This window comes from Callorhinchus milii, unplaced genomic scaffold (assembly GCF_018977255.1).
Source record: "Callorhinchus milii isolate IMCB2004 unplaced genomic scaffold, IMCB_Cmil_1.0 Scaffold26, whole genome shotgun sequence".
Lineage (NCBI taxonomy): Eukaryota > Metazoa > Chordata > Chondrichthyes > Chimaeriformes > Callorhinchidae > Callorhinchus > Callorhinchus milii.
In genome coordinates this window covers 6,187,120-6,248,067 of record NW_024704767.1, presented here as the reverse complement: position 1 = coordinate 6,248,067, position 60,948 = coordinate 6,187,120, and the positions used below count along the sequence as shown (strand labels likewise).

General features: G+C 39.6%; 2 protein-coding genes across 5 annotated transcripts; both read left to right on the top strand.

Annotated features, from left to right (window-relative positions):
• The first annotated feature begins 3,254 nt into the window (after nucleotides 1-3,254).
• Nucleotides 3,255-25,424, top strand: ice2 (interactor of little elongator complex ELL subunit 2). 4 transcript variants are annotated; one of them, XM_007907553.2, is made up of 15 exons: nucleotides 3,255-3,322; nucleotides 4,067-4,171; nucleotides 5,337-5,607; nucleotides 6,887-7,006; nucleotides 7,894-8,028; nucleotides 8,564-8,686; nucleotides 9,821-9,980; nucleotides 13,777-13,958; nucleotides 14,185-15,076; nucleotides 15,742-15,917; nucleotides 16,088-16,217; nucleotides 17,863-17,947; nucleotides 18,886-18,936; nucleotides 19,655-19,913; nucleotides 22,817-25,424. In XM_007907553.2, exons 1-15 carry the CDS (start codon nucleotides 3,315-3,317, stop codon nucleotides 22,949-22,951), a joined length of 2,832 nt encoding a protein of 943 aa, XP_007905744.2. In that variant the 5' UTR covers nucleotides 3,255-3,314; the 3' UTR covers nucleotides 22,952-25,424. The 4 variants fall into 4 exon arrangements, with proteins under 4 accessions (XP_007905744.2, XP_007905746.2, XP_007905736.2 ...); XM_007907555.2 differs by lacking the exon at nucleotides 3,255-3,322 and adding an exon at nucleotides 3,408-3,426; XM_007907545.2 differs by lacking the exon at nucleotides 3,255-3,322 and adding an exon at nucleotides 3,896-3,981.
• Nucleotides 25,425-26,633: 1,209 nt separating this feature from the next.
• LOC103187852 (annexin A2) lies at nucleotides 26,634-39,684 on the top strand. Its single transcript, XM_007907532.2, has 13 exons — nucleotides 26,634-26,782; nucleotides 28,871-28,937; nucleotides 30,477-30,564; nucleotides 31,144-31,238; nucleotides 31,908-32,021; nucleotides 33,135-33,225; nucleotides 33,804-33,883; nucleotides 35,822-35,881; nucleotides 36,228-36,321; nucleotides 37,417-37,512; nucleotides 38,033-38,091; nucleotides 38,175-38,297; nucleotides 39,123-39,684. Exons 2-13 carry the CDS (start codon nucleotides 28,887-28,889, stop codon nucleotides 39,183-39,185), a joined length of 1,014 nt encoding a protein of 337 aa, XP_007905723.1. The 5' UTR covers nucleotides 26,634-26,782; nucleotides 28,871-28,886; the 3' UTR covers nucleotides 39,186-39,684.
• Nucleotides 39,685-60,948: the final 21,264 nt, after the last annotated feature.

Sequence of the window (60,948 nt, the reverse complement as noted above, 5' to 3'; positions counted from 1 at the left end):
AAGGAGCTGTGATTTTTTTTGTGTAGTGGGTTTGGGCCAACGAGAAACTTTCAAGTTGTATTATACTTTCCCAGTCTAAAGAAATGCCTAATAGACAAGCCCCAGACAAGGCTTTTACCATTTGCAGAATTACAGTGTCAGGTGGTTGACTTTCAAATAAGATATTAGTCTATCTTTATGGAATCTTAGCAATTTTCTTCTCTCCAAAGTACAAATGATAATAGATAAAACTCTAGCCATAACACAACGTCAAGCAATAATATAAAATAATTACATTCTGTGCATAGTAAGACTTAGAACACCTGCATGTAAATGCAATCTTATTTATCGCTTCCTTTATTATAAATGACTGACTACTTTTGTTGATAAATAAGGACTTGTGATGGCCCATATAAATTCTATTCTCTTTCTCTGCTTTTCACTCACTATATTAATGTTAGTAATCACCTGTATACAGTTATCTTTTTAAAACTGTTTCTGTATAGGTAAGAAAGAACTGCTATTATCAGCCTACTCAGTGCAAATATTTATCTGTTTATTAAATACTGCATTATTATAATTGTATATCTCTGTTTTAGTATATGCTCTCTTAGCCATAGTTACAAACTAGGGTGTGCTATTTTGTGTTTCTGGTGTGTGGTTGCTAGATAAGTTGCTTTTGTGAACAATACCTTTATTCCTAAACTATGCCACCCTATGGACACCTTATTTTCACTGAGTAGAACACCCCACAGGTACCTGTGGCAAAAGGACTAGACTTGGGATATGTTTGAGGGCTGAGGAAGCCAGTCCTTCCTTGTAAAATGCTGTGGAGGACAGTATCACTTTTCCCACAACTGTATCTTATTTTAAGATTTTCTCTAACTGCAATCTGCCTATCCTGCACAGTCTTGCTCCTTTACTGATTCCTAAATAAAAAGAAGTATTTTGATTTGTTTTGTAAATAAAACTGTAAAAAAATAAGAGATTTAATGTTGTCTTTTAAATACTCAGATTTTCATTCTAATATGAATGTTGTTATATTGTACTTAGAAACTGTTATCTTTAATATTACCTTTATTAAAAGTGCATTAAACACATCGATTTTAGATGTGCTTTATGTGCGTTTATCCTATAATAAAATTACTGCTTGTATTGGGGCCCGCCTGCTGTCTTTTTTTTATTGTGTATTTAATTTTTACCAAATACATCATATTCTGCTTTCTTCATCAAGTGGATTCAAGCCCCATGCTGGGACTTCGAGCTCACAATCCAGGGTGACACTCAAATGCAGTACTGGGGGAGCGCTGCATTGTCTGAGAACCTTTGGATGAGTCATTAAACCAAGGCCCCATGTGTGTGTTTTAGTAGGACATTAAAGATCCCACTGCAGTATTCAAAAAGAGAAAGGAGTTCCTGCAGGTCAACAATCTTCCAGTTAAATTGACAATTCACTTCATGGCTGTTTCGCTCCTTTATTACCTTCCGACTAGGGCTTTCCAAATGCTCTCCACACAGGTCTCCCTAGGTCCCATCATCCATAATCTCTAGCTATTCCAAAATTCCGCTGTATATATCTTCATCTGCACCAAACTCTGGATTCCCATCAACCTTGTCCTCATTATGCTCCACTAACTCCCAACTAATCTACTTCAAGGTAGATTACCTAAATCACTCTCACCAATAAATCACTTCACACCAGCCTACCCCAATCTTCTGCTTGCCCAATATTGAGCCAGTAAAGGTTCATTTAAACTCAAACATTAATGTGTTTAACCCCAGCTTTAGAAGAACACTTGTCATTTGTTAGTTATAACCTGGGCCAATAGGAAAGTGTAGAAATATTTACCTAAAATTGCGGGGATATTTGGAAAACTTGCGTGAAATTGCGTTGGTGGTATTGAGGTACATTTTACTGCCAACCTACATTTTTTCACTTTATTGACAAAAACTAAACATGAGGAAATAACGCAGACTGAAGGGCCTGTAAATCCACCAAAAAACACTCAGGACACACGCTCAGACACATGGGGAGAGAGACACACACTCACAGACACACATTCTCAGAGAGAGATACATGTATACATTCACACAGATACAGACACATAGAGAAGAGACATACGCATACAGAGGAGAGGCACCAATGCATTCACACACACACACACTCACAAACAGATATAGAAAGAGACACATATCCACAAACACATAGAAAGAAACACAGACAAGCCAACAGCCTTGAATGGATTGAAAAGCAGCTTGGCGCTCTGATGGGGTGGGGGTTCTGGAAGGATGACTTGGGATTGGCCGAAGAGGGAAAAAGCTGGGATATGGGACCTGGGAGTTATCCTATGACATGAAAAGATGCGGTATCAAATGCACAGATTCATAACAAAACACGCAATTGATATAACGCCTTATCATGTCATTGAGACGTCTCAAAGCGCTTCACAGGATAAAGATGGCAACACCTCAGATACAGGCCATTCGTCTTTTCCAATCCAGCTGGTGTTGATTATACTCCGCACAAGTGCTTATCCTTGACCCTATCCCCACGTCCCCCAACTCTCTTCTCTCTTAACTGTGTCTGCGTGCGGTTGCGGTTCCTTTTTTTGACACTGCCACCCCAAAAACTGCCGACAGCAGAGAAATTCCCCCCCCGCGCCCCCCCCCCCCCCGCGTGCGATAAAGGTTTTTCCTAATCCCCGCTCTTCGCCCAAACCAATCATGCGAACTCCCAATTCTCAGCCGTGAAAGGGCGGGCCATGAGCTTCGTGGAGTCCTGTAGCTCAGTGGTTAGAGCGCTCGCCTCGCAAACCAGAGACCCGGGTTCGATTCCCGGGCAGCGCGAAGTGAAACGCTGGGCAGGTTTCCTTAGTCCGCCCCACGCCTCCGTCTACCTCGCGGTAAACAGGAGCCCGGCCGTTAGTCGACTGGCGGATCGCTTTTCCGGGGGGTAATAACCCCTTCAAAAAACATAGGAAATCGGTCACTCCGGTCCGCGGCTGTTTGCGGGACACCGCCGCGCGCGATCGGCTGCCGGGGTTTCGCCCGCAAGATATCACAGTCCATCCACTTCACAGTAAGGTTCCGCGAAGCGCTCTTTGAGACGTCTGGAAGACGTGATGTGGTGCTGTATCAGGGGCCAAGGATGGCCATTTGGGCCAAAACTGTGCCTGAGGATCCTGTCTCACATCCCCGCAGCTGCTGAGCTGCTCCGGTGCTGCAGGTGGCGCTGTTGTGCGCTGTGCGAGGCCGGACCGTTCCTCGCCGGGACCGTTGCTCGCCGGCCCTGACCTTCCCGGGGCCGTGTTTTGCTGCTGCACCGCGCGAGGGTCATGTCGTGGTGAGGATTCATCCCGGGCCCCGAGCTGCTGCCACAGGGGCCCCGACTCCCGACAGGGGCCCGGGCGGGCGGGCGGTCTGTGCAGAGGCCGAGGCCGACGCTGGGTTGGCGCCGGGATCTGGGGCTGAGCGGTGGTGGGGAGAGGGAGAAAGGGAGGGAGGGCGGAGTGGCGGTGGGGGAGGGGTTGAGAGGAGGGAAGGAAGGGGGGCGAGAGAGAGGGGGGGGGGAGACGCTAAGAGAGGGTGAGGGGTGGGCTCCTGTGTGTGTGTGTGGGGGGGGGGGGGGGTGAGGGGTAGGCTCCTGTGTGTGTGTGTGTGTGTGTGTGTGTGTGGGGGGGGGTGGTGGTGAGGGGTAGGCTCCTGTGGATGAAGGGTAGGCTCCTGGGTGGGGGTGGGGGTGGGGTGAGGGATAGGCTCCTGGAGGGAGGAGGAGCATTGGTGCCCATCTTGACTTGTACGGGGGGGAGTCCCTGCCACGGTGGTGCCTTTATCAAGTGATTGATAAATATACAGTCAATTCCCTTTACAGTATATTCTGTGAAGCGCTTTGAGACGTCTCGAAGACGTGATAAGGCGCTGTATCAAATGCAAGGATTATTATTGTCCCTCTCCCGTGTCAGCCAGACAGCACCTCCCGATGTGGGTACCGGAGAGTCTGGGGTTAGAGACTTCTTTAATAGAATGGGCTAAATTTCTGTGTATTTGGGATTGATGTTTAATTTTCTTTCTTTATGTTATTTAACAGGGACTGCTCACCTAAAAATGGGATTGAGGAATTTTTTTCCCGTGAAATGTACGACCGCTACACCATGTCTCCAACTGTCACAGAATTGTGTTTTTTATCAAAAAGGTATTGCAGTATTTATAGCATCTTCTATTGTGCCGAAGGATTATTGATTCTCATGCTCTCTCTGTAACAATCCTAGCGCAGCCTATAACACTCGTCTCTGAATCAGATGATTATGGAAACAGACAACCAATTTGTGCACATACAGTTATTTTCTGACCACAAACTTTCCCTGAACTCTCAAGAAAGCTTTGTACAGGCCAGCAATGTTGTCAAACACAAGGGTTTTTATAATGTGAAGATCACATTGGTCCGTTGCTTCGGGGGAGTGGTGATGGGGGAAGAACTGAAAGCTCAATCTGGTTAAGAGAGGGTATGACGAAGTTTAGTTTGGGAGATAGAAGATATCACACTGGTGTGGCAGTGGGGCTTTTCTGATTTGGAGGTTAAGTAACATTATTGGGACCAAAGCTTTACGTCTAGCATGTGTATACCTAGCCTGAGAAAGTCATTGATTAAGTGTCTCAACATTCAATGCCCTGACATTGGGCTTGAACCCATTCAAGTGGCGAGAGTGCTATCGACTGCACCAGGCTGATACCTAAAGAGACAGGAAATCTGGCTCTCAAAGTTCATTTTAGCTTGTCAGTGTTTATTTTACTGTCAAACCTGTCTTCAATAACGTCTCAAGTGACTGGGCCAAAGTGGCCTTTATATAAGTGTGGCCTCTGAGTAAGGGTTTGTTGGTGTACTAACGTGGCTCATGAATTGTGCCAGGGTGGTTGCTGAATAAGCACTGGCTGCTTTAAGCATTCTAGGACACTACCCTGTGTGAAGGGTGCTATTTAAATGCAAGTAGTTGTTGTTGAATAGTGGTGGTTGTCTGAACAGTATTTGTAAATATGTCTTGACTACATTGGCTCACATCACCCAAAGGAATGAGTTCAAGATCCTTGTCCTCCATGGTCTTGCCCCGTTCTACCTTTCTGACCTTCTAAAGCTTTACCAACCTGCCCTTATCCTCTGCTCTACAGACCCACTGGCCTGCTTCATGTCCTCCGCTCTTTTATCCAACCCTCAGATCATGTGCAAACCCTTCATTATCTAGCATCTTGGGACATCCTTCTGATGTGAAAGGTGCTCTGGAAATGCAATTTGTTGTTGTTATTGATAAGCTTAGAATTTTGTAGCAGTGTTTTTACACACTTTATGCATTCCTTCCTGTTAGGCAAAGGGTGGAAACTGAGACTTCAAGCTCCTCACAGCCACAGCTGTTGCCAGTTGAGAGCTCCAGCCAGGCGCCTGCTCCAGCACCGGCACAGAAGAAGAACAACTGTGCTTCATTTGCTTTCCCAGAACCCAGGGTCCCATATCCACACTTATCCAGGATGGAATATTGGGAACAAAATAGATATGTATCCTTACTGAAAAAATTTAAGAATGGATACACATATGCGATTCATATGGTTAAGAATGATGACGACTTTGCTCAGTTTACGGTGAGTAAAATAAAAAAGCATGATTTTATAATACAGCCCAAATAACCACGTTCAATCCACAATATGTCACTGACAGCAATTTCCATTTGCGTCTCCAAGCGCTTCACACAGCTAACTGGGAGTCTGAACTTGGGGGGAATTCAAAACCTTCTTTTGATAGTGAAGAATGAATGTGGGCAAAACTGCAGCCAAAGGGGCCACTCTCCTGCATATATTTCACCTTCAGTTCTTCTGAAAGCAGATTCTAGAGACTGCAAGAGTCATGACTCATCATGTGTAAACTGGTTGATTTCTCACTTTTAGCTGCAAAAAGTTGCATTCCCTCATCTGACAAAACTCGACATTCTTCTCGAGTGGCCTGTGCCGAGACATAGGAAAACACATGGAGCTTCATTATACCTCCACCCCGACCACCACCTTCAGTACACCCCAACTACGTCAGTAGGAGCGTGATAGCAACCACCATCTCTGAAGAGACTTCAACCCTTCCAATATCTGACTACTTGCCTGATTGGCAAGAAGCACCATCCAAGTGTATTGAACTACCCAACCCCTTCCCCCCCACGCAGACACACTATAAGTGTTGAGTCCTGGAGTTTAGTAGTTAGAGCAAGTGAGAGACCTGGGTTCGATTCCTGGCAGTGCGAAATGTTGGGTATGTTTCCTTACTCCACACGCCTCTGTTTACCTAGCAGTAAGTAGGAACCCGGTTGTTAGTCGAATTGCGGATTGCCTTTCTGGGGGTAAGACAGGGCGAAACCTTGGGCAAGTTTCCTTACTCCACACAGAGCCTAATAATAATCTCTCCAAAAACCCAAAACAATAATTAAATTGGTCATTTTCAATCTACGACTGTTTGTGGGACATTGCTGTGCGCAATTGGCTGCCGCGTTCGCCCACAAATATACAGTCAATTCACTTTACAGTGTGTTCTGTGAAGCGCTTTGGGACGTCCTCCCGACGTGGAAAGCGCTATATCAAATGCAAGGATTATTATTATTAATAATTCCTTCAAAAAAAAATAATAATGTGGTCACTCAATCCACGACTGTAGGACACTGCTGTGCGCAATTAGCTGCCACATTTCGCCCACAATATACAATCAATTCACTTTACAGTATATTCTGTAAAATGCTTTGAGACATCTCGAAGGTGTGGTAAGGCGTTATATCAAATGTAAGGATTATTATTATACATGTGTAAGCCCCATGTAAAGTAGTTAACCGCCAGTCACTAACTTGCTCAAGCAGCAATGATAATGCAGAGCTATTGCTTACAGGAAATGAAGAAAATCGTCAGTATTGAAACAGAAGAATTCATGAAGTATCTGCAGAATGTTGCCAGAATGTGTGCTGAGGACTACAATTTCATTATTCCCGACTCAATCCGCTACACTGAGGTATTGGCTCTACATGTTACATTGGGGCAAGTTACTGTATTACCTTTTATTTTTTAGAAGCTTCAATTCAGATTGAAAGAAAAAGGCTGGCCAAAGTTTTCATAGCCTTCATTCAGATACTGTATTTGTGTTAAAGTTAGGTTTGGAGTTACAACAACAAATTGTATTTATATAGCACCTTTCTCGTCGGGAAGGCATTCCAAGGCGCTGAAAATGTTGCAATTGCATTTGCAACTGTATTGAAACTCACTTTGGTTGCTTTCATTGTTTTCCAGAAAGTTTTTTGGGCTAGTGCTTCAGACTGACCTTATAAAGAAGCCAAAAGCTATTGGGTATACAGCGGAATCCTAGATTTCAGCTGCAATGTGTCCTCACTCCATCTCCAATGGTTAATGCCTGTTCCAATTGAAAGGGGAATTGGTATTCTGACCCAAGTGATTAATTCATCAACCGTCTGTCGGATGGCATTGAGAAGGATTCCTTTTGGGAGTGTCTGTTAGGAATGTAGCTATGATGGCCCATGCAGCTCACTGATGCTTGTAGTTCTGACTAGTTCATGAAAAACATGTATGAGGCTTTCAGCAGCTGTGCAGACCTACCCCTGCAAGAGCTGAGTGTCTAGCAGAAGTGGCAGGAATTGGTCCACAACAAGCTATTTCTGTTCTGCTTTTTGTTATTCATTAAAATTAATTGATCATTATGATTTTTTCCCCCTTATATATAATTCTGTATCTGAAACTTGCATGGGATTTCTTGTCTTAGAGGGACAAATGAAACGGCACTGTTGAAAAGTGGATTTATCTGTTCTAGGGTATTTATCTGTTCACCTTTGTTTGAATATTAAATTCCAGAATGGTATCTAACATTCACTTTCACTTTATTTATAGGATGTTTTAAGAGAATGGAGTAAGTCTGTGAAGAAATATCCACAGTATTATTGTATCCAAGATAATACAAACATCATGGGAGGCAAATTCATCCCAGATCTCAAGTTCACGATGGAAAAGAATCTATTCAGCATGGTAAACTTAATGGTGCATTGAATCTGGTTTGTTAGTGTTACGTGCTCCTGAAGTGAGAAAGTCCATTTCAATTGAATATTAACTTGTGGTAGATTTGGGCAGAAACTATACAAGCACATTTAGCAGCTGTAAGAGGTAGCAGTGAGCAATACATGCTTTGTTATACTTTTTGCCTAAAAGTACATGCCCTCATCAGTCCATTGGCTGCTTTGATAAGTGGTCATGGTGGGAAACATCAATACCCAAGAATGCATTTTAAATATTCTCCATATCCCCTTCCCAGTTTTTCATTTCTTGATAGCCTAATTACTTTCCTTCCATTGCTTTAACATGATTTATCATGATAGTGGCATATTTTTAGTGATTTTAAGAAATGTATTGCTCCTTGCCCTTTGCAAGAAAGTGAGCCGTTTCATGTATGTAATTGAATAATATGTATTTACAGGATGTGATTTTCATACAAATCCTCTGATTGAAACATCAATTCAGTCTTCAAAGGTTATTGATTGATTCATGTATGTTTTCTGATTTTCAGGGGAAGAGTAGATTTTTGAAGCTGCCTGTTTCAAGATTTCCATTTGACATTTCGTTATCAACAGAATACAAATACGTTTCTTCTTTTGCTTCACCTAAGGAAAGAGACTGTATTGTGAACTCTGTAAGTCTTGCATTCGTGGAATGGAGATTACAGTGTTCTGCAAGTTGCTATAGAATTAGTACATTACACAAATATTGTTACCTAGGGGTTTATTTTGATTATTATTTAAATGGTAGACAGTAACAGAACTGTTTTCACATATTTGAATAGTTTTAGGTGATTACATTGAAGGGGGTCTCTGCAGAATTTAATTTATTGAGTGACTGCTTCCATGTATTCTTTACTCTTATATTATTACTCTCCATAAAGTCCATATAATAATAGTAATAATCCTTAGATTTGACATAGCGTTTTTTCACGTTTTCTAGACGTCTCAAAGCGCTTTACAGAATATACTATAAAGTGAATTGACTGTATATTTGTGGGCGCAAAACGCGGCAGCCAGTTGCGCACAACAGTGTCCCACAAACAGTCGTGGATTGAAGTGACCAATTTATTATTGTGGTTTTTTTCTTGAGGAATTACTATCAGGTGTGTGGAGTAAGGAAACTTGCCCAAGGTTTTGCCCTGTCAGGAATCAAACCCAGGTCTCTTGCTTGCGAGGCGATTGCTCTAACCACTGAGCTACATGACTCCATATCTGTCGATGGTTTAAACAATGCTCCCTTATCTGGACAGTCCCACTATCACCTCTCTCATACTCTTGTAGAGATTCAAGAAAAGGTTTGTTGTTGTTTTCTCGGGCACAAAAACTTTGTTTTCTTCGATCGCACCCACAAACTATACAGTCAATTCACTTTACAGTATATTCTGTGAAGCGCTTTGAGACATCTCGAAGATGCGATAAGGCACTCTATCAAATGCAAGGATTATTATTGTTATTAGTGTGGTTAATCCTCTGCTGAACATTCCCCCTGAACTTCACACGTTCTGCTGTTGCACACTATTTCTCCATCCTGGTACTCAACCAAGTTGAAATAAAACTAATAGCATCATAAGTTTGATTTGGTTGTGAACCAGGTCAATTTATTGTATCATCTCCTATTCTTAATCCATTGTTTTTTCTGCAATACGTGTAAACTCTCTGCCTTCTTGGCACGGCCTGTACTATGGGTCTTAGTCTTTGGTCTAGATTTGTTAATATATACGCACAAAATGTGACCGCGTAGAAACATCCTTATGCTTTTATTCCAGGATATTATGAATGATAGAAATGCAGCAAAGCTTAGTGTGAAGTACGGTGCTCAGTTCTGCATGACAACCCAGGCTTTGTATACGTTATTAAATAACCACGGGCCAAACTATGCAGAACAATGGGAAATTCCAATTTGTGTGAAAACCATCAATGAAAAAGGTATGTTTTACTGTTCAGGATTGGACTACAGACAATTTCCAATCTGAGCAGTGCATGGTTTTTACAGTCCTCCCCATATTCCTCTACTCGTTTATAAAAATCTGATTCGGTCCAGCACTCTTTCATTCCCTCCCCATTTCCTTAAAAATCCAATTTCTAAGGTTGTACTTCACTGTTGTAAGTCAGGCTTTAAATCAGACATATTCTCTGACACTATTTGCAAAATGTCCTTTTCATCTCCTAGTTGTACATATCATCTGCAATATTACCACCCTTCTTATAGGTTCTGTAACTATTTGGGTCTAAGAACAGTCAAGTTATGTCCAGAGGCACATTGTTCTTCCTTTGCTCCCAATATAATCCTTCCAATTTACCCATAAAGTTGAAGTAACCCATAACAATTGTTTTTGATCCCTGATGCTCTTCTCTTATTTGAGAATTCAATTTTAAATCTATTGTTGTTTCCTGCGATGCCCTACAACCAAGCCTAGTAGTTTGTTTCATCTTCTTAATATTCCTTTCATTGACCTACATTCTTTCCACCTGGTCAGGTCCTTATCGAGGTACTTTTCTCACTTTATTAACTTGCGTAATGTAAAAAGTTAAACATCTTCCTAATTTATACTTTCCCTGCATATCCATCTATATCCTTCTAAACTGCCCCCCATATCCACCCATTGCTTAGTCAAGTTTCTGTGATGCCCACAATGTCATAACCTTCCTTTCTGGCTTAGATCGCAGATCGACAATTTTATTCCTAAAAATCATGGCATTTCTATACGACATGTTGAGAAATTTCTTACCTCTGTTTATTTATCCTGTTCACCGTTCTATGCTTCGAGGGGCAATATATAAATGCAAGTTGTTCTGTTCCTATCCCTATACTAGTATCTTTGACTACACTCGTACTGCTTTCCACAAAGTGCTTTCCACTGTCCTTTCCACATAGTCTTCGAATCCTGTTTTTTGTTTTACTCCCATATTTGCTTTCCGAGTTTACTTTATCTACATTTGATGTGAAAGTAGGAATAAGTGGCATTGCTGCATCTTAGCTCATGCTCTTCAGTTCAAAACTGTTCTTGCAAAATGTACGTTGTTCAATTATGCACTTTTGAGAGTCATATTCTGAAGTGTCTGAAATTTGAGGTTTTTCACTAATTGTGCTGTCAGCATTTGGCCAGAGGGTGGTGCCAGATTTATTTTAAATTCTGAAATGGAAGCTTCTGTATTTCACAGTATTTGATGCCTAGCCATTTGTTTGCACTAAATATGTATAATTCACCATTTCTTAATTGTTAGGATATTCTGTGAAGCTCTTTGAGACGTCTCAAAGACATGATAAGGTGCTATATCAAATGCAAAGATTATTATTATTTACACTCCAGTACAATGGGTATTTGATTTCAAGGTAGTTCTGGCAAATAAATTAAACCTTGCTTTAGTACCAAGAGCGTGGGTGGGCTACAGTATTTTGGAAGTATAGGTTTAGAAAAGGGATAGGAGTTTACCATTGTTCAGACTTTATTACTTTTTTCCATTTCTCTTTAGATTCAGTTTTACTTCACTGTTCACTGGCATAGAATCATTGTGTTTTTACTCTCCACCTGTGTTCCAATTTAATCAACCTGTGCTGGTTATCTTTCCTTTCTTCTTCCTCAATCTGGGCCTTTCTGTCGGTTGCAGTTAAATGATTATTAATAATAATGAAATCTGATCAATAAGAGCAGCTCTTTGTTGCTGCTGTTATTGATCAAAGTAATCGTATTTCCAGAACAACAGTTTGATGGAAGCTTTTAGATGCTGAACAGCCCCATTGATTGATGTTTAGGAGATGGAAGAATGTTGAGAGTGAATAGAAAGGAGAGCGAGAGTGAGAAAGGAGAGTTCAGCTCCCCTCTCGACTCTCTACCCCCTCCTCACTCCCTCCCCTCACCCTGACCATTTCCCCCCTGCTCGGGTCCCGACCCAACTGTCCAACGCCTTGGGACGTCCTCCTGACGTGAAAGGCGCTCTATAAATGCAATCTTGTTGTTGTTGTTGAATGCTTTTCCAGGAAGCAAAATATTGCTACCTTGAAATGTAGTTCAGATCCACACATGGCTTCCCAAGTATTTATGTGCAAAATATGTGCATTCCTCAAGAATTACAGAAGAAACCAAGCCTTTTATTTTGCTTCATTTGAACAGTGCGATATTGATACCACTAAAAGCATGAATGTTTTTGTGAACAATTTGGACTGACGTTTTAAGAGAATAACCCTAGGACAATGAATTAGTAAACCATTTTCTCTCTCCAATCTTTTTTTTTAATCTTTCTGGTTTATTAGAATCTAGACAGTCATCTTTGCAACCTAATTCTGTTAGAAGCTGCAGCCAAATAACCAGTTGGAGTAAAGGCAAATCATTGAGTATGAAGTTCTGCACCAGCACAGTCCACCCTTTTTCATCTTGTTTATCAGTGTAATGTCTGAAGGGCTTCTAATTCAGCACTGAATCCAAATTTTTTACTTTTTTTAAAATTATTCCATCATATTTAGGACTATGATGATCCAGTTGAAGTACTTGAAGTAATGCAGGATATTTAGAGTAGATAATTGACAATGTATATCGTTCTTTGGTAGAAAAGTCCAGAACAACAGAATATTTTTAAAATTATAACTAAACAAAACCAGAAAACAGTTCTTAGCACTGCAATTGCTGGAAACACTTGTGAGAGGGATTACTGACTTCCTGCGCACATGTGCTATAGCATGCAGGAAATGATTTAAACCGCAACCACAGCATACTCACGCACTATAATAAATAATAATCCTTGCATTTGATATAGAGCCTTATCACAACTTTAAGACGTCTCAAACTCATCACAGAATATACTGTAAAGTGAATTGACTGTAATTTTATGGGCGAAACGCGGCAGCCAATTGCGCACAGCAGTGTCCCACAAACGGTCATGGATTGAGTGATCAAATTTTTTTTTAAGGAATTATAACCCCCGGAAAAGCGATCCGCCAGTTGACTAACAGCCGGGTTCCCACTTACTGCTAGGTAAACAGAGCCATGTGGAGTAAGGAAACTTGTCCAACGTTTTGCCCTGCCAAGAATCAAACCCAGGTCCTTTCGCTTGCGAAGCGAGTGCTCTAACCACCAAGCTACAGGACTCCACAGCACGCATGCATACATTGATATACACACACATACATATTTACAATTGCAGAGAAAGCGCATGCGTATTATTGATTATGAGAGTTTTGAAATATGTACCAAAAAAATAAGTTTGGTTGTTTATTAATCAGTTCTCACGATTTGATTTTAACCTAAGAGGCTGGTTTCAATTACCAGCTGGAATCCTTCAGCGTGGAGCCGTTTGCAACATAAACAAATCAGATTTGCAAACCACAGACTGAAGTTTGAACATTTTGTATTGAGTGCTATTCTTTGTGTTCAATGCTAATTGTTCTCATATTCTCTGTATCGTGGTACGATCTGATGCATTTATGTTGGCACAGGCAAGTTCAAACAATAAATAATTCTCACTGGTATGCAAGTGCAAGTTATGATCATGCAGGCTGTCCTTTAAAGCTTGCTGTGCTTATTAATTGTGTCATCACAATACAGTGCACACTTTTGCCTAGTTATTGTATTGTCATATTTTGGAAATACCTATGTATATTTTATAGATTGTTAGTTTTTATTACATTTGTATGCACATAAAGAATGTTTAGCTTTTCTTTTTGTTTTGAAAGGTGATAGCAATATACAATGGTAAGAAGTGGAACTTTTATTTTTATTTTTTAAAGGAAATAAAGTAAAAGTGATCTGTTTCGACTCACCCCTTGTGAAGAAAGAGCTTACTGTGAGGGAGAAGAATTCACTTTTTTACGAAGTTCCTTTAGACCTATTGATGTCAAAAAAATCTGATGTGCCGTTGTCTACTATGACTTTGGACAAACCAGAAGACATTAATAGACTGGAGGAGAATGTAAGTTTTCAGGAAGACAGAGTGGAGTTGCCTTCTTCTGGTCCTAAATTCCTGTGATATAAAGACTGACTATGCTTGGTTCTAATTCAATTTTAATCATCTCACAGTGTGTTTATTCACTGATGGGGGAGGTTTGCTGAACACATTTCATGTAATCTCTATTCTTTCAACTTGCACATACATATGTTCTGATGATTGGACCGTTTTTACCTCTTGTTCAATATAGATGCTCGGCAGAAAGCAGCAGCAGTATGAAAGCATCTTTGAAAATACAGATTTTGACGCCACAGATTTAGAGACATTTGGTTCTATGTCCACCAGGTCATCAAAACGAATCTCCCAAAACAGGACCTCTGTCAAAGATGATAAACATGCAAGATCTCTCAACTCTACTGCCTCAACTTCCAAAAAGCAGGGCAACAAGAGTCAGCCTTCTGAAGACATATCGGTGACGTTAGGAATAAAGGACAAGTTAAATCAGGAGCAATGTCCTCTGTCTGATCCGTCCAAAACAAAATGTGATGGAAAATCGAATACAACGAAAAATGATGATTCCAAGGAAGAGAAGCAAGAGACTAACTCCAAAGGGGAAACAAGAACTAAATCAGGCACTAATTCTTTGACAACAGAGACAGATTCAGATGAAACGTCATCTTTCAAGCCGTCGAAAAAAAAAATTTCTGATCATAGTGATTCAGACGATGAGCGACTTATCATTGACACAGACCATCAGAGGCGTGTACCTGAGGAAACTAATTCGAGAACCTTGAATTCTGTCACTGAAAAGACCTTGCTTCATGAGGCAGAAGACATTCCAGATACCCCCCGATCACCATCTCCTGATCAAGATGTGATTACTAGATCAATGCAGAGCAAGAAGGAGAATAAAAGGTCTGTACGTAAAATTTCAAAGGAATTTGATCCAGTTGGGCAGATTCTGAAAATGCAATGCAAACTGTTAAAGTCGGATCCCAAACCTGTTGTGGAACAGTCACTGGTAAATCAAGAGGCAAATGTGCTCGATACACATCCAATGCAAGGTCATGTCTCATTGGAAAAGAATCCTGCAGAATCTATTGTGTCTGAGTCCGCTGGTTCTATAGGCTCCAATTCCAAAAGTAAGTGTTTTAATATTTTTTGCTTTCATCGACTCTGTGTCCCTCATCCTCCACGATCGGCATAGGCCATGGTTTTAGACACTATCCCTCAAAAATGGAACTCTGGCTAAATACCTCCTCCTGGCCCCTACCTCGCCCCTCTTCAGATCACACCTGAAGACCTTCCTTTTCAACTATGCCTAGTCACCTCCCCACTCATTGTCAAGCTCTGCCCTTGTTGTGCGCTGCAAGACTATTCCACTAGAAAGGTGCAGTACAAATGCAATTTGTTCTTATTGTTGAGTTGAAATGTATATAATTGACAAATTCTGGAGAAAGAGCATCAACTGATGATATTCTATTAGCTCCCAGTTTAACTCCTAATTTCAATGAGAGCACCAAATAGATCCTAGTGGAAAAAGTAGGATGTGCTATAAAGACCACTACATCATTTTGCAACAGGTTGAAGACATTGTAGGGTCTTTGCTCAGAGTATCTTGAATGTACCTAGAGTGTTTAAAGTTTTTTGTTTATTAAAAATAAAATGGAATTTAAATGGATTTTAAGAATCCAAAATGTGGTTACAGATGCATGTAAATTAGGAAGTGTAAGGCTGTAACAGTGCTGATGCAGAAATTGTAAAGAGGACTTTTTAAAAGTTACTCTAACATGTGTCTGCCTTTTAGCGTTGCTCTCGGATGAGCTCCGCCATTGTACAGAAAATGTGTGTGACTACGCAGACCCTTCGACGGGGAACGTCTCCTATAAACTCTTCAGTTTGGCTGATATGCTAATTATTGTACGTGGGCAAGTATTCAAAGCGCAAACAAAACCACGTTCGAATAAAGTAGGACCGAAAAGGGTGAGTTATTTACTTTTTGCAGATTGTTTGAACACATTTTGTTTGATCATGGATCCGTATTTCTACTGAATTAAATTGAAAAAGTCCAATAATGCCTTTACAGTGTCTTAATAACAAAATGAAATATTAGTTGGATAAAGTACTCATGAATAATATGTTTGTTTCACCAGCATATCCCAGTCTTTTTGTACCCCAAACTGAATTATCAGCCCTCGTATGGAGTAGAAGACTTTACTGACAGTGAAGCTTGTCGGTTTTGGACTGAAACCCTCTTCAATTCTAATAGCTGGTTTTATATAGGTGAGTATAACTTTCCTCCGATGCTAAAAAAAAAATACAATGTTTTAGGTGAAAAAAACACCCAATTTCTATGAGACGTTGAGAAAATTATTTTGGGAAATGTCAAGCATTTAAATCAAGCCTTCAAATGGTATTTACTGGGTGAGGAGTGTATTTTTTAAAGGGGTGAAACATGAGTCGAAGCTTCTTAATAAAAAGCTGTTGTGTTGTAGAATTTTTGAAATACATACATGAAATCAATTGATACCTAAGCAGGTTTGTTGTTGAGCAAATATTCTTATTAAGTGATGTTTACAGAAATAAGACGAAAGTATTTTCCAAGTGTTTTTCAATTGATTTCCATTCTCCTCTAATTCTTTTGCTATTTCTGTTTGTTTATTTCTTACTTTTAGTTTGAATTTCCTCTCTCTTCTCTTTCTCCCTCCCACCACATTGTAGAAAATGGGGGTGTGTGGGATCCTTTTGCTGTCATTCAACTGTGAACATAAAGCTTGTCACATCAATACTGAAATGCAATCTGAAAACAATGAGGGGTTATCTATATACACATGAGGATTTAAAATTTCAGGCTGTGCAAAATGAGTCAGGGTGTAGTGTAAATTAAGCTGGGCTGCTAGACAAAATGGGCTTGGATATAGTGCAGCGCTGTACAATGGAAGTATCTAACAGCATACCGACTTTAGCTTGTCAGGGACTATCTTTGTAGAATATGACTGTCTGGTGAAAGCTGTTCTCTGATGAAAGGGAAAAGAATGCATTACACACTGGGCAAGGCGAGGCTGGGTGTGGACATTTTTAGGTGGAGCGACTGCTGATGAAATAATTTTTTATTAACCATTCATTGATTGAATGATTTTTACGTTTCTGAGACTCTAGCTTTCGTTTGGATATTCTTTCCAAAATGATATCCTTGTAAAAAGATTGTAAATGTTAAACTGCTGAAGGAAAACTGGGCTGCAATAACCACCTGGGTGAAAAACCTGGAAGTAGGTGAAAAAATAGTTCAATGACATCAAGAAACCTATCGAGTCCCAAGCAACAGAAGGCGACAAAGGACTGAGGAGGAGATGCCAGCACTCCACTATTCATAAGATTCTTCATGTTGTGTGAATAATGAATCCCTTAGAGGCCAGTTATTCCAATGTCAAACAACCTGCCACTCCCTCCACGCCCACATTTGTCCCTATAAAAACAAGCAAAAGTAAAAAATGTATTTAAAATTAAAGTATTCTTGTAGTACTGTACTATACTGTGTGCTGTGCATAATTGCTGTGAGTAATTGAGCTAGTGCATTCGCCTGCAAAAAATACATAGTCACAATAATAGTGAAGTGCTTTGGGACGTCCTCCTGATGTGAAAGGCGTTATACAAATGTAATTTTGTTGTTGTTGTTTAATGAGAACAACAACTTGCATTTATATAGTGCCCTTCATGCGGGGCAGTGTCTTGGAGTGCTTAACAGTGGGGGAGCCCGAATAGTTAATTAATATGACAGCATGGTTTTAAAGATGGCATTTCAGTGATGTTTAATAAAAGGCACAGTTCAGCTCTAGGAAATGTTTTAAGATCCTGCTACAGTTCTGCGCTCTAGCGTTCTGTAATACTTCTTTTTGACTTCCATTTCTTTTTTTCCCTTTAATGGCAGCGCATATTGATATCTTTGCATCAAAAATAATTTTTTTGGACCAATTTCCAGCAGCATCGCTAGGAACAAGGTTTAAATCTTTCAAGTAAGTGAATGGAAAATATTGCTAATGTTTCAAGTGTGAGTCATCTAATGGCCAGTTTAGTTTAATGGCTTCTTTGAGATCAGCTACTCACTTTTTATTGAGTGTCCTCAGACTCTGGGTTAATTATATTCAAACGCTTAGGAACTGGAGGGCAGAGGAGGAGGCAATGCACCCCAATCTAAGATTGCATTTTTGTAAGTGTTGCAGACCAGCAAAGAGAAGTAAGTTAAACTCTCATAAAGCCATTGAAATAAATAAGGGAAGATTTAAACCTTGAATTGAAGGCAAGCAGAAATTGTATCAAATGCTGCATTTATACTCCCAGTACATTTTCTCTCGAGCAGTATAGTGATATGGAGTAAAACTCCGTGATTTGCCACTAAATGCATAGTAATAAAGGCAGCATTCGTGAATTTAGCACTGTTGGGATTTTCATTCTGATATCTTAAATAATCGTAATTATCCTTGCATTTGATATAGTGCCTTATCACATTGTTGAGACATCTCAAAGGATATTAACAGAATATGCTGGAAAGTGAAATCACTGTTTATTTTGTGGGTGAACCATGGCAGCCAATTGTGCACAGCAGTGTCCCACAAACAGTTGTGGATTGAGTAGATGAGGGTAGAGTTCATGTTAAGGAGACTTTGTACAGGTATGGGGAAGGAGCAGGCCCAAAGGACTAAGTGTTTTTTCTTGTTCCCTGTTTTAGGTTTGGGTTCTTCTAGCCTTGTTTGGTCAAAGAATCCCTCCACAATTCACTTTATTGATTCCCTTCCTTTTTAAACCCCACCTATATTCCCCTTAATCTTTTTTCCCCTCAATAGATTTAGCTTTCTAGCTTTATAGATTTAGCTTTAAGCTAAACTACACATTATTTTTTTAAACTTGACTTAACTTGACTTTAATAGTGTTTATTTTCTTTATATTTTTCTAGGCCTATAAATTCATTGAATATTCTTCACCACATATTAAAAGCGGTGTCTGGGTAAGTTCAGTTTTTTTTAAACTACACAGTAATTTCGAACTCAAGGAATATATTGTTGATATACTTTCAGACTCCATTGTTTGTTGGGTAGTTAACAGATGAGCTTTTAATTGTTGAAGGGGTCCAGTTCCATAGGTGCTGGTAACCCACTGCCTCCTTACATAAATAACTTTTTTTTTACTGTACTGAGCATTGACAGGCTATTTGAGTGTGGAGGGAACCTTAGGAATGCCCAATAACGCTCATACCTGACCGAGGGGAAGAAGCGCACTGGAAACCAATAAGGAGTGGAAACACTGGCTTGCTTTCCTCTTAGCCCAGTCTGACTAAGGCTGGCTGTAGCAGCCCAAGTGCTGGCCCAGCTGAGATCAGCTAACTCAGCAGAGACTGGGAATTGATCCTGCAAACTTCCTCTCCATTTGGCCCAGCGGGACCATACCCAGTTAGGTGGATTCAAGCATGGAACCCATCTGGCAAGATTTCTACATTTTAAAAAAAATATTAATTTTGTACCAAAGCACAAGTTCAGGTGTATCCTTCTGTCATCCATAAACAACTTTTATCTGTCACAGAAAAATATTGTTGTAATTTCTTGTGTATTGTTTCTTGTTTCAAGGGAAATCTGCAAACAGACCTCGAGAAACTCTTTACGGCTGTTTTTTAAGTTGGATTGCTGTTTAGTGTGCAGCTTATTTTTCATTCTTATTTTGAACTGCAGCTTAGAAGAAGGCAACTATCTGTTGAGTCATGCCAGAAAATTTTCGTCCGTGACTGTATATAGCAGCAGTCAAGATAAGGCCACAAGAACGGACTACAACCTCCATGCTACGCACCACGAGCTTCCGAAAGTTCCATCTACTCTGTCAGTACCCTGGGTACCACTGGATCCTACAATCATGATGCCGTATCACGTTCATCATGGGAGGGCTCCGTGCATGTTTCCTCCTAAACCCTCGAAAAAAACTAAAAATAAAAAGGTTTGCGTTCATTTTCACCCAATTTCATTGAGTTACAATTTCCATATCTATAATGTTAAATTGTAGATCTTTAAGATAAACTGCTGCATTGAAGTTTTTTTAAAAACAAAGTGTCTCTTAACAGTGAACACCCAAAGGTTGCTATAACAATTCAAAAGATATTGATTCAACAGTGCCACACCTTACCAGAGTTGTGTAATTTCTCAGTTTTATGCTGGAGATCTAAATCAAAGGGAACTAGAAACAGCATTCGAATCTTTTCAGAAACCAAGCCAGTAGATGGCAAATAGAGTTTAGTGCTGAGAAAATAGCAGAGTCTACGTATTTGAGCAAAGATAGAAAATAGCTGGCATGTGTTGCATGAAGCAGACATGGAGGGCACTGATCAGGAAAGGTATTTATGCAAAGTTCATTAACGTGTCAACAATGAAAAAGACACGCAAGGTGTTGGAACTTTAACGGCTGGATAGGATGCAAACCAAAAGAGGTGATATTGTTACTGCAATAAGTCACTGGTTGGATTTGTGCAATACTACTGTTCATTCTATCATAGGAAAGATGCTATTTTAGAGCATTCTCAATAAGTTTTTAATAAGTTATGCACAGGAGTTAAAGTTAGTGTAGGTTTGTCTCTCCTGGAAATGAGGACTGTTCTGAAGTTGAGAGACTCAAAATAAAATTGCACTGCTTTTTGTGTGATTGGAGAAATTCACAAAATAAAATGGGACAGAGGCTTAGACAAGTGACCAGATATGGGTGTGAGCCCACAATATGTGTAAGGAGTCCATGACAATGGCATTTGGTCACAGGAACAATGCTAACGATCAGTCAGATTTGTCATAAACTGAAGATCTGCTAACTCGCTGTGGAGACAGGAAGCTGCACTTGACACTCGTGCACTGACCCTGGCAGAAGAGGGTGAAAGACAGTTTCATGTAACTTGTATGCAAATGACATCCCTTTTTATTTTAAGGAGCTAATTTATCTGCAACTTCCCAAGCACTTGAAGATCCCTTACTATATACAGCTGGAGCAGCCAGCCATGACTCGCCGCAGCTCTGGGTTTCCGGAGACACTAATGCCCAGCTACAGAGGTTTTTTTTACAGTGCTGCTGCCAACAATTTTGTAAATTGTGCCAACAGGGATGTAGTCTGCCATTTAGTTATCTAGCAAGCTTTGGCAAGCTTGCCAAATAATCAGCCCGACTCTTGGCTCATTTTCCTGAAAAAGACATTCTCCAGTGATCAAGGAGGGTTCAGAGGTCAGAAATGAAATTGGCAAACTTGACTTACAGTTAACAGCATGCACACATGTGCCTCTTGTTGGTACCAGTTTCTGTACACTCAGCACAGAAGGGTCACTATGCTGTATTATATTAGGAAATAGCAAATTCACTTCATTACTTTAGTGTAAATGAGTTGGTTGACCCAAGTCAGTGTGAGTTTGTTGCTGCTGTGTTATGAATCAGAATATTGTAACATGTAAGCTATGAAGGTATGATTCAGATATCAGGACATGGTGGAAAGCACGTAAGATAAAGAGGCAGAGAAGAATAGCTGAAAGTGTACGGAAAAATAAGATTGAGTAATTAGGAAGGGTGAAAAAAGGAACACAGATTTTATAAGAAAGGGCTAAAAGATCACAGATTTTGCTACAGGCTGATGCATCTGACATTTCTTGTAAATAAAACATTGGATAAAGATAAAACATTCGCCTACAAAATACACAGTCACTACACTTTACAGTATATCATGTGAAGTGCTATGAGATGCCCTTACAACGTGAAAGATACTCTTAACAAATGCCAGGTTGATGATTATTGGAAAGAGAATAAGCAGTAGGAATATAGCTAAATGGTTTCATTCTGTAGGGCACAGCATCGGAGAGGGATTTTGGGAGTGCTGGTGTTTTAAGTATCATTGGAAATGTGAAGTCGGTAGCAGTGGTATAGAGAAGATGGATAAGATCTTGGATTCATCATAAATCACAACATATGATAACAGGACATGCATACAATTAGCTGAAAGGCTGCCTTCCCTGCTGTAAATTTATATGGTACAATGTACAAGTTACCCTGCTGGCCCCATTTGGAGCACTGTAGAATTTGTAGTCACTGTGTTTCAATAGTGACTCATTGGCTTGGATGGCGTACATTAAATAACATCTGGGTTATGAGGAGGGACTGCAAAATCTTCACACTGCAGAAGAGGAGACTCAGGGAAGATCCAATTGAAGTATTTAAGATCCTAAAGGGCAGTAGATAAACTGAATCCTAATAATATGTTTAACATGGTCAGGAATTCTTCAGTGGGATTACAGCTCTGAGCAGAGAAGGCAAATTTAATTTAATTCTTCACAGTCATTGGATTGAGCTGCCCAGGGAACTGATGGAGGCTGATTGGGACAGCAAATTCAAGTGGAACTAGATAACTATTTGGTGAAGAAATCGATGTGATTCATAGTGGAATTGTTTTTACTTTGGAAGGGATCTTTTCTGCCCTGCGCATTCCTGTGTTGCTATAAAGTGCCAAATAGATGTTAACCCTAGCATTGCAATGACTACTTCATATGATTACATTTTTTAAGTTTTCAAAAATACTTACAGAAAGATTCTATGAAAGAACAACTGCCACAAATATTTCATTGCGAACATTTGTTATGTGCAAGAGCACATTGAAATCTTCTGTTATCCTCAAAATGCTGAAGCAGTTAAATATTTTCTGGAATGAATGCTGGCAACTAACTATATTTGAACTATGTTGGACTCGCTGAGAGTAAAACAAATCTTTCCTTTGATTTTGTTCCTGAATCATTGGAAGAAAATCCGAAAGAACTACTTATTATGAAAGTAAGTTGCTCCTAAATCACAATCTTTTTAAAGTGTTTTTTTCTATACTTCCAGATTGGTGCGGTCAAAGGAAACAAATGGAGCTTTGTTCAAACCAAAGCAGTATCTATGGAAACAAGAAATAATTCTGCCAGCTCAGCGCGGGGAAATCAGGGTGTGTCACCAAACAAAAAAAGGAAGAAGACTTAATCAACTGTAGAAAACAGCAAAAGTGGCAACAGTAGAGAGGAATTAGAGGCAGCTTACAAGCATTTTGTTCCACTGTTGCCAATTACCAGGCTCGAAGCTATTTCCTTTAAAAATATAAAGTGGGGAGAAGCCTTAGGTTTCTGTTTTAATGGAAAGTGAACTTTAAGGAATTCAGTCAGAGGCCAGCCTTTCATCGCAAGTAAATGCAGAATGCCCACTTCATGCCTGTGAATGTGCAGTACATATTTTGCCTTCACAGAAAACCAAATTATTAATAAATCTGTGTGCTGCACTTCTTGTTATCTGCCGTTTGCAGATGGATTTGATTAAGAGATTAGGATGTTCAGTGCAGATGTGATTGGCAAAAGGCAGAGAGTGGGCACAGATTAAATACGTTTTGGGTTTCTTTTTCATACATGGAGTGTTTGTGTTAAGCATTTACTGATTCTCACATAAAAATAAAAAGCAAAAAACGCTTTCAGCTTCGGAAGGCCTGACTTTGTTCGTTCCAGTTATATGAAATTAAGTAAAACTCAATGCGAAAGGTCCAAAAACTGAAAACTTTCAGAATTTGCATGGCTTCTGTTACACATTTTCTCTTAAAATGGGCTTTTAATGGGCGAGTTCAGAGCATGAGTCAGAAAGACAAGCAAAGCTTTGGAATTCTGCCTGGAACAATGGGGCTCTTGCAAATTACTGTCCATACATGATTTTTAAATGTATAACATAATTTTTGACCACATGAGATACATGTAAGATACATGTTTCTTTTTTCCTGTTGGTTCAGTAAAGACTGAAATCAGAATCCATTGTGCGATCTGTTTTTGTAAGCAGACTGAACAGATGCAGCAACAGAGCTTTCGGGTCTTGTATTTCAGGAAGGAAAGTGACGCATGGCAGCTGAGCCAAAGGAAACTTCATTTTAATGGATTTTGTGATATGATCAGATATTGTGGGAGGAAAATTATTTGTTTGAGAGTAATGTACGTGGCTAGTGACAATGAGGTGTGGCCATGTTTTCCCATAACGAAGTTGGATTTTCAAATCTGCATTTTTTTGGAACAAGGCTTTTTGAACTTTGAATTATTGCATCACATTCAAATCCCTCCACGGTCTCACCCCACACTACATCTCTAACTCCTTCAACTACACCAACCAGGCCACTCCCTTCACTCAGCGAACACTGACCTCTTCATGTTCCCCAACCTCTCATCTCCACCATTGTCAGGTGGGCTTTCAGCCATTCTGCCCCGCTCCCTGAACTCCATCTTGGTGTCCCTCTAACACACTCCCTACCCTTTTTTAAGGCCCATTTCAACACCTCTTTGACTTTGCTTTCGGTCATTTTTCCCATCCCTGCCCCCTTGGTTTCCACCCCTCAGTTCAGTTGCCTTGCCTTCCTGTCGAGCATTTTGAGATGTCCTGATGGAAAAAGTGCTGTATAAGTTGTATTTTGTATTGTGTAAAGATTTTTTGACAGGGAACATGTTTTTTTTAATATATTGGAGCTTATTTTATAATCACATTGTAAAGTGTTTGTGTGATATTTAAACTCCATTGATGGCCAGGTGACTGCACTGGGCCATACAGACCAGAATATTGTGGGTACAAATCCTTGACTGTACAGTTTGCTGATCTCAGTGGGCCGGTACTTAAAGCCTCTGTATTACAGAGGGAGAAAAAGACAGCCTGGTTTTATGTTTCTAAGCATTACTTGGAAACCCTGATGGAAGATGTGCATGTGTGGTTATCGAACAAGTTCAGGATTGGGCTCAGCTGGGATACGCATTGCAGTCAAATAGCCTGCCAGCCCTTACTACTCCCTCTATTTGTAAGCATGGATAATGTGCGCGACCAGACAATTTGATCGTGGAACTCATCCAACAATCGCTATAAAGGTCACTTGATAGCATTGATGCCAATTTTAGCACTATCCAGTGGGATTAGTTAGCTTCGCAAAAGGTGGGGGGTTAATCTGGGCCCCTTCAAATCTGCATGGCTCAGCAACACCCAATGCACATCCTAAAATGGATTAGGTTGGGCAAAAGCCAATATAAACAGAAAGGGTGTGGTTGAAGATTTCGGTGCATCTGGGATTATGAATTTTACACATTTATTAAATGTATCATTGACTTGCAATGTATTATCCCAGTTGCTACTGCTGTTTTAATAGCATGTGTTTTCAATGTGTGTGTGTGTGCATCTACCTTTACTGAACAGCAGAAATTGTAAAAATAAGTTAACAATGATGCAGATTTTGTAAAATTCTGGTGTAGCTAGAAGGGATGTCTAATTCCAATAATTCTCCCGAGTTTGACTTATTGTATATCAGAAATTTCTATTGTAAGCATGATATTTTATTTGGATATTAATATTTAAGGAGTGATAGGATCCCATTTTTCAGTCAATTTTATACAGTAGATTTTGACTGCAGTTAACTTATTATTAAATAAATAACAAATCAAATGAACCTTGTTATAATAATCCTTGCATTTGATATAGTGCCTTATCATGTCATCAAAACATCTCAAGGGGCTTCACAAGATTTACTGAGTATAGTGACTGTATTTATAGACAAACATTATTCTTGAATAATATGCTTGTAAGAAAGCAGTTAGATTATTTCTAACTCTTAAGTTTTTAGCATCTTGAAAACTAAGGCGGGTGTGGCAGAGATCTACAGTTGGAGTATTTGTGAGATTGCATCTTGCTAGCATAGCAGGTTTTTGCAGTGCTCACTGCTTGAAGCATTCTTCTCATTGTGGCTGAAAGGTGTGGCATATTACTGCAGCAAGAGACTACTTGGCTTTGACTTCATGCTTCTTCATCCGTCAACCCATCCTTTCTCCAGTATCTAGAGAAAGTTATAATCACAATTTGCATTTATATAACGCCATTCACAGGATAACGTCTCAGAGTGTTTATAAATGAAAAGGAAAGATAGAAACAGATTTTTGAAAATGTGTGTTGGTTAATTTTAAGACCACAATTGTGTCTCAAGTTCATCCATTCTTTGCAATGGAGTCAAAATAACATTGATTAGATTTGTTTTTTTTACTATTGAATATCAAACGATAATTAGGATTAGGAATGGATGTATTCTTGAAGAAGCAAACACAACAACAACGACTTGCATTAATACTGAGGCAATAAATGGGCCATCTACAGTGTGGAGTCCTGTAACTCAGTGGATAGAGCACTCGCTTTGCAAGCGAGAGACCTGAGTTCAATTCCAGGAAGGGCGAAATCTTGGGCAAGTTTCCTTACTCCACACAGAGCCTAATAATAATCCCTCCAAAACCAAAAACAATAATAAATTGGTCATTTTCAATCTACGACTGTTTGTGGGACATTGCTATGCGCAATTGGCTGCCGCGTTCGCCCGCAAATATACAGTCAATTCACTTTACAGTGTGTTCTGTGAAGCGCTTTGGGACGCCCTCCAGACGTGAAAAGCGCTATATCAAATGCAAGGATTATTATTATTGTACATTTCTATGGTTCGTTTCCGCTTGAAATCTGTGGTTGCAAAATGTTTTACTACTTTATACGGTACGATTTCGATCTGAAGTGAGAGAAGTGAGCTGGTTGTAAGATTTTTTTTCAGTCTGCTATTAGTCATTCATTCTTCCATCTTCACAATGTTAGGGGAATAACTTATCAGGATTGGTTGCTATGCATCACGCAGGCTTCTCCAGCAGAGGGGTGGAGAAAGAGAACTGTTGATGTGGCCAGTTTCTACTGCTGTTTAAAAACCCCACCCTGTAGCTGAAGTGAGTTTTTTTTTCCCAGCTGAGTTAATCTGTATTCAGCATCTGAGGACGCAGCAAGGTAAGAGCAGTTACGTTTTCCAGTTCTGGAGTGTTTTTTTTTCTTCTCCCAATCAGTTAACAGATTTTGTAAAATACATGAACTTGAGTCCTGCCTTTAACGCAGATATTTAGAGTTAAAGCAGTCTATTACTGCGCATCTCAGAACAAATGGTTACTTTCCTGGCAAAGTTAAGTTTAAAAATGTGCTGTATTATATTATCAGATTGAGATCCATTCTGTGATGATAAATCTGAAATGTATCATTTTAAAATAATATATCTCAGTGTTTTCCACACTGAAACCAGTAATCTTACTGATTTATGAGCTTCTTGCTCTGGATATGTTTAGTACTAAGCTGGGAGACTGTTCAGAAGATTTTCAAATCTGTTTCTAAGCAATTGCACACAAATCTACATCACTGAGTTTGCATCTCAGAATATTATAGTGACTTCAGTATTTTCCTTCTCTCCCCACCCTTCATTCCTTCCAATGATTATGCCAGAGTTCAGAGAGGACATTGTCTGGAATGGAAAACTTATGCTTCAGCACATTTCTATTAAAGTGATTTGTTACTGTACATGTCAGGGAGGGTGTGGGTGGAGGAGGAGAATTCTTTGAACCAAAAAAACCTGATGTGAATAGTGTACAATTATATTGCATGGCTCAGTATGTGCTTGCAGCTCATGTGCCTATGTGATGGTCAATGAGACATATTTGGGGTGTACTTTTTATATAACTGTTTCTTCCTAGGGGTTTGAATTTAGAATAATGACATAATCCTTGCATTTGATATCATTAAGGGAGAGTGTTTCAGAGCGCTCCACAGAATATACTTTTGCGTGCAGTGACTGTGTAATTTGTAGGCACCTTCATCTTAAATCTATTCCAGTAACTGCAGAATCGTTTACCTTTTAAAATCGCCCAACACAAAATTGTTCGTGGAAAAGACAGAATACTTAAAAGCAAATCATGTCTCCAAATTTAAGGATTTATAATTTTTTATGGTTCATTAGAAACATGCTCTCTATTCTGTGGAGCCCCACCCCTCCAGCCACAAATCCTAAAAACGTACACCGTTTTTAATAGTATATTAAAATAAAATGCAAAAGTTTGTACTAATTCTGTTTCAGGCATACTGTCATTTCCTTACAGAATACCCCATTTATAAGAAATTCCTCTACCAGAGTAATGTGATGCAGACTTGTCTGCAGATTGATGTTACATACTGAGGGTGTGTCATATCCTTCTCATTGCAGGGATATGAAAAAGATTGACAACGCTAATCAGTCTGTGCTATCTTTCTGTTAGGATTTTTTTTTGTGGATTTGACTGAGAAGGTGTTGTCTTGCTGGGTTCTGGGAAGCTTGCACCCACAACCAAATTCCAATCAAGCCCCGTCACGGGGTGTGTTTGCTCAATGTTTAGGTAGTGTTTGGTTTTCGTCACTCGCAGGTTTTAACATGTTACTTGACTTACTCAAATGTTAGGTTGGCACTTGTCAGACAGCTGGAATTATGCAATTAACTTATTTTGTGAACAGAAAAATCTCCATTACTTGCAAGTTTTATACAAATTTTAAAAGTCACTTCAGTAAAGAAATGCATGAAGTTAATTGATGCTGCTTTTTGTAAACTGCAATAAGCACAGAATTGGTCTTATAGATCAATATAATATTTAAGTATAGGTTAATTGTAACCTCCAATAATTGTACTATGCAAATGAGGATTTTGATGGGCAATGTAGATGTGACTTCTTATTTTAATGAAATGCAGTTTAGGTGTTTCTAATCATGTCCATATTTCCTGTTTTTTTAAAAAAAAATGATTCATTCTTTCCCTTCAGAATCACTTTAGAAAACCTTTCCATTGAGAGGAAGGAAACTCTTAATGATGTATGTATGTCTCGAGGGGGGCGGGGGGCTGAGAGGAGGAGAGAGAAAGCTTGTCCAAGAGTAGACTTTTGAATGATTTACCGAAGAGTTCAGTCAGTGCAATAAAATTTAAACCCTTTGTTTGTATTTTTTGGCTGCTGCTCTGTTGCCTCGAGTCTGATTTATACCATGTTGCTCACTCTCTTTGGGGACTAATGTCTTTCTTTTTCTCCTCAGCTGCTCTTTAGGCAAAATGGCAAAAGTGCGCGAAGTCCTGGCCGAGATCTGTCTGGGTTATGAGGAAGTAAGTATCTTGTTGATTATAGATGTAAATAGACTGAAATGGTAAGTCCCAGAATTCACTTTATTTTAATTTAGAAAAGTACAGTCAGGAATATTGTACAGCAAAAAATGCCAACTTATAGCCTGTGATTCACATGGCTGCCTGATGGTCACACTCAGGATCCACGCCCAAGAATTCTTACAGAAACTCATAAATAGCAATGACTTCATTTGTTGTTTTTCTTGACTGATTGATGAGATTTGGTTACATTCCTCTCCCCTTTTCCCATTTATTGCCCCACCCCACCCCTTTCTTCTATTTCTTTCCCCCAGCCTTCAAGGGCATCTTCCTCTTATTTCTACAATCCATGTGAAAAATAACAGTAGTGACCACACTGTAAAACATCATGCACATGTAGTTCAAGGTCACACATGAAGAATGATCACCAAGATAAGGTGCCAGAGAACTGCCAGTGTCTCAGAATTTGTGCCTATAGAAGCATTAAGGAGCAGATTGAAAAAAAGAAAAGCAGCAGAAAGTCCACCTTGAAGATTGCCAGCTCACAAAATAATAGATTTAGCATTCTGGAGCTAATTAAACACATCAGAATAAGACAGAATAACATTGGAGTCCTGTAGCTTCGTGCTTAGAGCACTCGCCTCGCAAGTATTATTCCCAGGCAGGGTGAAACGTTGGGCAAGTTTCCTTACACCACAAGCCTCTGTTCACCTAGCAGTAAATAGGAACCCGGTTGTTAGTCCATTGACGGATCGCTTTTCTGGGGGTAATAATCCCTTAAAAAAATAATATTTTGATCACTCAATCCTCCACGACTGTTTGTGGTACAATTGGCTGCTGCGTGTCGCCCACAAAATATAGTCAATATACTTTATAGTATATTCTGTGAAGCGCTATTATCAGTATTATATTATAACATTAGTTTGCTGACTGTACAAATTTTGAAGGTAAATTAGTGTGTGCTGTTTTACAGCTAATGTATGTACAGGAACAACACACAATGATGTTTTATTCATAACTCAGAGTGGCTAGCACCAGGAAGGTGAATATTGTGTGGGAGGTGGAATGAAGAGCTTTTCCCAAAAGAAAACTTGATGAGCCTCTGGGTCTTTTCTCACTCTTCCCTATCTGTATCTAAAATTGTGTATGTAATTCACCTTTCAACCTCTACCCAGTTCATTTCAACTTGATTTGTGTGGCTTGGATAAATATTTGTAGTTGCCATGGTGCAACCTTCACTCTTCTTCCAATTTCAGAAGAACACAGCGTGATTTTTAAATTACATGAATGGTTTGTTTCAGGTCATCGACCTGAAATGTTAACTCACTTTCCTCTCTCCATAGATTCTGCCTGACCTCCTGAGTGTTCCCAGCGATTTCTGATTTTATTTCAGATTTCCAGCATCTGCAGTATTTTGCCTTTTGTTAATGATTTGTTTCATTGGAAATTTCGGAATGTTTTTTAAAAAAGTCTGTTTGGCAGAAGTTGTGTAACTGATCTGTTTCCCTGCAACATGTAAGCTAAATGGTCTTTAATTTACAGACACAGGTGGGAGCCACTGTGAGACCCTACGGAAACTTCGATGCAGCAAAAGATGCTGATGATTTGGCTACTGCTATTGAAGTCAAAGGTAAGTAAACAGCATATATTTACACTTATATAATGCCCTTCGCATAGTGGTAAAGTCTTGGAGTAAATCATAAGTATGGGGGTCAGATGCCAAGTAAGGGAGGAGAGAACGGGGCAAGGAAGGTGACCATTGGAGGGATTGAAGAGATAGGATTTTAGGTGGGATTTAAAGAAATAGCGAGCAGTTACTAAGGAGAAGAAGGAAGAAATTGAAGAGCTTAGGGTTAGTAGCTGTAGGGTGAGTCAGCTTTCTTCAGAATGCCTGCCTGAGCAGGTAAAGACATGCCTTAGAGATTGATAGAAAGGGAACAAGCTTCAATTTTGGTTGAATATTTATTCCACTGCAAGCAGGTTGTAGGGATTTGGGAATTTATCTGAACATCAACTTTTAGAATAACTGCAAAATATTTTTAACTGCGCTTTGGGTCTGTAATAAATGTAACTGTACGTATGAAGAAATATTCCTTGTATGTGAAGGTGTGACAGAGGATAGTTTCTCATTCTCTCTCCCAGAGCGACATGTTGCTCCAGCCCTGCCTGATATTACTCTGAGTCTGCTGTTTCACACTTGTTTTTGTAGGTGTTGATGAGCTAACCATAATCAACATTTTGACAAAACGGAGCAATGACCAACGGCAGGATATTGCCTTCGCTTATGAGAGGAAGACCAAAAAGGTGATTGCGCCTTCATGCTTCTGAGTGAGCTGAGAGTGCAACAGGGTTTGAAGTTTTCAGTGTTTTAAAAACATTAAGTCTGTTCAACAGCGATCAAAGTAGAAGCTAAATTATCCATAAAGACCCTGTTTTTTCTTATAAAACTGTGGCCATTTCATTCCCTGAAAAATGTGGCAGCGAAATGGTGCAGGACCACAGGGAGGTTTAGAATTTTGGTAAACAGACAAGAGGGATTTGATGTACCGACTGTAAATGGTGCTGAATAATCCTTTTCAGGTGAAATTGGTGTGTCAGCCATTGCGGTATTTATGCAAGAAAAAAATCCTGCAGCAAATATTAGTTCTGCATTTCAGCTTTACACTTGACAGGCTGAACCTATTTCTAAAGTGACTTTTTGGGGTTTGTGTACTTAATATTGTAAATTTGGTTTTCGTTTTAATTGGCGGCAAACGTTGGAGGGGAAGTATGAAAACAGAAACCAGCTCTGCCTGGGCAACTCTCTAGATAGATCAGAGCATCAAAGATGGGGAGATACTGGACATTGCAGTAGCCAATATCTTATAACATGTGCTCCCTGCCCCAAAACCATTGCTGTTAGGAACTGGAAGTCTAATTTGATTCACCGTGCTGAGGGTAAAGGGTTGATGATGAAACACCTTCTTATTGCAGAAACTGGATGAAAAACTAAAGGTTGCTCTCAAAGGTGACCTGGCAGATGTTATTTTAGGTCTCTTGAAAACTCCAGCCAAGTATGATGCTTACGAACTGTACCAGGCAATGAAGGTGAGTGTTTGATCCATTCCACACTTAAGCAGTGTTTTGGTGTCTATTCGGTGTCTTTGTAAGTATTCATTTCCTCTTTTTGACATTTTCCAGGATGCTGTATTTACAGCAACACCCAACCTGCCTGCCATCCCTCCCCCCACCGTTGCCCAGAGGTTTGGGTTTGTAAAATCAGACCTGTGTTAAAAATAAGACACGTTAAAAAATGGTTGTGGTGTGACCATAGTCAAATAACCATCACTCACAGTCTGGCCACACTCATAAAGAGGAAGCATGGCAAATTGGATGAGGCACTGGCAGACATGAATGCATGGAATTGGAACCGAGATTGAGCCAGTGCTATTATTATCAGGAGAGAATTAGGGGGAAAATACTTCTTACATTTCAAAAGTGAGATTGGTAAATTATGCAAAATACAATACATTGAGTCATACCTGCTCTAATTTGTTTGCATACAAACTATTTGCATATACATATCATTTCTAGCAGTAGTCACAGGACAGTGTTCACGAGCAGGAATCCTGATTTTTAATCTGAGAACAATTGCAATGTCCGCCCTGCTACCCTGGTGAAGATCAGCTAACCTCGACCAAGGAACGAACCTGGGACCTTCCTGATCCGTATAAGATCAGGAGCACTCCAGGCAGTTCGTTTACTCAATCAAGAAAGTGAGACGATACACTTCAAAAATTCTGGCTTTCAGCTCAGTTGTTATGATGAATAGCATTTGTTCAGGACTTGGGTTGACTGTTTTTCAGGACCCTTGTTTCGTTCACTGCTAATTCAAAATATCCCATTCTGTTATCTTGAGTGGAATCTGAGTGGATTGTCACGGATACATTGCTCGAGAAATTTATTTTGCCATCTAGTGGCAACTAGTTACAACTGCACTGGAATAGTAATATGGATGGACTCACGCAATTATCTTTGCATTTGATAAAGGGCTCATAAACATGAGATGGCCCTAAGCCATTCACAGTTAAATACTGTCAAGCGTAGCGATTCTAGTTATACCAGCCCTAACTTGTTGCTACGCAAACTATTGTAGGCAAATGGCGGAACAATGTTTTGCTTGAGAATGTAATGCCAATAAATAAATGCTTCTGATTACAGGGGTTGGGAACCACTGAAAGCACACTCACTGAAATACTCTGCTCCCGGACAAATGAGGAACTTCATAGAATTACAAAAACATACAAGGAAGGTAAGTCATGAGAGGAGAGGGCTGATTCCTAGTACTTTAACTAGTACTGCTAAATGGTGAGGATATTCAAAGAAGTGTCACTAATTGATGGGCTCCATCTCTCAGTCAGTTTTTGCCTCTGTCATGAATCGCACCTTGGTAACCAGAGGTTTCAACCATGAAGGCAGGTTTGAGAAGCAAGGACATTTTTTTTAGTGGAGCTGAGAAAGTTATGGCGCTGCCATGATCGTGGTCTTTAACATTATGAAGAGCTACGATTGCTTAAGTAGTAATAGGTAATTTCCACCAGTCGTTGAGTCAGTAATGAGAAGACATAATTTTAAGAAAATCATAAATTGGGGGGAGGGGGGTGGGTTGGGAAGGAATAGAAAATATCTTTGCACAGAGTTTGGATAGAATGTGCAGTCAACTGTAGGTGATATGTTAAAAGATTAGGTAGGCCATTTAAGCAGTTGACTTCAGGTTGAAAGAATTTTATTCTAACTTTGTGTAGAATACCATTGATGCTGCATTTCGGGCTATTATGTTTCGTTGTCTTTACATTAAACTCTACAATTTTATAACCATTATCTGTGCAGCTCACAAGAATGATCTGGACAACTCCATTAAGAAAGATACTTCTGGTCTTTACCGCGAGCTTTTGCTTGCTCTAGTAAAGGTATTGTTTCTAACAAATTCTCAAATATATCAGCGATTTTGTAAATTCACATGTGTGTCATCATCTTTTAAAGAATATGGTGCAGAGTTCCCTCTTAGAGTGATACATTTCACCCCTAACACATCAATGCATTTAAAATTTGTCAGAAAAAACTAATGTTAAACAATATTGTGAAACTACAGAATGGGATGAGAGTGGTTATCTTATTGGAGGAGCCAGTACCAGAACGGATACATACAATGGGCCAAATAGCCTCCGTTCTAAGTGGTAAATGTTCTATGAAACTGTGCTCATTACCTGTCATCCCAATGCCTTGTAGTGCGTGAAAAAACTCTTCTGGGTGAAGGTTTGAGTGGTCCCAAATATGCCCTACATTTAGACAGCACCATGCTACACTGAAGCTGAAAGCTATTCATGAGTCGAAACTGAATAGTTCAGGAGGAATGTTCAGTTGGACTGGACCCAAAGAAGTGCATATTTCACAGTGAAACAATGCTGTTTGCATTTTGATTGATGCTCTACGATAGATTTTATAACGATACCAAATTAGGGTTCGATGTAGTTATAAAATCTATACGTGGAATCCTGTAGCTCAGTGGTTAGAGCACTCACCTCACAAAGGAGAGACCTGGGTTCGATTCCCAGCAGGGCGAAATGTTGGGCAAGTTTCCTTACTCCACGTGTGTGTCATCGTTTACCTAGCAGTAAGTAGAAACCCGGTTGTTAGTCGATTGGCGTATCGTTTTTCCTGGGGTAATAATTTCTTCAAAAAAAAATAATAAATTGGTCACTCAATCCACAACTGTTTGTGCGCAATTGGCTGCTTGTTTCGCCCACAAATATGCAGTCAATTGACTTTACAGTATATTCTGTGAGGCGCTTTGAGATGTCTCGAAGACATGATAAGGGCTAGTTCAAATGTAGAGGTTATTATTACATTTATATAGCACCTTTCGCAATTTAATTGGTGGCTGGGCTTTCAGCCTCTCTGCCCCCGCACTCTGGAACTCCATCCCACACTCCCTTCACCTCACTTCGTCCCTTGCCTCCTTCAAGGCCGGTCTCAAGACCCTCTTCGATTGTGCCTTCAGTCGCCCTACCACCTCACTGCCTTCCCTCACCCCTACCCCACCCCTCCCCCATGCTAGGGTCCTGACCCCTGACTGTCCAGCGCCTTGGGACGTCCTCCCGACGTGAATGGCCCTCTATAAATGTAATTTTGTTGTTGTTGTTCATCTGCCCTTTTCTGAACTCTAGTCTCTGTCCCGTTGTTTTGTAAAAGCAAGGAAATAGAAGACCAGCCTCACTAAGTAGTAGAAGGCATTGCCAAGAGAGAAAATGTTCAAATTATGTTCGAAGATGTTCAAAATGATAATAACAATAATCCTTGCATTTGATGTAGCACCTTATCACGTTTCAAAGCGCTTCACAAAAATACTGTAAAGTGAATTAACTGTATATTTTGTGGACAAAACAAACTAGAACAAGGTGACAGGCACATAAGAATAGTATTGCAATCGAATGAGGCATTACTGATGTACTTTGCTGCAACATAAGCCTGGGGTACAGAGTGGAGTCCTGTAGCTCAGTGGTTGGAGCACTCGCTTTGCAAGCGAGAGATCTGAGTTCAATTCCAGGCAGGGTGAAACCTTGGGCAGTTTTCTTACTCCACACGCCTAATAATAATCCCTCCAAAACCAAAAATATTAATAAATTGGTCATTTTCAATCTACGACTGTTTGTGGGACATTGCTGTGCGCAATTGGCTGCCGCATTCGCCCACAAATATACAGTCAATTCACTTTATAGTGTGTTCTGTGAAGCGCTTTGGGATGTCCTCCCGACGTGAAAAGCGCTATATCAAATGCAAGGATTATTATTATATCTAAAATTATACCACTATATACATTACATTGCAGTTGATCTTACTCTCTGCAGGGCATCCGATGTGAACCCAGCAACGTGATAGACTATGAACAGATTGACCGAGATGCAAAGGTATGTGCCTTCTTTGCAGGTACTCAGCTGGGAAAACAATTTACATTGTGCTATTTTGTGTCACTCTCAGCATCTGTGCTAGCGCTCTTAAAACCGACTACACCAACAAAATGAATGGAAGGAAAAAAAACGAATATTAGCAAAACTTATTGAAGTACAGTACTCAACAATCTTAGACTGAGAGATTCACAGACTTGTATTTGTTTGAACCAGATTTGACAACATAATTCATATTATTTGTACCCCAGCATGAGTCTTCCTTCAGGAGAGGGAAGAATGGAGTGAGGGGAGTTGGAACAACAAGGAAAGCTTGTTGATCAGATTCCACATGCTTGTTTCTCCTCAGGATCTTCACGATGCTATGACTACGAAAAAGGAAAAGGATTTTCCCAGGTGGATTAGCATCTTGACCGAGAGAAGCACTCCACACCTCGAAAAAGGTTAGACAGTGGCTGAGGCCAACGTGGTCTCCTGTAAAACCTCTGCAAGCAGTCCTGGCCCATTCTCCATTCAAACTAACACTCTTGTGTTATTTGGCAAATAATAATGCAAAATGTTTACATTTCATCATAAACATTCAGCTTGTGAGGACGGATGCAATCATTCTCTTTTAAGTCTCGAATGAAACCCAAATACTTAGAGAAAGAGTAGGTACTTGATTTCTTTGGAGTAAGCTTACATTTAGTACAATGCATTGAGTATTGAGGAACAATAGGCTGGCACATTGGAAAATCCTCCAATATATTTAAAGCTGTGGAAAATGTACAGCAAAACATTCTTGCATGTAAGGATTACCTAACAGATTAGTGCTCCTGTCGTGCTCAGTGGGTAAATGATGTTCTCCAAAGCTGCTAGGAAAGGATGAAATTGGTAATAAGGAATCTCCCTTGGTGAATGTCTCCTATTTAGTCTTTAGCCTTTCTACTTAGCAGGGAGTTTTGTGTTGAGCATTTTATGGGTGTAAATGAAACCTAGGCATAACTTTAGCATTTGTTTTTGTACTAAAGTGACTTCTCTTTGTGTGGTTATTTCTCTAAATGTAGAAACCCCATTCTAAACTCATAAGCCAATGGCTTTGTCTTCTTCCTGCATTGGTTTATTGCAGTGGAGTTGGGGGAGAGGGGGAAATCTCATTAACCAGATGAGCAAGTGCATTACTTTATTGAAGTGGACAGTGCTTGCGATGTAGGTTATTTCATATGAACTGCTGTTACATTTAGTGACAGTCTTCAAATAAAGTTCATGATGACCAACTAGTCAAGTGCTTATTTCTAAGACAGATCACACGCGATCTACTATACAATTAATAACAATAATACTTGCATTTGATGTAGTGCCTTTCATGACAGGAGGTAGTTTCAAAGCACTTCATACGATTTACTGGTGTAAAGTGTAGTGACTATTTTGTAAGCAAACGCAGCATCCAATTGTGCACAGCAATGTCCCCGAACAGCCGTGAAGTTTTTCGATCCGCCTGTTTTATATTCTAGTTATATTGGAATGATTTTGAACTGTTTTTTTTCCCTCTGGATTAGTGTTTACTCGATACAGGACCTACAGCCCCATGGAAATCACTGAGACTATCAAAAAATCTGCTAATGGAGATTTGTCGGATGGATTGATGGATTTGGGTAAGTGGGTTCTGTTATACTTCATCTCTCTTCTGATGATATTGACTTTTTTTATTAGTATATAAGATTTTAAATGGGATTGAGCAAATATTCCCAAAAGATTACTTTCAGATACGCCAAGGCAGCACAAGAAGCAAAGGTTCAGAGTTGCATAGAGCAATTTGAGTACAGATATTAGAAAGCATTTCTTTATGCATAGAGTAATTAATAACTGGATCAGGTTAGCAGAAAGGCTAGTTGGGGCCAGGTTGCTGGATTCATTGTAGAAACACTCTGCTATTGCAATAGGAAATGGTAGGATAGGGTTCTGGAAGGATGAGATCAATTTCAAGTGGAAAGCACATAAAAGGAAATTAATGTATTACCAATTGTCAAGGTTGATTGACTATAAATTCAAAAGCAGTATATCTGAGGAAAGGATTTCTTAATTTAAAAAATTCATAATTTCAATTCTATCAATTTATTTGTCCTACAATTGGAATATTTCTGATAATGGTCTTATTGTCATATCTCCCTACAGTGCAGTGCATCCAAAGCAAACACAAGTATTTTGCTGATAAACTGATCGAAGCAATGAAGGTAGAGTACTATTTTATAACTTTAGCACAAAATATGTATCCTTATCTCATTGAATGAAGACTAACAGACTTGAGCCATTTTAGGGCAAAGGAACAAAAGAGAAGCTTCTCACTCGGATCATGGTGTCTCGTTGTGAGGTTGACCTATTCCAAATCAGGAGAGAATTCAAAAAGAAACACGGCAAATCTCTTCATTCAGCAATTGCTGTAAGTAACTGTTTTATATCAGTCTGTCACTCCAAACAGTCTTCATTATCTGCTGTGTTTTTGCATTTAATAATAGATGAAATATCTAATCATTTTGACCTATAAATGAAACCATTATTCCCCCCAACCTCAACACCCAATTACAAACCTAAGCTGTAGATATTGTCTCTGGCTATCTGTCTGCTATAAACAGTCTTGGACGAATAAGTAATATTTGAGTCTTAAACTGCAGGTAGCATGTGTTTTAAGTGTAAGTCGCACTTGACAAAGAAAATTGGATTCAAGTTACTCCTCTCTGGTGGTTTTGGTAGTCTGTTACCTTAGCCAGACAGTTCTGCAGTATTCCAAGACACTGTTTGTGATGGACAAGCCAGTTTGGAAGAGAAGACCAATTCCTGGGGTTTGAGAGTCATCCTGTTAGGCTCCAGATAACTGAAAAGCGAGAACTCAGCTGAACAAGCAGCAGGAGGTTTACCAATGCTTTGCAATTGTGCGCTATGTGGGATTAGCTGGTTAAACTCCAGCAGTACCCAGTCCACACTCCTCCATCCTTGAATCTTGCCAAATTGCACCTAAATTCTATGGAATTACGTAAATTGGGTGCATCCCTCTGGGGGGAGAGAGTGCTCTCTCCATACTAAACTGATACCATGTGTGGAGCTCTCAATATTTGGTTTGGAGATTCTTATGCACAGTAACGGATTTCTCTATGTTGGATATCCAGCTGACCAAATAAAAGATATTGTTAGCTGATATAATATGAATTTAACTTTCTTACTTGGGATACAACAATGTTAACTGTAACCTCTTTTCTTTCTGGCCTAGGATGAGACTAAAGGAGATTACCAGAGGGCACTGCTGTCTCTATGTGGAGGAGATGATGCATAAATGCGGAACCACAGAGATGAATTCCAATCTAGTGCATTCTTGCTTTCATCTACAAATAATTGCTACTTAAAAACTGCGCAGGCACAATATTTCGCTTTCACTACTTAACCTTTCTCATATATAGTTTGTGTAAAAGCACAGAGTACTAGAATTATAAGAAGCACAATGTTGTGCTTGAAAATTTCACTCTCTCAGCAATCCAAGCGTACAGGTAGATCTTTTTTAAAAGCCCTAATAGATCAACTGAAACTTGAAACAGTGGCATTGAGTTGCCAGCATCACTGTGCTGTACCTGATGTTTTAGGGCAGACTTGGAATGCAGAATATTGTCTTGATTCATTGCAAGTGCAAATGTACAAGATTTAAGGTGTCAGCATGCATAAAGTGTTCTGTACCATACAGTGCTTTTGTTGTGAATCCTATCCAAACTATGCCAGTAAGACAAGCAGGCTTGAGGTTTTTTTTACATGAAATAAAAAATTGTAATTGCTGATTTGAACTTCAAATTTTGAATGACTATTTATTACTTTAAGTCTATAGAGTAAGAATAATACACAAGCGAAATGAAAACTCATGAGGAAAATATATAAAACCTGTATTATATCAGCTTATATAAAACATGATGAACAGAAAGTCAGATGCTACATACATCATTCAATTATATTATCAGCCATAGCCGACTTCATCTCTCACTTTATACATCTTTGAGTTGGAAGAGGTTTGTGAGCAATCATCAGAAACACAATGGGGGCAATACAAGCATTTTTGTAGTCTCGAGATGTCAAGCAGATGGGAAATATTGCATTTTGTTAACTACTCCAGATCAAATTTTGAAATCGCACTGACTCTCTTAAACTGCAAGTGTTTGAATTGGCCAATTTTGTTTAATCAATTGCTAAACGATACTTATTGTGGAGAGGCAGCTGCTTTGCTTAGTGTGCAATCTTGGCTTCTCTGGTAATGCTCTCCTCTCTGGGTCAGTTCATTTTCGGTTCAAGCCTCATACGTGAGCTTGAGCTCATCGTGCAGACATACACTTCTGTGTAGGTATCGGGTTTGCAGGTCAAATGTTGCTGGATGAAACATTCTATTGATGTAGCATTTCAGAATATACAGAATTTGGCAGAGTGAAATCGGAGAGGAAAATCCTCAAAAATGTAAGGTTCGTATTGGGGTTAATTTTATTTGGTGTTTTCCCTACAAAAAAGCTTGTTTAACTCAAGTTCATCGTAACCGAAAGCAGTCATTTAGTTCATAGAAACAAAAGGTGAAAGGATTGTGTGTTGCTTGCACATATACTAACAGTTAGATAATACCTGAAGAGGAGGTGTGACAGCTCCTATGTGTTCCACCTGGCACAGTCAACACCCACATGCACTCGGAATTCATATCTTATTTCAATTTTTGGCTCTATTGTTGGTTTATAGAACTGTGCTGTTTGTTCTGGAAAACTAGGGCCTGGAATCCTTTTTGTCTGACCCTTAATACCATTGCTTCAAAATATAAGATTGTTGCAGGATTTTGGACAAATATTGAATCGGGGATTAATTTTGAAGCTGGCGGTTCAATGTGAGCAGTGGTGTTGTATCCTACAACCTTTAAGAAATGTTCTTCTGAGTACTTGATGTCAGTTCTGTTGATACAGCCTCTGGGACGTCCTCCTGACGTGAAAGGCGCTTTATAAATGGAATCTTGTTGTTGTTGTTGTTATCTTTTCAATACTGTCCTCGAGTCAAGTTGGCCTCCCAAGTTTCAACATGAGTATACCTCCTGTAATAGAGCACTTTCTTGACGTCTGTCAAAAAAATATTCTCATGAAATCAAAGCTTGTCTGCAGCCTGCAGCATAGCTGGGTTTACATTCATCTCATTCTGTCACAACTCTTGCCAGCCACCACCTGTGTCTTTATTGCCTTCCTACCAGACAGAGCTTTGAAGAGCATTGAAGGTTGTCTCCACCCTTTGGACAGGGATAGCAAGCAAGAGTGAAACACTGGGAAATTATCCTTGAAGACAGAATGCTTTAGCTTGATGTATAATTTTCATTCGCCGTCCATGAACTTTTGAAAACTGAACACATGTGAGTCTCTCACTTGCATTTCCTCTGGTTCAAGAACCCTGGATTTGGTCCAGAATTAAATGTTCTTACACAAAATACATCTTGTATTCCCTAGAAGGTCACAGAGGCCAAATCAATTGAGTTTAAAAGGGAATTCAATGGAAACTTGAAAAATAAGGGTATTAAAGGAAATAGAGAACAGGTAGGAAAATAGAATTAAAACAAATTGTTATCTATTAAACCGATGGTCCAGGCTCAATGGGCTAAATGGCTGCTCCTTCTATTCCTATATACAAGGATGAATCATGTATTCAGAATCAAGCTAATATACAGAATTAGTTGGAGGCTTCCCAAAGTACCAGGAAAACATATTATTTTGCGTTATGTTTCAACATCCAGGGAAATGGATGCTTCAAACATAAGCCTCCTCACTCATAACCTTACATTCAGGTGGGCAGGGAAAGGGATATCTCTGATGTATTGCATTCCATCACAGAACAACAAAGAAGCAAATCTTCTTTTGCTGCCATTCTGTTCTTAATATAGAAAACAGATTGTCTTATATTTGCATATGAATCAAATCCCCCTTTCTCTCGAGACTTTGTGAAGCTGTATTGTTTACAGCTATACGATGGGTTGTGAATCTGGAAGTAGAAAAATATGGCTACTGACTACTCTCGTACCTTCCTGTTTCTTGACAGGCAGCCCCCTCCTCAGTGCTCTTCCATGTCTGGTACTTGGATGCAAAGCTAACCCTCACAAACCTGTGCATGTGCGAACAAATACTGGGTGGGCAAAGTTTTTTTTTAAGGAAGCATTGCTCCCATTTTACTCTAGGTTCAAGAAATATAATCCCGGGCTTTGGTTACAAAAAAAAAGGATTCAGCTTTGAGCAGCAAAGAACATTATAGCAGAAAAATAGAGCTTCTTTCATTTCACTTCCAAACACACAATGTTAGAATGTTTGATGAGGTGTAGGTAGAGTTCACAAACTGCTGCTCACTGATCTCCTTCCAGCACTCTGAGTGTCCTTTGTACTTTTCACAAATCCTTCGTAACATCTGAAAGGCAAGAGAAATGTTTGAATGGTGCCCATTAGGGTATGAGCTCCAATCCACTCAGTATTAATTCTGTTTTTTCCCCCATTTTTCAGGTCGGCAAACCTTCCTACCCAATTCATGCAAATCGCATTTAAACCAAATACTTGAGTGAAATTATTCTGTTAAATCCAGAGGTCTCCGTTTAATAGGTTGTGGTTTGACATGTCTGTTTGTACACTTACTGCCAGCTGTGGTCTTTTTCTTTTCCCATTTTTAAAGCTTTTTTCTTACCATTTCCAAGCAATTTATTTGCACCTCGAAGTGTTTTTTTTCCCCTAAGAATTCTTCTTTCTTCACATAAGAAGACAATAATAATCCTGACTTAACTTTCATGTCAAAGTGAAAACCTTTTATGACAATATCATGAAAACATTGACAGAAAAAGGCCGGTAAACAAAGAAAAACCCACAGATATAGTCTTCAAACATTCCCTTTAAAATGATGTTCTGAAATACAGCCTATTATTTCAGTTTGGAGGAATGGAGGAAAGAGAGAAAGAGTCCAACACTGAAATGTGGTGATAAAGTCTAACTTATGTTCTATTTATACTCCTTGCTCCATATCCAGTCAAATTGGGACCAAACCACATAACCCAAAATGGTGTTTTCCTGGTATTCTATATTTTGGTATTCCGGTGTAGATCATTCAGAACTCTGCAGCTTGTGTCCTCTCCCGCACCAGGCTCCGTGACGCTATCATTCCCATCCTCGCCCAGTTCCACAGTCCCCCTATCCTCCTGAGGATAGAGTTCAAAATCCTTATCCTTGCCTTAAAAGCCCTGCACAGCCTTGCTCCTCCCTATCTCTGTGACCTGCTAACTCCATATCAACCTGTCTGCTCACTTTGCTGAGCAGGCTCCGATCTGCTCCATGTCCCCCACCATTGGAGGTTGGGCCTTCAGCCTCTCTGCTCCCACCCTTAGGAATTCCATCACACAGTCGCTTCACCTTGCTCCCTCCTTTGCCTCATTCAAGGCATATCTCAATACCATTCTCTTCAACCATGCCTTTGGTCACCCTCTTAACCCTACCCTACCTGTGCTCCCTGTAGAATTCAAGGATTATCAAATACAAGGATTAATATTATTAAGAGCTGCAATGGGTTGGGTGCCTCTCAACAACAACAATATGCATTTATACAGCTCCCTTCACTAGAAAAGTATTGGGAAACTTGCCAGAGCTTCATAGTGTGAATGAGAAGTGTCATTTATTATTTCACAATATACTACTCTGGAATTGAATGAACAAAGGTTGCATTATTATCTCCTGTAGAGTATTTGGTAAGTTATTTACATCACAATTCACCCTGCATATGTTACCTGTCTATTACGTGGGATCTTTTTCAATTTTCCTCCCACTGTTACGGTAGGAGTACTGTGATTGAGGTACATAGGCTGCCTTACTTATTAAATGAATAAGACAATTAACACAAACACACTGTGATGTGCAATTTCTTCTTTTGCTCCTCCATGACAAAGGACTGCACAGCTGTTTGGGTTTAATTTTGCCCTGTGAACCGTGACACTGTTGCAGCACTATATTTCCTGCGTTGTGCTAAAAGTGTGGTATCTATCACACTGCAGGAGTTTGAAACCACCTCTTATAATTGTTTGTACCTAAGGTAATGCTCAACTCTTTTTTAAAAAAATTACTCAGAGATTTGCAAGTAATATTTCTACTAATTGCCTCATTGGCTCTATGGGCAGCAGAAAAGTCATGAAGCAGCTGGAGAGCACCCTCCTTCTATCGGATCATATCTCCACAGAGTTTCCGAACTTGCATGAGCACAGCTGCACGTGTCTCTTTCTGGCTGGCTCTCTGGCACTGCTCAATTTTGCTGAAAGAGTTAAAAGTCATTTTATTTTTGGTACTTCCATGACTTCCATCTCTTGGACGGTCCTGCAGGTAGACTTGCAATTGCAAACAAATGAGTCATTGTATGTAGGGACAATAATAAGGTTATTTTGTTTCTCCCACTGTATATACAATAATAATAATAATCCTTGCATTTGCACCTTATCATGTCTTTGAGACATCTCAAAGTGTTTCACAGAATAAACTGTCACAATTGTGCCATTGTTGTGGTTGCGGACATGCTATGTTAGCTAATTCAAAAAGATAGTTTACAATGGACTTAAATGGCTGATTTAATATAGACATAATATATTTCTATTATTGCTCTGTGTTGTCTCCACTAGGAAGACCAAGGAATGTTGGAGAATGACAGTCCAGCAAGGCTCTGTCCTCAACATAGGTCATGGTGGATGTCACTTTTGGGATGTTAAAAAGGTTTCAAAGTGCTCAAAGTACTATAAAAGTGTGAAATCTGCAAACGTTATTCTGTCTGGTTGTGCCCTCCACAGCTTCTAAGTACTCAAAATTCTCAGCATTTAAGAGTAGGCAGGTGGAAAGTTACTTAGAAAACTGCAAATGGATTTTTGTGACAATTTTGAAGTTTATAGTGGTTGTCCTCTGAAGTGTGTATCATGCACTGATCTAAAAATTCCTTCTGAGGGCGCTAAAGTATCTACTTTTACACCACCGCTCTCTATTTCAAACATCCATGGACCACAGTGTAACAATTCACAGCAAACACATACTGTGGTATTCTATTACACCTTTATAAGAGCGCAGAGGAAAGAGTTAAAAGGACAGAAAGAACCTTTCTATATTAGATTAGCAGATCTGTATCCATTGAATGAAAAAAAAGTGTTTTTATTCTTAACAGAAATATCTTGCGTCTGGCTCAGCCTTTTGAAATTCTAGCAACAAAGGTACTGTGACTGATGTACACTGAGATTTGTTATTCTGTGTTGCAATTTGACTTGGCACTTCAATGAACATGTGGTGCGTATGTATACCAGACTTGCATTTTTATTATTTCTGTTGCTGAATCTTCAATGCTCAGGAGTGCAAACATTTTGGCTATTTGTTCCTTTAATTTCCCTCATTCTCATCTAATTTGCGATATTTGCAAAAGGGGGAGGCAGGAGGTGTTAATATGAGCCTGCTCAGTTGGCCCAAGTGATGGGGTTCCAGTCAGAGATTTCTGAAAGGCAACAATAATAATAATAATAATCCTTGCATTTGATACAGCGCCTTATCACGTCTTCTAGTCTCAAAGTGCTTCAAAGACAAGTCTGAAACGCACGGCTGTGTGGAGGTAGCATGTTGTTCAATGCTTTTCTGTTTACTATTTTGGAGGCTTTCAAATCGCTGATCCCAACCTGACTGCCAAGGCTGGTTGAGGAGGCTCAAAATAGAGCTTTAAACATTCACTCTTTATTTCCCAATTATTATTTCCCTATTTCTCCCTGATATCAGGGAAGTGAGAATTAAGGTCAACTTTACCCTTTTTTAAAAAAAAAAGAAAATCACTTACATATGAAAATCCAACTTCATTTCAGCTGGTGGGAGTTGTAGCCTTACTGTGGGTGTGTTTTCTTGTTTGTATTTTTGCTCCATTCCTTATCATCTGCATCTTTTGCACCACTTGCTGCTAACTCCTCAACATCCCATTAACAATCCTCCATGTGTGCTAATGACTTGGTATTTCCAGATTTAATCAATTTTAATCTCCTCCAATGTGTTCTTTTGGGGTTTTGTCTTGCCCTCCTCAATCTTATGCAAGGTCTCTACAGACCACTGTTGCAGTTTAATGAAGGGGGGTGCCCAAACCGTTAACCTAGCTCTCTCTTTCGGATTTCCAGTGTTTCTCGTTTTGGTAAATCATTCCGCATATCACACTGTGCTAAATCTAACCCTATGTGCTTATGTTAATGCTGTGCAAGCTATCGTTTCAGTTAATGTTATAGTTTATGAATAGTGGAGGTGGTGGGGGGGGGATGGGGTGGGGTCGTCAGGTGCCTGAGACGTGCGGAAACCTATCAACAAATCTTAAGAGCATGCAAATCAAAGTATTGAGAGTTCTACATAGGAATGGAATGAGCATTCTCTCCCCAGAGGCAACCCAATCCTGGAAAGTATGCAGTGCAGGTTGGCAACAAACAAAGCTTGGGGTTCCCAGAGTGTGAGTTGGGGTACTGCTGGAATCAGCTGAGCTAAAACTGAATGGCAACATTCCCACTAATTGGTCAGCTAGGGCAGTAGTGGTCAACCTCTTTGATTGGCTAATAGTTTCTTCATTGAATATTTCTTGATTCATGGCATAAATCTAAGCTATTTTGATATTTCTATGATTATTTTGTTGGCTAACCAAAAAGGTAGGGCCATCCTACCTGTCTGGGTTTTTGCTTGCAGGGTTAATTTTTTGGGAGTTCAGCTGGGTGTCTGACACATGCGGAAACCCATCATCATGCTTAAGAGTATCCAAACCAAGCTGAGATTTGAATGCATCACACTTACACATGGAAATCCCAGAGATAGGTTGTTGGAATGGAATGCGCACTTTCTCTGTGGAGGGGCGCATCCTGGTTACCCAATTCCGGAAAGTATTAGGTGCAGGTTGACAAGAGCCAAGGCTTGGGGACCCCAAAGTGTCTGTTTGGGTGGTACTACTGGATTCTAACCTGCTAAAAATGCATTGCTTGCCATTGATATTGTAAGCTTTCCTGCTGCTTGTCCAGCTAGGACCACCCTACACCATTACGGCTACGACCTGCAGGGTTAACAGGAGCTGAGTGGGATGACTCCCTGCCTCCAATGACTGGTCTTCCCTTCCAGGTCCTGTCGATGAGCCAGGCTTGCTGTGCTATCATCAGCAGTGCCCTGGAATATTGCAGACCTGCCTGGCTCAACAACCGGATTACTGAGACCGCCATAGGAGGCTGGCTCGATTCCGACATTCCATTGCCAGGCATGTCACCTTGGAGCCAGTTCAGCTCCAAGATGACTCTGCTTAACAGGGTTAACAGGAGCTGAGTAGGAAGAATCCTAGCCCCCAATTGAATAGATTTGCAGACTGTCAGACTCCCGTTTAAGAGATACTTGAATATGTAAGATGTGTGAACTTATTCCTACTGTAGTCCATATATACGTTTAATCCATTATAGTCTAATTACGTTCTCCAAATGGAGAGAATTCGGAAATGAATAACAAGTTCATTACTTTATTTATGAACTGATGCTACGTTCTGAAATTTCGGAATTGAAGAATCCATCACGCTTGTATTTGCTGCATATTGTAAATGTTCACTGAAAATGATTGACTTCATCAAGTCAAGGACACACTGAAGCATTAACTCCCAGCAGTGCAAAGTGCAGTGCTTGCTGAAACAAATTAGATACAGGGGAACCTGCTTAAGATGTCTCTGGAAAACTGAAGCTGACTGGTTAGGTTCCCCAACTCAGATTTGTAATATTTTCTCTGTGATAATACAAAGCTCTCGTTGAGGTCAACTCGTTTTTTTTTAAAACAAGAAAATTCACTTACAGAGGATGGTTCCCAAAGATTAAAATCCAAAGGCGTTTCATCCAGTGAGAGTGGGCATTGAAGTCACAGTCTTCCTGTGGGCTTTGTAAATTGAGCAGTGAATAAAGGGGCCTGACGTTAGATTATTTAGGTGTTAGCCTAGCTCAGTTGGTAGTACTCGCTCGTGAGTCAGATGGTTGCAGCTTCAAGCCCCACGTCAGGGCTTTGAGCTCTTCGTTTGGGCTCAACACCCAGCACAACATAAAGCTGGGGAATGCTGCATTGCCACATTATCACAGGTGCCATTGATCGATTAAAATGAGTGCCTGTTCAAATGTACGTTGAAGATCCCGTGGCAGTATTTGAAAACAGAACAAGCTAAAAGTTGAGGAGATGGTTTCTACATTGTATTGAATTGCACCTCTCTTTACAGCAATGCAATTATGGTCCATAATTTTCACACACATTTTTTCTCTTTTGAACAATGGAGAAATATTCCCATTCCTCAGGCATAGGTCTATTGGTTATTAACCTCTTAAAATGTTAAGCTGAACCTCACTACTATTTTTTGAGCAATGTAAGGTGTTTCTTGACTAGCCCCGTTGCCTAGTATACATTACTCTGTGAGTTTCTTCGTGAAGTATGCTCCACTGATACCTATTTGTGATTTGTGTTAAAGATTTTTGAGCTGAAACAAATAGATTTAGAATTTGACCTCAGTCTTTGACGCTACTCAGAAGTACCTTTTGATAAATGTTTGCATTACTGTAATGTCCTGCACTACAGCTTCTATAGCTTGTTAACAGATTAGAAAGAAGTTAATAAGTCTGTGTGTCTTCTCTTTATCAGTCAGGCTTACTCAAGAGAGGCGTTTTCATTTGTGAGAGGGTATCAAAGATATAGCGTTGTGAAGAATTCTACACTATGGATTACCAGTGTTTCTTCCTGCTGGTATCCCAGGAAACCACAGGTCATTTGGTGCTTTTTCTCTGATAGAACTAATTTGTTTTGGAGAGGCAGCTTTTCTTTCCAATTGCATGTGAATCATCAAAAGGATGTGCAAAATTACCTTGGAAAAGATAAACTGTGAAAGAAGACATAGAAATGGGGGAAAAAAGCTGTATTTCAATTTCAATGTTTGCTTATAATTCATCAAATTACTATTGATCCATACCAATGATACCCTTCCGGTACAATGAAATAACAAGTGCAATTTACTCAGAAGCAAGACTGTTGAAGATTAGAATCTAAAAGGAGGTTTGAGTTTGCCATTAAGATCAGGATTCACGTTCCCTTTCTATATAGAGCAATTCAATCATTACAACACTGGCGTATATGAACATAGGAGCATCAAACCAATATAGAAATTACAGCCGAGGCTATTCTGCTGATCCAACCTGTTTGTTGGTGTTAGATGCTCTCCTGTAGCTAACAAATGTAATACCAATTCCCTGCTCTTTCACTGTACTCTATTTGTTACTCTTCAAATGTTTATTCAACTCCCTTTAAAATGTTGCTATGGTCTCAGCCTCAACAGCCACTCTGGCAAAGAATTCTGTGTGTCTTAATAGCTCCCTTTGTTTTTTTTTAAAAAATCTTCTAACCTTCCCTTTTAACTCTTCCAGTGTCAATCCTGAGCTAAACCCCTTGGTTCTCCACCCGGTGAGAATAATCTTTCAATATCTTCTCAATCCTTTTCAGAATTTTGAAGACCTCTACTAAATTGCCTCTTAACCTTATCTTGTTCCAATTAAAACAAACAAGCCTTTCATCATAACTATAATCTTTCATCCCTGGTGTCTATTGTATGAATCTACATTGCATCCTTTTGCTGGCTTTGATGTCCGTTCTGTAAAGTGGCATCCCCAGAATTGCATGCAGTACTCCAGCTGTGATCTAACTTGCATCTTGCTTAAATTTAACATCAATTCCTTGCTTTTGATTTCAATGCCCCTGTATATAAATCCCAAATTTTATACTATCGTTTCCACACTGGTACTTGGAGACAATGAGCCACGTTGATGGCGAAACGTCTCAGCATCACACTGTGTTATCTGGAAACGTGAAGGTCAGGAGGCATTGACTGACTGTGCTGGTAGTTGGACTGTGCAGTGTATTGTGGGAGCTGCATTTACCTCCAGCTTCATCTCTATATTCCAGTCACACCATTCATGTATTATTAAAAATAGCCAAAATATTTCAGAATAAAGTTTAAAATTAAAGTTACAATTTCCTTATCATTTATATTTTATCAATTTTACGCTGGAGGGGATGGCTTCATACTGCGTTAGAGCTCTTCAACACTTGCTACTCTTAGACATGTAATGTTCTGAGGCATGAATTCTGTTTCTGTGTTAAACACCCACATCATTCTGAGGGAAAAAGATGAAGAAAGAAGCATAAGAAATGATTTATTTTAATGAACTGACTGTTTCCCTTAGATCAGGATTGGTTTCTTATTTCTAGTTCTCTGTGATCCATGCTCTCTGTTCCACCATTACATCTGACAAATCTAGAAAATATTTATGTTAAATAAATTGGAGTTAAACATCCTAAATGAAATTAGTCTGTGCAGCGAAACACTCACATTTGTTTTCATGATCTGAAGTAGTGACAAAGATCTAAGGAGGCTTTTGTCAGTCTGTAAAAGGAATATTCCAGCATCAAGCTTTAGCCTCGTGTATTTGTTGGTATAATAATGCTTTAAATGCATTTTTAAAAATATAGAACTTGTGAGTTTAAATGGAAAGATTTACAAACACACCGCACTGTGGCCGCCTCTTGTTTGAGGCCTACCATCGTCCATTGCCTTATTTCTGATGCCGTGGGAATTGGCCCCAACAGTTCCCCACAAACTATTCCCTGGAAACAGTGGCAGTGGTGCTACAGCTAAACCACATTGACAGAGCATCAGGTTTCCATTCAAGAGCCTTATCGTGAAGGTAACATCTCTGATCATCAGAGAATCAGAGCATCCAGAGGATTCGTTCTTATATGAAACTTTTCTTTTTAAAAATTACATCAAGTATTTGTTACAAATCAATAAATGAAGCAGAAGGCTCTTGCACCAAAAGCAGGAGTGAATTAATAATTTGTGACTGCTCCATTGGAGTCTGTAGAACCATAACTACACCCATAAATAGTCTACTGCATCCCTGTTTCAAACATGGCAATAAGAGGCAGGTCTGTAAATAATATTCAGCCACTATTGATTTAGAGAGAGGGATAGATAGAACCCAGGAGTTCTAAACTAGGGGGTTTACATACTATAACACCTCAAATAGAAATAAATGGACTTCACAAAACCGAGTAGAGGACATGGTCACATAGTCTCAGATTCATGCCAGGTGCAGTGTTCACTGTACGGCTATAGCACAGTATTTGTATAACTCACAATTTTGCTGCATGGATATTAAAACTTCTAGCCTTGGAGTAAGTGGAACATTTATTCTTGTTGAAGATTCACATATAAATATTGACAGAATCATTTCTACTGCTTCATTTGTTTTTCCCCTTCCCTTGTGCATTAACAAGGACACACTGGTCCTGTAGAAACATTAATATATACATGCAGCAAAATGCTGGAAAATGATTAAGCACACGTAAATTAATTAGCAGTTGGGACACATGTCTGTAATCTAATATTTCATTGAACCCAGCTTTTAAAAGCTTTTTGGAATCTTCGATATGCATAGTAGTTTGGCCGTAACAGAATCGGCTTGGCATCTTAGCCAAAACACCCTGGAATGAAAGATGTGACATTATTGTCAATCTGTTCCAATGAATACACTGATGATCAGGATGATCTGGTTTACAAAAATGTTCTTTCCTGTCACGACTGCTATGTTTGTATTGAGGGAACCTAGTTTGGGATTGTTGGCTTGATAGGTACCAAGCTACATCAGTAACAGTGTATGATTAGTATTGCATTTTTTGGCACTATTGAGTTTAACTCACCACTGGCTGTAAGTGAAGTCATCTAATTGAAGATTACATCAATGAGGGAAATGGTCCACTTGATGTATGTAACTGAGAAATATTGTATTGGTGGCAGGAAAGGTGAAAATGGCAGCAAACACTAAAGAAGTCCAGGTTTTCATGGGATGGAACTGTGTGATGGGTACAAACAAATGGAGGACCTTGTACCTTTTTTGGCACCAAAAAGATGTCACGATGACATGAGAACAACAACAACAACTTGCACTTACATAGCGCCCTCCCCGCAGGGTAGAGTCTCAGAGCTCTTAACAGTGGCAGAGCCTGACTCCGAGCCGGGGGTAGTGGAGAGGTGGCCTTAAGCACGGTAAGGCAATTTATCATGTGCAAGTATTATTGTTATAAAATGCTGCTTCACTGTCTAAGCTAATACATGCTCAGTCATCAGGAGGTAGATACTCTTCTGTTATGTATCAGATTGTCATTTTCCAAGATGGGATGTTTTGATACCATAAGGTCCTCTTTCAGTTAAAAACACAATCAAAACTGAGTGCCATTTTGAACAAGGCCCCTGATAGTGTTATCTGATGTACAATTGCGTACAGGTGGCCTCAATTATATCATTGGCAACCAATGTAAAGCATTGCAAAATCACTATCAGTTCCTTTTATTGCACACAGTTAACCCAACCAGCAAATGTTGCATGTGTTATTATTCCCAAACCACAAATTAGACCCCGTGGTCTGCCTCTTCTGAGACACTGCGTACAAAGTGGCCTTCATGGGAGATAAGACCACATGACAATACACCCATGCAGAAATTGCAATTGCTTCACCACCAAATCAGTCAGGAGATGTGATTGTAAGTCTCCGGTACCTCAAAATGTTAACATGAACTGAGGCTGGTATCCTCAATTGATAACTTAAGAGGTTAAACAAAGAAATTGCCTTTTTCACCATTAGCTTTGTTTCCTTTCATTTCAGCGGGTTAAACTACAGCTAATTTTTTTTTACAAAACCTGACACAACAGAACAATCAGAATTTCAATTGCTTCGGATATCAGGCAATGTAATGATAAGAATGAACATTTTGAGAACACACAAAAAAATCCAGTACTTTTATGCATGATCTTTAATGGAATCTACTGTCTGGATGACACAAAGCTTTTGTGCATAAATCCACTATACCTTGACAGATCTTTAGTTCTCCAGATAATCACTCAAATGGTGCTGTGCAAAAGATTGTGCAGCATCATAATTGCAACAAAATCAAAGTTTTAAATTTTATTTCAAATTAAGGAACGATCAATAAAAAAATGACTGGATTTTGTTGAACCTGCTTTCAAGCTTTTAAAGTAATCAACCCTTACTTGTTGCTTTGAGAGACTCCATAACACACAAAAAGGTCCATCTGTTCTCAAAGTACTTCAGCACTACTCGTCCCTATTCTTACAGCTGTTGGCTTGGCATATGTCTCAAGCAGCTTCAATCTTTGCTGAATAGGAGGGAGTGATTAATCCTAGAATATAAATAAAGTTTTAAGTTTTGAGTGCAGAAGCTGAAGAGCCCGGTGGTTGTTTTTTAATGATTTCTGGCACATTCTATTATGTCTGGATTGCAGTATGTTGAAAGGGAGATTGCTTCAAAGGGAATTGTTTGGCGAGTTTGCATGTGGCGACTTACATCTTGGCAGTTCCTCTTCTTCCTGTTTCATTCACTCCCTGATCTTTTCTTGCAGTGAACCTGGCTTGAAATGCCTGCACTACCTCAGGTGGCCTTGGATATGCAAATGTGACTGGAATGGCAGAGGAGATGATGGTCATAGCCTACAGCTCCCACACAAAAGGGACGGATTTGTCTTTTTACCTCCCTGTCTGGCTGCTGGGAAAGTATGCGCAGGCTGTCTTATTTTACAACACTTTCTTGACAATGCAAAGCAAAATAAAATAAAAAGTCTGCCACTGGCAACCAGACGCCTGCAAATTCCTTTTTCCACCAACCCAAATGAATTGTTCACCGTAATTACCCGCTCTATTAACATTTGGTTTTGCAACCATTTCACAGAGATGTAAATGACTCTTTTTTAAAAAAAATCAGGCAAAGTCAAGCTGTATTAAAGTTTCATTGCCTTCCGTTCTGAGCACATTTTATGTTTAATAATGCCATTCCTTTTCTTCTTCATTGTATATGCTCTCTCTTTGCAATATGCAAACCTTATTAGTTGGTAGTGCTTTTAAGCACAGCATGTCTTTGTGGCACAGAGATGAGTACCAGGTAAATTTAGTAAAGGCCTAGGGGAGCTCATGCGGGAGGAACCTTTGCTTTATAGACTGAGGTAATCAGGGATGACATCTAAAACTTTGTTCTTTCATTATAAATATTGTTAGAGGAGGGGGTGACCTCAATGGGCTCATGTATACCAGAGGAGACTTTGATATCTTTTCTTCAGTAGTTCTCCCTCTGATAATGACAGCGAATGTTGACAGTTCAGTTTCATTTGATTGTCACTGTGCAAAGTTTTTCCTGAAATTAGCATAACCTTCTGAGGCTTTACCAAGAGTTTCCACTCGTCCTACCAATTTGTAGTGCTGATAAAGGGGTGCAACCATTATTCAAATATTCAACTAATGACTGGCTACAGCGGTAGTCCTGCATAATTGCTCTGCCACCATTTTAAATAGACAAAATGTAGAAATCTCATGTGATTAATAAGAAAGTAAAAGACAGGGCATTTGAATCTTCAGCCCTTTGAACCAGACAACTTCACACTCGGCCACTGACAAGCACCAGAGGAGTATTTTCTTAGTCCCTTTTTTATTAGACTATTCATCATTAGTCTGTTGCTTTTAATAGCCATCTAATTACTTTTGATAGGGTCACTTTTCAAAGTTGGTCGTGCTGGGGAGGGAAGAGTAAAAGGGCTTCCTTAAAGCACATTTACCAGTAAAGTGAATTAAGACTGTCATTAAAACCATATTATTAGTTCCCTTATATTAATGGAATCAGGAATGTGTGCAAAAATACAACAGAAAAAAATTATTTTTTTTAAAATTAATCTATCAATTGTATCAAATCAGGTAATATTTACTAACATGATCAGGAAGATTTCATAAGAACTGCAACACAAAGTTGACACAGATAAAAACAGATGTAAAGTGATGAGCACGGTGCAGGGCATGTACTTGTATTTTTTTGCAATGGTCCAGCTGACTTGGTGTATGTCACAGTACATTGGTTTACATGCTGCTGTCAAATGTGTGTGTTGGTAAATAAAAGTTAAACACAGATTTGCTTGCTTTATTTGGCAGAGCTGGGTGGAATCTGACTGCTGTGTCAGATTTCACAACACTGATCACACTCGACCTGCTAATTTGTTGCCCTACCTTTGGCAAATAGGTAGTAGTCAGTCATCAATGAATCTGTACGATTATGCAATACACCCCAGACTGCCTCACTAAGTCTTTATCTGGATTCAGACACCCGGTGCCTCAAACGCCGATAATAAAAAAAACTAATTGGGCAATTTTTGGAATTAAATTTCAAACTATAAACAACGCCCTTTAAACTAAACAAGGTTGTGATGGATTCTGCAGAGAATGTTGTAACGTACAGACCACTTTCATTACAGTGGGGGCAAGTTAGCAGCAATTTGGTGATATTTAAAGGGCAAACACAAATTAATGTAACAGAGGGGAGATTATAGTTTTTTTTAAGTCACTGTTACAAGCCCAGAATGTTATACAGTATTTATGTCAGAGATTCCCGACCCAATCAAACAATTGGAAGCATCACTTGCTGCGAAGCTCATTCACCTACAGTTCAAAGAATAACCTGCACTGCAATCTGACAAACCTGCCTGTGTATCTAACAAAGCATCCATCCAGGTACAGCGTTTGAAGAAATGGTCTAAACGTGTTTTTTTGTTATATATATATAAAGTTCCATCAACGTGTGTTTATCCATTACTGGTTCGTGTTAGCGCTTCTCAGATGTTACAAATATATTTCCCAGGACGCTGAAAATCTTAAGCTGTGTAGCACAAAATCTGTGCAGTTAGTTAGTTAAGTTAGTTAGTTAATTAATAGTGGCTGGTGTGCCTGCCCACAGCTCCCAGTGCTGACACTGTGGGGCTGAGAATGGGAGCTTGTTACAGTAAACGTGCTAAACTAAGTTTCGGTTTCAGGGTTTTTCCCAAGAAAAAAAAGTCATGTAAGCCAGAAACAAGGAAGGAAAAGTGGGTCAGGCTCAGTGTCCTGCTGGCCAGGGCTATAGTGTAATTGAAGGATGGCTGGGCTATGAGTAATGCTAATGAGACAGGACATTAGGGACACACACATGAAGAAGGGTGGGAGTTGGTCAAGGAAATCACAGAGGGTTTGGGTTTGAGTAGGAGAAGCTGCTCAGGGGAAAAGTTGCAAAAATGGGTAAGAGTGAATGGAAAGCAGGAGCAAGCAAAAAAAACAAACGACAACCCTAGAGGATATGGAGTTGGGGGAAAAATAGAGCAAAGTGGGAGCAAAAGAAGTAATGACCAAAAGAGAGCAGAGGATGTGGAAGTGAGGGGGGAATCAGAGAGAGCACAAGTGTTTGGGAATGACTTTGGCTCCTCCTATAAGACAAAAAGAAGCGAGACAGAAATCATTATCTTTCCGTTTCACCGTAGAAAATCTAGGTGAGTATTTTAATGTGTGACCAGAGGTCTGAACCAAAGTGAATTTTAACCCTATCGGGTCTGCTGGCATCAACAGCGCAGTGAAGTGAACAGCTTATTACTGCTGAGTGTAAGTTGGATATAGTTGCACTCGTAGTGGGTACTACATAGTAGTGGGTACTCATAGTGGATAATCCCTCCAAAAAAACCCAAACAATAATAAATTGGTCATTTTCAATCTACGACTGTTTGTGGGACACTGCTGTGCGCAATTGGCTGCCGCGTTCGCCCACAAATATACAGTCAATTCACTTTACAGTATATTCTGTGAAGCGCTTTGGGACGTCCTCCCGACGTGAAAAGCGCTATATCAAATATTAAATGCAAGGATTATTATTATTACAATCCCATTACAAACACATGCTTTTCTCATTAGTGGCAAGAACACACTGATTTTTTTTATTTTAAAGATTTCACTGCATGTTCACTAAGTTTTAAGGCCATCTCCTGCAGTCTATATTTATTTTCGAAAGCTCTGCGATAAGGCAACGAACACTCTGTAATGTGTGTGGCATGTGAAATCCATTAAAATAGTATTTTGCTAAAAAAACACTCATGTAAATTTGTAATGAATTGCCTATCAAATACCTAAATTGGCAATACAAGAAAGTGATTTACATAGGCCATTTGGGTCACTAAAAGTTCTGCAAAATTTGATCAGCTGTCACTAGTAGATGTTCCACTCATTTTTTTGAAAAAACAAAATCATCAAAATGCACCACTTTATAAAACAGGTTTGGTTAACAAAGAGGGCATCATGTGGTGCACAGCAGGTCATCTCTTTACATGTATCCTGAGCAGATCAGGTTCACACTTGGATGTTGTGTCTAGCTTTTGTTCTGTTTTAACTTTTACATTGCTGAGAAATACAGGGAAATGTCCATGTGTAGGTGGCAAACATATGTGGAGCTCTCAGTCTAGTTTGGATGCTCTTAAGCATGTTGATGGGTTCCCGCATGTGTCAGACAATCGACTGACCAAAATAAAATGCTGGCAAAATTACCATAACTTCTATCCGCAACATGTTTCAGCTCACATATGAATCCCATAATTTAAAGTTTAAAAAAATTCTGAAATCATATATTCATCTTATTGTCTCTTTCATTTCAATTCTTAATAATAATCCTTGCATTTGATATAGTGCTTTTCACGTCTTCTAGATGTCTCAAAGCGCTTCGCAGAATATACTGCAAAGTGAATTAATTGTATATTTGTGGGTGAATCGCGGCAACCAATTGCGCATAGCAGTGTCCCATAAACAGCCATGGATTGAAGTGACCAATTTTATTATTCTCGACTCTCTACCCCCTCCTCGCTCCCTCCCTTCCCTCCCCTGACCATTTCCCCCCTGCTCAGGTCCCGACCCAATTATCCAGCGCCTTGGGACGTCCTCCAGACGTGAAAGGCGCTCTATAAATGGAATCTTGTTGTATTATTGTTTTTTTTCTTGAGGGATAATTATCAGGTGTGTGGAGTAAGGAAACTTGCCCAAGGTTTCACCTTGCCAGGAATCGAACCCAGATCTCTTGCTTGCGAGGCGAGTGCTCTGAATACTGAGCTACAGGAACCACAACTGTTTATTTTTCATTGGTTGGTATATTGTCCATTTTAGTAAGCAACTATTTTTTTATAAAAGTGGACTTTTGATGGACTGACTGGTAGCAAATGAAAGATAAGAGATCAGCAGTTGACAGGATCACACTTATAGATTGGCCTGGTGGATTAATGATGCGATTTGCACAGCTAATTGAGGAAGTGGGGTTGCAATAGATAGTGAGCTTTAAAGAGTTAAAGAAATGAAAGCAGAAACAAGGTTGTTGGGGCAGAATCATTCTCTTGTTCATTCAATGCCAATCAGAAGATGGGTAAATAATATGATTGGAGTTTTCAAAAGGTCATACGTATAGTGGAACTATAGGCGTATTTGACATTTATAGTAAGAAAATTATAGGTGTTTATCAAAAAGGAAATCATTCAAGATCATCTAGTTGGAGAAAAAGCAATACTGTTCAATTCAAGAGACTGTGTATGTATGAAAAGTCATGCCTAACAAATTTAAGTTTAATGGAATTCTTTGAGAGTGTAACAGAGATGGTCGATGAGAATAAAGTGGTTGATATTGCATATCTTGACTTACAGAAAGCATCTGATATGGATCTTCATTGAAAGACTGGAAGCTGAAGTGAAAGCTCAGGGGATGAGGGAGGAAGCAGGAAATTGGGCGATAAATTGGCTAATAGGAACAAAGGGTTATTATTAATGGTCAAAATTCTAATTGGGTAGCGGTGACAAGCAAAGTTCCCCTCCCCCCCTTCCTTCCCACCCCCTCCCCCCTCCCCCATGGACTGGTTGCAATGCAAGCTGTTAATAATACTTACAATTCAGAGAGATGTTCCATAGGTTTAGCAGTGAGCAGACAAATGACGTATTGTAATTAATGTTAAGAAATGTGTGCGAAATATAGCAAAAGGAGTTGCAAATTAGATGGTACATCATCAAATGAAGTAAATCGGTAGAGGGGAGGATATCTGGTGTTTGCAATAAGTTGTAAAATCAGTAGAAAGGATTCAGAAAGCTCTACCAAGATGGCAGCTGATTTTATATTCCTAAAATGTAAGGAGGAGAAGTTAATGCATTCCTATTGCAAATGAATGATTAAAAATATTCGAGTGAAATAATACAAGTGAAGTACTTTTGTGCAGCGAACAAGGCAGGCTGAACACTACAGAGGAGGATTCAGCAGGAAATTGGTTGATACTTGGTTGGAGGTGCTGTCCTTCGGATGATACATTAAACCAAGGTCCTGTCTGCCTGTTCAGGTGGACTTCAAAGATCCCATGGACCTTTGAAAAAGATCTTTTTCAAAAATCTTGAAAAAGAGAGGGGAGTTTCTCTCTCCCAGTGTCATGGCCAACAATCTCCCCAAATAAAAATTGTTCACTCATTTCAAAGCTGTTTGTGGGACATTTATGCTGCCGTGTTTACCTACAAATATACAGTCACTCCATTTCACAGTAATTCCTGTGAAGGAAACAACGTTTGAGATGTCCGTCCAAGGTGATAATCTAATAATAATAATAATAATCCTTGCATTTGATATAACGCTTTTCACGTCTTCTCGACGTCTCAAAGAACTTCACAAAATATGCTGTAAAGTGAATTGACTGTATATTTGTGGGCGAAACGCGGCAGCCAATTGTACACAGCAGTGTCCCACACACAGTCGTGGAGTGAAAATGACCAGTTTATTATTGTTGTTTTTGGAGGGATTATTATTAGGCGTGTAGAGTAAGGAAACTTGTCCAAAGTTTCGCGCTGCCTGGAATTGAACTCAGGTGTCTCGCTTGCAAGGCGAGTGCTCTAACCACTGAGCTACAGGACTCCATGAAGGAGGAATAAGGAGCAATACCAAATGCAATGAATTATATTACTGTGGTTTTGGAGCTTTCAGGTGGGTTTAGCTCTTGGAACTGTCTACTCCAGACACTAATCACATCTTGCCATATTGGAAGTCTGCAAACGTGTGTGTTCCAGCAGATGTTGTGGCTTCTGTGGCAGATGTTACAGCTGCTGCGACATGAACCCTTGCAATCCATGTTGTTACCCACAACTCACAAGCTCTTGTTCACGATGAAATCCTGTGACCTTTCCACCTGATTTTATGGTATTTAAACAATTTTCAGCTGCAAATATGATCGGCACTGCAGTAATATAATTGCACGTGTCTCTGTTTATGAGCTTGACAATTTTTGTTGCAAAGCATTTTACCCACCAGCATTGCACCTTTGATGTTCATTATTCCATACTGATAGAGTCGGAGTTAGAACTCTCCCTCCAGAATGTGCAGTCACAGAGTTGGCCAGCACTCAAACCAGCCCGTTGTGTAACAGTACCTCTGCATTTTGTCAGTTCTCAGCTGGATAGCATGTTTCACTGCGAATTGGAAACCTAGCCTTGCAAGTGGCAGCATCCTTGCCGTGTGATGAACATTTCGTTTGCAGCCATGAACAATATGCTGAGTAAATAAAGTGGAGGTCTCAAGGGAATTATAACCGCATTGAATGAGCCGACCTTTTTCTCATGACAAATGCACGGGTCATTTAACATGTGAGCCATTTTAAAATGATGTTTCTTCAGTTTTAATTTACTGTCACCACCTAACAAATCTTTATGCTTCAGAAATAGAGATTTATATACAACTATTCATATTAAATCACTGAAGCCATATTAATCACCATTGTGCTAAATGTCCAAGGCAATTGTGAGACAGAAGATTTAATAAAGAGAAACATTGACCAGTAAAAGGAGAAACTGCTGGGAGTACAGCAGAGGTGATATTGGGTAAAATAGTTAAAGAGTAACTGGGGTAAAATACATTGTTTTGACACAAGTTTTGAAATGCTGGCACCGTGATGGTTAGACTTTCTGCAGCAAGTTACTGTTCAGCTTGGAGTTCAGCACATATCAGCCCGACTCAGTTGGCAGCACTCTCATCACTGAGTCGAGAGGTTGTGGGTTCAAGCCCCAGGTTCGGACTTTATGAGCTCATAGTATGGGCTGAGGCTCCAGTGCAATACTGCGGTCCCGGCA

Bases quoted from the DNA above. Each gene is read 5' to 3' on its own strand.
- ice2 (XM_007907545.2), top strand. From the start codon at position 3,959: ATGTGGGTACCGGAGAGTCTGGG. The intron at 7,007-7,893 runs GTATTGGCTCTA...CTTTATTTATAG, and splicing joins ACTCAATCCGCTACACTGAG to GATGTTTTAAGAGAATGGAG. The intron at 13,959-14,184 runs GTAAGTTTTCAG...TGTTCAATATAG, and splicing joins TTAATAGACTGGAGGAGAAT to ATGCTCGGCAGAAAGCAGCA.
- LOC103187852 (XM_007907532.2), top strand. From the start codon at position 28,887: ATGGCAAAAGTGCGCGAAGTCCTGGCCGAGATCTGTCTGGGTTATGAG. The intron at 31,239-31,907 runs GTGATTGCGCCT...TTCTTATTGCAG, and splicing joins ATGAGAGGAAGACCAAAAAG to AAACTGGATGAAAAACTAAA. The intron at 33,884-35,821 runs GTATTGTTTCTA...TACTCTCTGCAG, and splicing joins TTTTGCTTGCTCTAGTAAAG to GGCATCCGATGTGAACCCAG.